This window comes from Schistocerca americana, chromosome 1 (genome assembly GCF_021461395.2).
Source record: "Schistocerca americana isolate TAMUIC-IGC-003095 chromosome 1, iqSchAmer2.1, whole genome shotgun sequence".
NCBI lineage: Eukaryota > Metazoa > Arthropoda > Insecta > Orthoptera > Acrididae > Schistocerca > Schistocerca americana.
In genome coordinates this window covers 798362190-798434278 of record NC_060119.1, presented here as the reverse complement: position 1 = coordinate 798434278, position 72089 = coordinate 798362190, and the positions used below count along the sequence as shown (strand labels likewise).

The window sequence follows — 72089 nt, the reverse complement described above, 5'->3', positions numbered from 1 at the left end:
CCTTTCAAAATATGACTGGTTTAAAAGATAGAATTTGAAAGATAGTCCAGTAGGTACAAGATTCAGTTTTATAACAGCATAAAGTCAGTGCAGATGTTCATAAAACTTGACATCTCCTCCAACATAGCTGTATGTGGAAGTAAGGCATATGTTATCTACTTATTGCAGAATACTTGTGTAACGAGACAGCGCACCTTCGCGAAAATTTGCAGCGATGGGTGTTTGTTTTGAGGTATAATCTACAACAGGGTACTAGACAACAAATACAAGATAAGACACTTGTCAATATACAGGTTAGTAGTGAAGCCACCCCAACGGAATGTACAGAACAACAACTGATGTCATTTGAGGACTACCCCCATTTGATTAAAGAAACAAGAAATGCATCTCTGAATGAACGGACAGGTAAGCAGAAAGGGTACTCAATTCCATCCTGTAACTACCAAACAAAGAAACAGCAAAAAAGCGGTTAAGGCGGGAAATTTATCGAAACGGTGGTGTTCCAGAAACGAGAATGGAGAATCATCTCACTTCAAAAGAACCTCACAAGAACAAAAAGCGATCACTGGAAAAGGGAGGTTTTAACTTGGAAGAAGAAGATGGTGGGAAACCATCACAGACACCAAGAAAGCAAAAGTCTAAAAAAGGAAAGAATTTACTGAGCGAACTTGATGGAAGTAGGAAAACAAGTGAAAGCTATAGTATTTCAGTTACATACACCAGATGTAGCAGACCACCTGGGTATAACGCCACAAGAAAGTAAACAACAATTGATAGATGAAGGAACACGACAGGCTACAGAGCAACAATGGTAGACTTCATCAGTTGTAAATGAAAACAACAAGCAAGCGAAACATGCTTTGAAAAACACTCTCATTTTCACTGATGAACCAGCTGAGTGCACTGCTAGGGAGGCACACGGAGAAAATTACCAGCAGTCAGAAGTCACTAGAACACCAAAGCGCTGCAAAATCATCAAAAATGAACGCCAAAAAAACTTAACCAAGGGACGTCATAAAATGGCGAAGAAATAGGAGAAAACACAACACAAAGATACAGGAAAGACTGACATAGAAAGTGAACAAACTGAATGTGGAACCGAGCAAGAAGTTGGAAAACTTAGCTGCATGGAAAATACATAGAAAAGTGCTCACATCTGTAACGTTAAATATTTTTTGGATTATAAAAGAAACATCTGGGTAAATATCTTAGAACAAATGGTAGTAATATCGCCTTCTTGCAAGAAGTTGTCTGCAAAGAGGTTGATTTGTTTCAGACATAAAATGTATATAACAATGTATGCTGTGGTGAAAAAGGTTCCTGTACTTTAACCAGAAATTCACTGGAATTGCAGGAGATAGAAAAAGAACCAGAAAGACACATTGTCATAGGCTTTCTGAATAGGGTAACATTTTTAAATCTCTATGGTCCATCCAGGTCGAATGACAGAGCTGCAAGGGGAAAGTTTTTCAGCGATGAAGTCCCGTATGATGAGGGAACCTTATAAAACCCAGTTTTCGAAAATTATTTACAAATTTCACCTACAGCATTTATGAAACCAGGAGAAATAATATCGAGTATGACTATCCTATCATTCGTGAACTGCAAGCAAAAACATAGAATGGGGAAGATCTAGCAAGTTATTTTAAAAAATTCAAAAAGAAAATTTTAAAACTGATAAAAGCTATTCAGAAGGAAAAATTTCACCTGCAAGGATTATAGCATATACCAGGTAAAAAGTGGAGCATTTGTCACCTCACAGGTGAACAAGAAAAGTGCCAACAGTAATATGTAAGTAACTTACAGTCTTCAGATGCGAGCAAAAATATTAGTCTGAAAGGGATCAAAGAGCATTTCCAAAGTCCGTGTAGACAACAGCTATCTGATATTCCGAAAACAACAGAGCTACTTCAAAATTATACATCACATCTAACAAATGAAGGTATCACTATGTTTCCAGAACCAATATCTCAGGAAGGAAGAAATTGAAGATGCTGTCAAAAGTTTTCCAAAATGGAGGAGCACAGGAGAAGACCGTATTTCCTATGAATTTTATTAATCATTCTGATCAATAATTAAGAAGGAATTCATGGAAGTAGCGACAGGGAAACAGCAGTGCCAACAACTATACTCCAGAAAAAAATCCGGAAATATCGTACTCGTTCCCAAGAAACCTATTCCATCAAGAACAAAGGATTTCAGGCGAATAACTTTCTCGTGCACAAACTCGAAAATAATCTCTTGTGGCCTAAAATCAAGCTTAAAGCAAACCATTCCAGACATCCTCGTGACAGAACAGACTTGTAGCGTACCTAACAAAAATATTATACCTTGTACATGGAATTTTCACCCTAAGAGATACGACATTCTACTCATGGAAATGTCAGGAACGAACACTAGGCCTACTGAAAATCGATTTAGAGAAAGCCTTCCATAAAGTTCGCCATTAATACGTTAGGAGTGTGCTAGAGCATTTCAGATTTCCACAATCAACCATGTATTTTCTGCTACCAGACCAATATCAAATGTTTTCCAAGATGTAAGTCAAATAATAGTTCACAGAAGCATTCCAAAACAATGTTCTGTCCGACAGAATTGTTCCTTGCCAATGATACGGTTGGTCATCTCTTTAGAGTCATACAAGGTTTACATGCTGGTGCACCACAATTCACTATAAACGCCCGATGATGTTACCATTATAATTACAGAGCTGCAAAAGTATATGTGATAATGGATGACTGTAAAGAAGCTGCAGGGGCAACTATAAACAACGATAAAACACACCCACCATGGATAAATGAAGTGCTCATCCCATATCACACCCTTTCACTGAATGTTTTGAAATGGAAGTGCTAGGACTGAAACCAAGGAAAAACGTAAACAGACGCCAGTTCCAAAAGAGTGACAGAAAAAGTAAGAGGTGCCCTGATAGGGAATAGTACAAGGAAATTAAATATCATTCAGAGGATTGAATGTGTAAATATACTGGCCCTATACAAAATATGGTATGGCGCACAAATCATAGCCATCAATAGGAAATGTATCATACAAATCAAAAAGTACATAGGCTGGTTTATTTGGAAAGGTATGTTGTTTCAGGTAGCCAGGGGTCAAATAATGACACCATTTAATAAAGGCGTCCTACTTGTAACAGACTGTGAGCCAAATGTTCAGCCCTTATAGTGAAAAATTTCATACACACCCTCAAATTAATACCCAGTTGGTTGGACGTACTAAAGGCTGGGCGACGTAACAAGACAGAAAATAGAGATAACAGAAGGATGCCTGCAAACATACTTTATGCCATGCTGAAAGATTCCTTTAATAATTCTTTTCATTTGTTTCTATGAACTCGTGCTGTCTTTGGTTGGTTGTAACTTTGCTGTTGTTTAGCTTTTAGTGACTGCATTTACAACTGTGAGAGAAACCAAATATATCTGCCTGTGAGAATACAACATGAATTTGGCTCTGTTTTATAATCTTTCTAAAAAATGTACAAGCTGATTAAATCTTGAACTTTACTATTGATCTCTTCAATTAAACAAAGTGGTCCCTGTGAGTTAATGATCTGCCTAATAATGCTGTTCATGTAATGGTTCCTGTGTGTTGATAATCTTCGTAGCAAACTGATCCTGAAATGAAAATATCTTACCTTGTAATGTTATTGCTTGGAAATGCAGTACTTGCTGCTCTCTGTGCACCAGCTGCAAATTTCTAACTACTGTTGCTGAGAGCTTAGTGCAATGGTCCAGACAACAAATAAACTATTTTATACACATTATTGGGTGAACACAAACTTGGATTGAGGACGTGGACAATGTTCTTAGGTGAAATAGTCTTTTAACGAACTGTTTTGGAACTACCTGATGTATTATTAATTGTATGAAATTCATGTTACAACACTCATTGACATTGAAAAAGGCCAACTCTGATACCAAACTCTTACTCTCACAAAAGTTAGAAAAATCGTTAATGAACACAAAAATACCTTATAATGAAAATTACTCAACCTTTAATGAAAAATCTAAAGTTCCCTGATGTGGATGTCTCATTCAACAACGAATCCTAACTACTTCCAGTAAATTAAAATACTTCCTTCAAACCTCTTCATACTCTTTTCATTCTAAATAACTTACCAAATCATTACCCTCTGTTTCACAATGTTCAACCAAAAATAGTTTTACTTAAACTCAGATGCACTTAACTTTACTTCTACATTGCCACGAGTCCTCTGCTCGGCAACTGTCTCACTACTATCCTCGTGACAGAACTATCATGCTCCTCACTGCCAAGCGGCAATGGAAAAAGAAACATATCTTATAGTGACACAGCTACTCTGGCCAAAGACTACACATCAATTCAAAGTGACAATTCAGAATTGTCACTTAGCGTTTGAGACAACCAAAGAATATACAAATTCCAGAAATGCAAATAACAAACTCCCAATAGACATGTTTCAGTGCAAACTCCAACATATGTTTTACAGAAGACTCCAAATGTAAGATAATAATCGATACCATTAGGAAAAAGCTCCATGATCCCCAGCAAACCAGATGAAACACAAATACTTAAACTGGAAGACAAGACGACCTGGTCAAACTTTGCATACAGATCCTTAAGTTCAAGGTTACAATCTGCAACTCACGTGTTTATAAATGATTTGATCCCAACAGCTGCTTGACGCCACAGCGTAAAACTAACTAATCATCCATGCTGCCAGTAGAGTCTGTGCAAAATACTGTGTATGGTAGATGCGCAGACTGCAGGCCACATGTTGTGAGAGCAGTAGTAGTGGAGGCTGCAGGCAGGCACTGTAGGGGAAATGCCATTCTAAACTGGAGCCTACACTCACATTTTTTGTAAATAATAGGTGGGCCCCTCCACACTCGCACTTGCATGGTGACCATTGAAAAAGATCAGTTACCTCTTCTTTGATTAGTATCCAAAAAGAATAGCGCCGAAAATACAGTGATTTATTTTCGCCTGGCTTTGTTAATCATTATTCAGAGAAATGTCCCTACACATTTCTCTTATTGCCATGTTAAAATTTGCTTCTTTCTCCAAAACACAGTGGTATTTACAAAGTCTCACCTAACTAACATGTTGTGCAGGCGTCGTTGTGAGAGAATTCTTAAACAGTGATTTGTTAGGTTTACTACACAAGGTACTGAGGAAAAGTAAGGTCAGTATCTTATGAAAAAGCACATCCTCAGTATAATACAAACGCGTAATGCCTGCCTTATACTGTTCCAAAACCTATAGCATTTCCCATTTCAGTAGCTATTGGTGGCCCTTAAAAATTAATTGTTTCATCAAAAAAGTCTGTACTTAGTGGAATAACATGATAGATAATGAAGTTTTGCGTAATAAGTATATACCAAAATATTCTCCTCTTTGCATGCTGTCATTTGCCAAAATCTCACTTCGATATCTTAAACCGTTTAAGAAATATGAGAAATGTGATGGATATTTCACTCTGGCTTTATTGCACGTCGCGATCGTAAATGCGTGTGCTACGTCAGATAGAGACCTGCAACCACGTCTAAAGAAAAATACAATATGATGGCTAAATTTTGTACACAGCAAAATATTATGTAATATGCACCAAACGCAAAATCATACCTATCCCTACTTTTTATTGCAAATATTTTCGAATTTCATGCGGTGTCTTATTCCATGTAACTCTCACAAGGATCATGATCATTAACGCAATGACGGGTACATCGTAATGAACCTGACATATAAGGCTAAAAGAAAAGCAAAAATGAAAATTTTTACCGAATAGTTCGTGCAAAATCGTTTGAGAAAGATCGCAGGGCGTGCGCCTCGATTACGTCATCGCCGACCAGCCGAAAGGTGCCAGACAATTTCGGCATCCCTTCTGAACAAACGAATGAACTTGCACAGTGCTTTGGACAAAAACTGGTCACTGAGCATCGGCCAGTGCATCCTGCACTGATTCTATTGTGGAATAGGCGACATGGCCATACACCAATAGTAGGTTGCTCCAGAACTGCAGGACTATGGAAATACATAAAATTTAAATCAGCAATAAGTTTTTCATCAACACCTGTTAACAAAATTGAACAGCAAGGAAATTATTTATATGGATGTCAAGGCAACTCCCACATCCAAGACAAGAACATGCATGTGGTTCATGTATTGTTTTATAAACTACATCTTCAACAAGGAAGGAGAGTCTATGTATGACCTGAAACAACACCTGAAGAATGAAGAACAAGATATTCTTAACACTAAATCGAAAAGAGAAAAGTTCTTACTATTTATACAACTTATTTAAATGTTGTATTAAAGTCAGAGTAAAAGCTTTGTGATACCTGTTGCTCAATAAATTCATTTATAATAATAATAGTTTCTCAATAAATTCATTTAATAATAATAATAGTTTCTCAATAAATTCATTTAATAATAATAATAGTTTCTCAATAAATTCATGTAATAATAATAATAATAACAAAGCTGTAGCATAATGGATAATGTCATGGTTTCCTGAGTTAGAGATTGTAGGTTTGCATCCCACTACATTCTAATATATTTTTCTATTAGCGCTGTTAACACATTCTGGGACTTTGTTATGAATGCAATACAAGTGTGTTCTGCAGTATTCGATATTATTTAACATTTCTGTCTAAGTAGGGAACGAAAGATTAAACAAATATTTCGCTGTTTATGTCCGAATATGTAATGATTTCCGAGTGTGTGGTTAGGTAGGAACCTGAGGGCTGCTTAAAATGCTGTGACATGATGAGCAATAACGCTCATGTTCTTCCTTGTCACAAATATTTCGCACATTAAGCAACCACAAACATATACCCATAAAGTTCTCACTGCAAATGAGATTCACCTATCACTCAATCCATAGACATCAACTCAGCTCTATAGCGTTCGACAAATCGATAGCCTCGGTTCTGGTCTCCAGCGGCGCCACTACATCATGATTACGTCAGTTCCTTCAGAAAGTAATGTGGAACGTACTCGACGCCCTAGGGGTCGGACTTGTCAAGCTGCCACTGTCGTAGCTTGTGATGTCATTGTGCTGGTTAGGCCGATTTTTCTATTTAAGACAAGTTCACACACGGAACTAATGTGTCACCTCAGCTTGTCGGTTTCTTTAGTGACACTGTGAGCTACCATTCACACAGGACATCACAAATACTACATATCTGCACAGCTTTCAACATAGTGTCAAGTGAGATCGTATGTGCAGCTATGTCATTAGCGTTGTGACAAGAGTTAAATACAAGAAAGAAGAAACCACACGTTAAATCCGAAGATAGATCTCACTCAGGGATAAATCAGGGGCCACAAACACATTTATAAAAGAAATGGCACTCGAAGACGAAAATGCTGTCTGCTGTAGCAAAATAACCAGCCAATCACTAGCATGAAATTATAATAAATATAATCTGCAGACATGCCGCTCTTCCAGGATTTTAGGATATTAGTGTATTCATAGATGTAGGCATTTTGAATAACTAATTTTTTTGTTTAACAACTGCCACATCACACATGTGGGGCTACTTCCCACATGTAATCCATAATTTATACAGTGCTTGGTCTCAGAAGTCACAAAGTTTATATGACTCGTTTTTTAAGTTACATATTAAGTTTCTTCATTTATTCATGCAAAGATCTTTCAAAATTCCTAGATAAGCACATCATTAGTTTGCAAATGATGTCAATTTCTGCTCTGAAACGTTAGTGTAGTTATGCGTTTTACTGGCGTGAGACATTCCTTGCTGTGAACAAATTCTGAAAAACAGCCTTTTTATAAGCCCTTGGATTATACGATTCATTAGAAATTGCAGCTTCAGTTTCTGACAGTTTCCTATAAGCCCTAAATGCATACTTACTACATAGCTTTTTAATGTTAAAATCGAGAAATTCTAACCTGCCATCAGTTTCATGCTCAACAGTCTACTCAATTTTCCTTTGGCAGTCGTTAACCTCAGTGTCTCTATTTCTTCTTTAGTACCAACAATAAGTAAATGCGTTTTGCCTAGACACCATTTACAACAGACAATTTTTCACATTTTGTGGTCATAAGATCATCCTCCAAGTCATTATAAAAATGGCAACTATGGTGCCTATACTAGAACCTATGGCAAACTGTTAAGTTGTATATAAAACTAGTAGTTGAAAGTGAAATATCATCTACAATAGTTCCATGAATCGTATTGGTTCGTATTTGAAAATTTGAATGTATTTAAGGAAATGTTTTTTGTTAGTCCAGTCGTTTTTTTTTTATGAGAGCATTGGTGGAAAATATTTAATATCAAATTAAACGAAGTGGGAAGAGTGAGTAACCATTTTCTCCTTAATTTCCTTGATCAGAACCTTAAACCTACTTTTACAGGCCAAAGAGTTATTACTAAAAATGTATCTATTTAAGTATCTTGTTCAGGACTCTAGTTATCTTATATCTTAGTGTAACAGGGTGGGTAGCCTTATATATTTTCATCTGTGTCCTTAGTTTGCAGTCTTGTGCACAATAGTTCATGACTGGGAGTGCTCAGTTTAGTTCACAGCTCTGTCACGAACTAGGTCCTTCTTTTAGTTCATTCCATCTCGAATTCCAGAAAGACAGATCGTTAGTTCACTTTGCCACTGCTACTGCTGATATTCTTTTACTTGTTATGGCAGTTTTTTTATACTGATCAGTATTGTCAACGACTGTGTTATTATCCACATTTTGGGTGATTAGACATCAAAAGGGAAAAAAACAGTTATTTATACAAATAGATAAAATGGGGCATTCAACTGCTTTACTTACAGTGTACTCATGGTATTATAATTTTTAAATGGATGTGTTTAATTATTTATTAATTTATTTCTTAGTTCACTGAGGAAATATTAATTACAGAATATGCTAAATGTGTTTATTTTGGTGTATAGAATACCTTTTATAAATAACCGACTTTTTAATTTTTATAAAATTTTGGAAATAATCAACAAAAAATACTTCTGCTATTAGGTACACGCTACATACCATATGTCACAACCAATAACACCTATGTTATTAACAAAAGAAACACTTGTGAATTTGTTACTTAACAATTATACACAGAAAAAATAGCCATGACCCTGAGTGAGATCGGATTGTAAAGTATATTTTTTGTACTTTAAATTATCATTCTTTGAATATTAATTAGTCTTCTAAGTATCAAGTTGAATATCACAAAAATTTACATATTATCATGTAAAAATATTATTTTGGAAACTTTTTTTATAGATAACAGTGTTCTTCATTCATTAAGAATTTGTCCTGTTGCAAAAAAAACTCTCTTCCACGGTACTGATGTCACTGCTATGCAAAATCTCTTTAACACATACATATATAAACATGAGGATATAAATAACAACTCTCATGCCACCGTTTAAGTGGGTCTTTTTGCGATCTAAATACTCTTCATTCAGGTATTCATTCAGTTCGCGAATACTAGCCGTATCTGGTCTAGTAACTTTTTTTAATTTCTTGAACTTCCTAGTCCCATATAGAATCATTTTTATTTTCATTACTACTGCTACTATACTAGGCGCAGATGAGTCAATAGGAAAAGGACCAGTCACTGAAATTTATTGATTCTCCCTCTGAAGCAATTCCACTTCGCTGTTTTTATTTCTGAGGTGTTGTATTGCAGTTTCATAAGCTGTTTGGTTTCTAAATCCTCTCTATCAGGGTTCAGAGTGGTACACCCAGCATATGGAATATTATTCTTTACATCTTGAAAACGGTCTTCATTGCCTTTCTTCAACACTGATTGCACTGTGACTTTTTTATTGTTAAGTAAGTTACAAAACACACTAACTTCTGTCAAAGTCATATTTTTTCGGAACTTATTTCCACTGTAATTTCATAGAGTGGACTAAGTAAGAGCAAAACTCCCTCTATTATCTCTCAGTTCCCCTTCTCTTACAGCTTGGTCAAAGTGCAGAAGTGCTAACGTAGCAGTAATCGCATCCTTTATCTCACTATTCGCTGCAGCATGTCAAAAATAGAATTTCAGGGAGTCTGGAGATCCATATGTGCTTGAGGACAGTTAAATTCATTTTCTGTTGTGAAGCAATCAGTTTTTATGTCCTTATGTTATAAGATTTAAAAACGTGACAATATTTACAACTTTTGCTAAAATGTCAGATATCTCAAAAATGTTCATATGTGTATTGAAATCTTATGGGACTTAACTGCCACAGTCGTCAGTCCCTAAGCGTACACAATACTTAACCTAAATTATCTTAAGGATAAACACATACACCCAAGCCCGAGGGAGGACTCGAACCTCCGCCGGGACCAGCCACACAGTCCATGACTGCAGCGCCTTATACTGCTCAGCTAATCTCATGAGGCTCGGATTTCTCTTCCGTAGCTTCTTGTACAGCAAGATTTAGAGAGAGGGTGAAACATGGTATTGACCACAGCTCACCATGTTTGACAGCAGATATGTGCAATATTATCGCTAACAATACCAGCAACTTTGTGGGAAATATGTCAGTCTGTGATAGCGTCTATCATGAAACTGTTGTGGCTGGTGTGGCAGCTGAAGATAGCAAAACGAAAGCCAGAGTTTTAAATTTCACGTTGAAGAAATCGTTCACGCAGGGGAATCGTACAAACATACCTTCGTTTGAACATCGAAAAGACTTCCATGTGGACGACATGGTAATAACTGAAGGAATTGAAAACAAATAAGTCATCGGATCTGAATGAAATCCCAATCCGGTTTTTCAAAGAGTACTCTCCGGCACTGGTCTCTTAGCTTAGCTTGCATTTGTTGTGAATCTCTAGCCCAGAGCAAAGTCCCAAGCGACTGGAAAAAAGTGCAGATAATTGTTGTTGTTGTGGTGGTGTTCAGTCCTGAGACTGGTTTGATGCAGCTCTCCATGCTACTCTATCCTGTGCCAGCTGCTTCATCTCCCAGTACATACTGCAGCCTACATCCCTCTGAATCTGCTTAGTGTATTCATCTCTTGGTCTACGATTTTTACCCTCCACGCTGCCCTCCAATACTAAATTGGTGATCCCTTGATGCCTCAGAACATGTCCTACCAACCGATCCCTTCTTCTAGTCAAGTTGTGCCACAAACTTCTCTTCTCCCCAATTCTATTCAATACCTCCTCATTAGTTATATGATCTACCCATCTAATCTTCAGCATTCTTCTGTAGCACCACATTTGGAAAGCTTCTATTCTCTTCTTGTCCAAACTATTTACCGTCCATGTTTCACTTCCATACAAGGCTATACTCCATACAAATACTTTCAGAAACGACGTCCTGACACTTAAATCTACACTCGATGTTAACAAATTTCTCTTCTTCAGAAACGCTTTCCTTGCCATTGCCAGTCTACATTTTATATTCTCTCTACTTCGACCATCATCAGTTATTTTTCTCCCCAAATAGCAATACTTCTTTACTACTTTAGGTGTCTCATTTCCTAATGTAATTCCCTCAGCGTCACCCGACTTAATTCGACTACATTCCATTATCCTCGTTTTGCTTTTGTTGATGTTCATCTTATATCCTCCCTTCAAGACACTATCCATTCTGTTCAACTGCTCTTCCAAGTCCTTTGCTGTCTCTAACAGAATTACAATATCATCGGCGAACCTCAAAGTTTTTATTTCTTCTCCATGGATTTTAATACCTACTCCGAATTTTTCTTTTGTTTCCTTTACTGCTTGCTCAATATACAGATTGAATAACATCGAGGAGGGGTTACAACTTTTCTCACTCCCTTCCCAACCACTGCTTCCCTTTCGTGCCCCTCCACTCTTATAACTGCCATCTGGTTTCTGTACAAATTGTAAATAGCATTTCCCTCCCTGTATTTTACCCCTGCCACCTTCAGAATTTGAAAGAGAGTATTCCAGTCAACATTGTCAAAAGCTTTCTCTAAGTCTACAAATGCTAGAAACGTAGGTTTGCATTTTCTTAATCTAGCTTCTAAGATAAGTCGTAGGGTCAGTATTGCCTCGTGTGTTCCAATATTTCTATGGAATCCAAACTGATCTTCCTCGAGGTCGGCTTCTACCAGTTTTTCCATTCGTCTGTAAAGAATTCGCGTTAGTATTTTGCATCCATGGCTTATTAAACTGATAGTACAGTAATTTTCACATCTGTCAACACCTGCTTTCTTTGGCATTGCAATTATTATATTCTTCTTGAAGTCTGAGAGTATTTCACCTGTCTCATACATTTTGCTCACCAGATGGTAGAATTTTGTCAGGACTGACTCTCCCAAGGCTGTCAGCAGTTCTAATGGAATCTTGTCTATTCCCGGAGCCTTGTTTCGACTTAGGTCTTTCAGTGCTCTGTCAAACTCTTCACGCAGTATCATATCTCCCATTTCATCTTCATCTACATCCTCTTCCATTTCCATAATATTGCCCTGAAGTACATCACCCTTGTATAGACATTCTATATACTCGTTCCACCATTCTGCTTTCCCTTCTTTGCTTTGAACTGGGTTTCCATCTGAGCTCTTGATATTCACGTAAGTGGTTCTCTTTTCTCCAAAGGTCTCTTTAATTTTCCTGTAGGCTGTATCTATCTTACCCCTAGTGAGATAAGCTTCTACATCCTTACATTTATCCTCTAGCCATGCCTGTTTAGCCATTTTGCACTTCCTGTCGATCTCATTTTTGAGACTTTTGTATTCCTTTTTGCCGGCTTCATTTACTGCATTTTTATATTTTCTCCTTTCGTCAATTAAATTCAATATTTCTTCTGTCACCCAAGAGTTTCTACTAGCCCTCATCTTCTTACCTATTTGATCCTCTGCTGCCTTCACTATTTCATCCCTCAAAGCTACCCATTCTTCTTCTACTGTATTTCTTTCCCCCATCCTTGTCAGTTGTTCCCTTATGCTCTCCCTGAAACTCTGTACAACCTCTGGTTTAGTCAGTTTATCCAGGTCCCATCTCCTTAAATTCCCACCTTTTTGCAGTTTCTTCAGTTTAAACTACAGCTCATAAGCAATCGATTGTGGTCAGAGTCCACATCTGTCCCTGGAAATGTCTTACAATTTAAAACCTGGTTCCTAAATCTCTGTCTTACCATTATATAATCTATCTGAAACCTGTCAGTATCTCCAGGCTTCTTCCATGTATACAACCCTCTTTCACGATTCTTGAACCAGGTGTTAGCTATGATTAAGTTATGTTCTGTGCAAAATTCTACCAGGCGGCTTCCTCTTTTATTTCTTCCCCCCAATCCATATTCACCCACTACGTTTCCTTCTGTTCCTTTTACTACTATCGAATTCCAGTCACCCATGACTATTAAATTTTCGTCGCCCTTCACTATCTGAATAATTTATTTTATCTCATCATACATTTCTTCAATTTCTTCGTCATCTGCAGAGCTAGTTGGCATATAAACTTGTACTACTGTGGTAGGCATGGGCTTCGTGTCTATCTTGGCCACAATAATGCGTTCACTATGCTGTTTGTAGTAGCTTACCCGCACTCCTATTTTTTTCATTCATTATTAAACCTACTCCTGCATTACCCCAATTAGATGTTGTATTTATAACCCTGCATTCGCCTGCCCAAGAGTCTTGTTCCTCTTGCCAACGAACTTCGCTAATTCCCTCTGTATCTAACTTTAACCTATCCATTTCCCTTTTTAAATTTTCTAACCTACCTGCCCGATTAAGGGATCTAACATTCCACGCTCCGATCCGTACAACGCCAGTTTTCTTTCTTCTGATAACGACGTCCTCTTGAGTAGTCCTCACCCAAAGATCCGAATGGGGGACTATTTTACCTCTGGAATATATTACCCAAGACGACACCATCATCATTTAACCATACAGTAAAGCTGCATGCCCTCGGGAAAAATTACGGCTGTAGTTTCCCCTTGCTTTCAGCCGTTCGCAGTACCAGCACAGCAAGGCCGTTTTGGTTAGTGTTACAAGGCCAGATCAGTCAAGCATCCAGAATTACAGACTAATATCCCTAAAGTCGATTTGCAGCATCCTTGTACATATTCTCTGTTCGAATACAATAAATTTTCTTGAGATCGAGAAGCTTATGTCTGCGAATCAGCATGGTTTTAGAAAGCATCGCTCGTGTGAAATTTAGCTTGTCCTTTTCTCTCGTGATATGCTGAAAACTACGGATGAAGAATAACAGGCTGATTTAAAATCTCCAGATTTCCGGAAAGCGGCTGACATGGTGCCCCTTTGCAGGCTGTTAAAAAAGGTACCCGTATAAAGAATAGGTTCACAGATATGTGAGTGGCTCGAAGACTTGTTAAGTTAAGCCGCGTACACACTGCCACTGGAAACATGTTTCTGCCGGAAACATTGTTTTCTGCGATGTTTCGCAAATGTTTCCGACTTTGTTTCTGGTCTCTGTTTCCGTCCACACTGGCGGCAAACATTTCTCGTGTGTTCACGCCGTCTGCAGTGCCCCTTGTGTTATTGTGTTCGTATCGTCTGCTGCTGCTTTATGTCTGGTGTCGAAGAAACAATAATGATATGTGGAGCTGCATTATTAATGCTAGAAGGTTTACACAAACAAAATGAAAGGCGTCCTCGTCGTTGGTGAGAAAAACATTCTATAGAAGAACTGGCGGAAATAACATGCTACGTGAGCTGAGTATGCAAGACGGCTCTGGCTTCCGCAACTTCACTCGGATCTCACCTACCGATTTTGAATATCTGGCAAATATGATATCACCATTTGTTTCAAAAAAAGACACGAATTTCAGGAAAGCTATTTCAGTCAACCAAAGGCTTGCAGTTACTCTTCGTTTCCTGGCAACAGGAGATTCATTTCAGAGCCTTGCGTATTTATTTCGCATTTCGAAACAAGCAATATCTAAAATAGTACCTGAAGTATGTGGAGCTCTGGTGGAAGTACTGAAGGATTATGTAAAGGTAAGTAAATGAAAAACATCATTAAATAAGCACATTTTCGAAGTGTTATTATTTCTCAATTACGTTACATAATTCGTCAAACACAACTTCTTCAACTGCGTTGTTACTGTCTACATAGCTTGTAAATGTAACAGGGGAATTGTTACTTGATGATGATAGCCCTGCTACATTCATACTCCTTTTCGACTGCTCACTTTCTAAATACGCTACATGTTGTTTCATTAGTACATTATTAAGCAAAGCCATTGTTTTTTCTCGTTGTAACTCGGGCAATTTCCTTAAAACTGAGGCCACATACTGCCCATACGCACTGCATTCATGTCCTTGTCTTCTTGTTTTTGCAGCACTTTAGTTAGCAATTGAGACGCAATCTTGAAGGGTTGCTGCATGTCTTTTTTCTCGCCCATCATCCTTCTCATTTTTGGTGGTGGAGGACTGGAAGGTCCAGCTGCAACCTCTTCATCCTCATTTGTGCCCTCTGGCGAATGTACGAAAACCTGAAAATCAAATTTCTTTCTTTCAGATACCTGCGACTGAAAACGACTGGAGTGAAACAGCATGTTTATTCTCACAGATTCTTCAGTTCCCCCATTGTGACGGAGCAATTGACGGGAAACATATCGTGCTACAGTGCCCTGCTGGTAGTGGAAGTGAATATTATAATTATAAAGGTTCATTCAGCATTGTGCTGCTTGCTGCCGTCGATGCCAGCTACAACTTTTTGTACGCAGATATCGGCTGCCAAGGCAGAATATCAGATGGAGGTGTGTTCAAAAACGCGAGCATAAATGAGTTAATTAACAAAAAGAAATTTAACTTGCCACATGCCGAATGCTTACCAGGTGGCACCAAGGCCCTACCATATGTTTTTGTAGCAGACGATGCTTTTCCCTTACAGGAAAACATTATGAAACCCTACCCGGGAAAACATGTTAAAGGTTCAAAAGAGAGAGTTTTTAATTACAGACTTTCAAGGGCCAGAATGGTTGTTGAGAACACTTTCGGCATTATGGCTTCGGTTTTTCGTGTGTTTAGAAAACCTATGTTGCTACAACCGGAAAAGGCAAAAACTGTCACACTTACAGCTGTATGTCTCCACAATTTTTTAAGGCGAAATGCTGCGGCAAGGAACCAGTACACCCCACATGGAAGCTTCGATTCCTACGATTTACAAACAGGTGAAATGATTCCAGGCACATGGAGACGAGATGCATCAGTTTTCATTTCAGCACAGAACATACCAAGGAAAGCTGCTTCCACGAATAAACAAATTCGAGACGAATTTGCTAATTTTTTTTTAAGCCCACAAGGAAGTGTACCGTGGCAAAATAACTATGGGTGAATGTGACTGTGTACTATAAAATACAAATAAAGACAAACAAGCATAATTTTCGTACCTCATTTTCCACAGTATCTGTTGTCTCCTTTGGCTCATGTACATCGTCCAAGACTGCAGCAGCCGATAGCCGAACCAGTTCGAGTCATATGCAGTGTCTGCACCACTACCGGATGGTCTGCTGGCAATAATTTATCTTTTCTCGCGCCTGTACGCAACCACGAGCGATCGTATTTTCTTCTCAACACTTCCCTTGTCCGTGCCAAAAGCTGCTGCAATTTTTGCAAGTGCATCGTGTTTTTTAACGGTATTTTTGTAATCCTTGCTCCGGACGTTCCATAAACAATCCTCCCCCTGGTACATTGCAATTAAATCGACAATTTGTTGCCTTAACCACTCCATTATTCAACAAAAACAAAGCGAAAACGAAAACGACAGTAAACAGAACACCGCTAAAAAGTTGACGACACACACACACATACGCTAGCGCCGTGCAGCGGTGACAAGTGGTAGCTAGCCTGAAACATTGTTTCCTTTGATCTGTACCGACACTGCTACGGATAGATGTTTCTGTGTTTCCAAACATGTTTCAAAACATGTTTCCAAATGGTGTCCACATCAAGCTACCGGAAACATGTTTTGAAAACATGTTTCAGTCTCAGTGTGTACGCGGCTTTATAGAATCCAGTATGGTATCCTCGACGGTGAGCATTCATGAGAGATTAGGGTAGCCCCAGGAGGGCCTCAGAGAAGCGTGATAGGACCATTATTTCTCCATATACATAGAGATAGCGTTGCAGACGACGTGGATGCACTGCTACCAGTGCGGATAGAGACGTTAACGAGAAACTCGCTTGCAAATATGTTTTACGAGAGCAGCACAAGAAAGCAATCCAACGTCACAAACATGTTTACATCCTCAACGCTATGTTTTTGTTATTTTCACCTATTTGTGTTCATATTATCTCTGGCGTTGTTGTGACAGTGTTTTAAATGTACGCGTGATGTGACTGTTATGCTGGCTGTCGTATGAAGAATACAGCACTGAAAATCCTCATAAGCAGACATGTTAAATAGATAGTTAAAAGATGGCAGACTCACGGGAAAACTCAAGCAACTTGTTTGTGGAAGTTATCGTAAGAGTCGTGTTGGCACTGATATTTATGTGAGTGTGACTAACAAATGTTCCTTGTTCTCATGCGGAAACCGAGATTAACTTTCCTTTTAACACAAAAGGACAATGTTGATGTAAGCTGTAGTCGAAAGTAGCGAGGATTTTACCCGTGGTAGAAGGTTGTTAACATTTAAATGTTTGGTATAGAATTTCAATATGTCGTTATACTGGTTACAATAGTAGTAGGGAAGAACTACATACACAATATATTTATCGGAGTTAAAAGAAATATCTTAGCATGACACTTTAGCAACCTAATTGTGGCCCGGTGACATGACACATTGTCATCTATAAAAAATGAATCATTGTTTTGGGAATGTGAAGTCCATTAATAGCTGCAGATGATCTCCAAGTAGCCAAACAACGATTTCCAGTGAATGATCGGTTCAGTTGAAGCACAGGACCCAGAACATTCCATGTAAACACAGCCCACGCCATTATGGAGCTATCACTGACTTGCAAATTACCTTGTGAAAAATTTGGGTCCATGGTTTCATGGTGTCTACGTCACAAATTTGAAAATTTGTGGTCATGTCTTACGGGACCAAACTGCTGAGGTCATCGGTCCCTAAGCTTATGCACTACTTTATCTTACATAAACTAACTTACGCTAAGGACAACACACGTACACCCATGCCCGAGGGAGGACTCGACCCTCCGACGGAGGAGCTGTGCAAACCGTGACAAGATGCCTCGGACAGCGCAGCTCAACGTCTCACTCAAACCATCCATCAGCTCTTGCCAGCCGAAATCAGGACCTATCTGACCAGATCAGCTTTCCAATAATGCCAAATTACACCACACTGCCTTAACGGTTACGTTCATCGTAATCCATGTTGGGTTCTGCATTTACTTCACACAGTGTCGCTGTAAACACTGACAACTCTACACAAACTTGTCTGCTCTCATTTGTTAAGTGAAGGCCATCGGCCACTGTGTTGTATATGGGGAGAGAAGATGCCAGAAATCTTGGCGCAGACAGTTGATTATGTGGATATCGGGTCAGTGCACTGCCTTTTTATACCTTGTGCATGTGATGCTATCACCATTGATATACATGCGTATTGCTATTCCATGACTTTTGTCACCTTGGTGTGTGTACACAATGAAAGAGCAGGCAATAGATGATGTGTTTCCAAGAAGTGAGTTGAAGTATTTTTTTCATTTTCAGAAATATTTTTCTTCCTTTTGCCAATCTGCAGTTCATATTCTTCCGACTTCAGCCATCATCAGTTATTTTGCTGTACAAAGCAAAATTCATCACTATTTTCAGTGTATCATTTCCTTATCTAATTAACACAATGTTACCTGATTTAATTTGATTTCATAATCCTTGTTTTATTTCTTTTAAACAAACTACCCATACTGTTCTACTCCTCTTTCAAGTTCTTTACCATCTGTGACAGAATTAGTGTCATTGAAAGGTTGCAAAGTTTGTAAATTACAACCCTGTCTTGCTCCATTCCCCCCCCCCCCCCCCCCCCTCCCCCCCATGTTATTGTCCTTACATGCTTATAACTACGGTGTGGTTTTTGTACAAGTTGTAAATAACCTTTTGAGCCCTATATTTTATTGCCACTATCAATCAGAATTTCAGAGTGTGTATTCCATTCAATATTGCCAAAAACTTTCTCTAAATCTGTGGACGCCATAAACTTAGCTTTACCTTTCTTCAGTCAGCCTTCTACGAAGCCATAGCATTGCATCACATATTCTCCAGAAACCAAACTTTTTGTCCCTGAGTTTGGCTTCTACCACTGTTTCCTTTTTGTGTAGATAATGTTTGCCAATATTTTGTAACCATAATGTATTAAACATATGGTTTGGTAATATTCACAGCTGCCAGTACTTGCTTTCTTTGGAGATGGAATTATTAAATACTCCCTGAAGTGTGACGGTCTTATTTATATCTCATACATCTTGCATCAAAATTGAATAAATTTTGTACTGGCATGTCCTCCTGAAGTCTGCCTCCGTAGCATGTCTGACAGCTATGCGTAAGACCAAGGTTCAGTTCCCAGTACTGCCAGGGATTTTTATGCTGGTGGGAGGACTGGAGTGTAGTGCACTCAGCCATGTGATGCCAGTTGAGAAGCTACCTGATTGAGAAGTAGTGGCACCGAAGTGCCAAAGTGAAGAAACTCAACAGTATCCATAAGAGTGATGCATTGATCCCATGCCCCTGCATACTACATCCAAGTGACGCCATTGGAAGAGGATGACATTGTGGTCGCAATTAGCCCATCTGGGCCAAAAGGTGGAGCTTTGCTTGTGCTTTTGTTCTCCCAATGATTTAGATAATTTTGAGGTAATGTCATGTACTCCAGGGACCTTGTTTGGAGTTAAGTTGTGTCCTTTGCAAAGCCCATATTTATATTCATTCCAACTTTCATTCTTTGAGTCTTTGTTTTGCAGTGACTAGCCATCTGTTAATACTCGTACAGTTGCTTTTTATTCCTCCAAAGGTCTCTTTAATTTTCCCATGGGCAGCATGAATTTTTCCCATACCTATGCATGTTTTTGCAAGGGGTAGTGATACAGTTACCTTATAAAAGTGTGTTTATTCTCGTGGTTCATATTTGCAATTCTAGTATAAATTAAAATCCCCACAGTACCATAGCACACTGATAGAGCATTCAAAGTAAATTATCTGTCAAAAGCATTTAACTGTGTCAGTCAAAATATCCTTTTAAGTAAATTAGAATTTTGTGGTGTAGCAGGAGGTTCTGCAAAATGGTTCATCTACCTGAGTCCATTGAGTCTGATTGGTTGCTGTATACAGTCATCCACAGTCCTTGAGGATAGCTCCACAATTTATTTCATCACGGGCACAAACAACCCAATGTCACATGTTAATGATGTTGATACAGTCTTCATCACCATACACAGCTTACATTCTTCTATGGATTTCAGTTGGAGGCATGTTTTTTGCAGTTGGAAACTCAATTACAGGATGTTGTTTCTCACACACAGACAGTTACATTCCACACATCCATCTTCTGTGCTGTAGACTATGTCCATTCAAATGTTTGTTATATTAACATGTAAACATTTGAAGGAAATCAGTCAACACCTTTTTAAGATTTTTGGTAACAACATTAAAGAATATGTTGTCCTTACATAAGAATATAGATTAATAATATCAAATAACGTGAATGGTACGTATAATCTGACCAACACACATTGTTTTTGCAATATGATTATGTAAATAAGTGTTCCAAACTGATTTTCTCTTCGATATTGTGTGACTGCAATAATCTAAGAATTATCATAGGTAGGCCTACCTCAGTTTATGACATTTCATGAGACATCTTTATTATTACCTCTTAACTGAAATTATGTTCAAGATTTTTTTACTTACTCCACATCCATGAAGATCATTTCGTTTGGAGTATGTGAAAGGGACACTAGCATCTCTATTGTTTTTGTAAATATGTGTTATGCATCCTTGTTTTATGGCATATTGCAGATTCTTAAGGATCTCCTCACTGTGTATCCATGCACCAAAAGTTGCATCTAATCTATCTCCACTTTATCAGTTTGTTCCATCATTTTGTTTTGCCTCCTCTAGCAGCATGATCTGGCAAAGTGGCACGGCAATGCCATTTTGTATTACTTCTTACCTTTTAGATGCCTGTGTTCTTTTTCACTTGCATCATGTGCTGCATTTTTGTATGTTACCCTTTCATCAGGTAAATTTGATATCTTGTGTGTTATCCAAGGATTTCTGCTGGCCCTTGTCTTTTTTCCTATTTGATCCTCTGCTGTTACGCTGTTTCACCCTCAGAGTTTCCAATTTGTCTTCTGTTTTATTTCTTTCTCCTGTAACAGACAATCGTTTACTAATGCTCTGTTACAAACTCTCAATAGCTTTTGGTTTGTTCAGTTTATCCAAATACCATCCTCTAATTTTTTTTACCTTTCTACACGCTCTTCAGTTTTAATCTACAGTTCATAATAGATTAAGGGCAGACTCCACTTTTGCCCCTGGAAATCTTTTGTGGTCTAAAACCCAATTTTGAAAGCTTTGCCTTATGATTGTGTAATCTATATGAATCTTTGCGGTGCTTCCAGGTCTCTTCCATGTGTACAACCTTAAAACAAGCATTTGCAGCAATTAACTTTCATTCCTTACCCCCCCCCCCCCCAGTCCACTTTCTCAGACTATTTTTCCTGTTCTTCTTTTTTCTGATATTAAATTCCAGTCCCTCATCATAATTTTGACACACCAGATGCCAGAGTATCATCGGGGTCTTTCCATGTCAAAGGGACCAATATTAAAAAGTTACCATCTCCAAATCTAATGAAATTTGGTGTGAAGGTTCTGTATTGTCTTCGATGTTTATATACCAAATTTCAGTCCAGTATCTTCAGTGGTTGAATTTTTAGGGGCCTTTAAAGAGCGGCCACTCACCTTCGCACCACCCATGAAGGCGCAAATGTGCCAAGTTTGCTAGGCCTTTTATAAGTTCTAGCAAACATTTGGTCATTTATTTTAATATCCATAGACAACTTTTTATGCTGAATCACACTATGGCAAAAATTAGGGACTTAGCCACACCTAAGTGTACATACAAGCCTCTAAATTGGCTAAAAAATTCATCGCGTTATTCCGAGAACCAAGATTCGACCGACCAATGCTACTTCTCATATGAACCAAACAGACCAAAACTTCAGAGGTTTATTGCTACCTATGATGTCTACATATGGATTAAATTTAATTAACATTGGATGCCTAGATGAAAAGATATGCATCTGCAAAGTTGGCCAAAATTTTCTACGAGCAAATTTTAGGGTATTTTTGGCGGGCAATATATCAGCTGTTCCCTGTTTAATCTTTTTCCCTTGTCGCAGCTGGAAAGAACATGCTTTAAGCTTTCAAAGCAATATTGTTTAATATCTGAATCTCGCATTTTGATGAGTAAGAATACCTATCAAAAGTAGGGAAAATGGATTATCGATAAGTACAAAAACTTAATACAATTTGAATTTGTAAATCAGAATATGTGTAATTGTAGTGTCTTTTAGTAGTGTAAGATTAGCCTGTGGTTTAGGGAATGTAACTCTGCTAATAAGAAGTGTTATTACATTATTTCACAGTATAGAATATAAATATTATGTAACCTCATAAAATGCTCTTAAGATTATAAAAACCAAGTAGATGTAGTATTTCTTGACTTCTGAAAAGCATTTGACTCAGTACCACACATACGCTTATTGTCAAAAGTACGATCATATAGGGTATCTAGTGAAATTTGTGACTGGATTCATGACTTTTTTGGTTGGAAGGACACAACATGGTATTTTGAATGGAGAGCCATTGTCAGTTAGAGAAGTAACTTTGGGTGTGGCCCAGGGAAGTGTGTTGGGACCCTTGCTGTTCATATTGTGTATTAATACCTTGCAGACAATATTAACAGTAAAATCAGGCCTTTTGCAGATGATGCAGTTATCTATAATGAAGTACTATCTGAAAGAGATGCATAAATATTCAGTCAGATCTTGATAAGATTTCAATGTGGTGCAGAGATTGGTAACTTGCTCTAAATGTTCAGAAATGTAAAATTTTACACTTCACAGACAAAAAAATGTAGTATCATATGACTATAATTTCAGTGAGTTACTGTTGAAATCGACCAACTCATACAAATACCTGGGTGTAACACTTTGTAGAGATATGAAATGGAGTGATCACATAGATTCAGTTGTGGGTAAAGCAGGTGGTAGCCTTTGGTTTATGGGTAGAATACTGGGAAAGTGCAATCAGTCTACAAAGGAGATTGCTTACAATTAATGCTTGCAACCATTTCTAGAAAATTCCTCATGTGTGTGGGACCCATACTAAATAGGACTGACAGAGGATATCGAATGTATATATAGAAGGGCAGCACAAATGGTTACAAGTTTGTTTAATCCATGGAAGAGTGTCAACAGAGATCGTGAAGGAACTGAACTGGATGACTCTTGAAGAGAGACATTATGTAGACTATCCTGAGAAAGCCTGTTAATAAAGTTTCAAGAACCAGCTTTAAATGATTACTGTAGGAATATACTACAACCTCCTACATATTGCTCACGTAGGGAGTCTGAGGAAAAGATTAGAATAATTACCGCACATGCAGAGACATTCAGACAATCAATCTTCCCAACTCCATGCGTGAATGGAACAGGAAGAAACCCTAATAACTGGTACAATGGGACATACCCTCTGCAATGCACCTCAAGATGTTTGCAGAGTACAGATGTAGAAGATCATAATGGAAAGCTATGTTGCTTTAGAACGTTTCAACTCTACAATTCGTGGTGGTGCATATATGCGTTATCACTCAGTTTCCATCAGCATTATAAAGCAGCAGTAGTTTTTTAATGCTCTGTCAGCACAGCAGTGCATTGCAGAATCACCGCTTTCAGTTGTTGCTTCCATTATTGGGAATTTTCAGTGTTGGTCTTCTGTGCGGTGTTATCTTTGGTGTTAACATTGTAAAATCGTAGTGTCGACTAGCAAGTGTTTGAATTATCAATAATCATTGCTGTAGCTGATGATAAGCACTAAAATGATATGTTTTGGTAGCCTAATTTGTGTATTTTATGTACAATCAAGACTGAATCTTTTATCTGAATAAATTACAGAAACTGTGGAATTTTAAGTAAATGATTCATATGCATCACCATGTGTAACAGCATCTTACATAATGCTTCAAACCAGGATGTTAATGAGCTTTCAAAATTGGTTGTTATAGGTTAATAAACTATTGTGTAAAATGAACCAAGAGATCTTTGCACCCTTCTACTTCGGCAGATCAGAGGGAGCTGATTGTCATAAGTTATCACCCTTCTATTATGGCAAAAGTCAACTACAATCAGCTAAGGAAATGTCACCAGTGGACAAGGAGCTTCTACAACATAAGTTTGGGCTTGATTTTACTGAAGATGCTCAAATTTGTCCATACCATAATGCCATGTTGATGACAAAATTTCAATTCGTCCAGAAAACTTGCTGCAGCCCATTTGGTAAAGAAAAACATGTAACCAAGAAGGCTTTAATACCAGTAATCATTGTAATGTCTGATAGGTTGAAGTACTAACTAATGAAGTTTCTAAACCTGGTAAGAAAATTTGTACCAAATGTAGACCTGAAGTGGCCCAGACAGAATCACCCTCCACTGAAGACATGGATGTTGTTGATGCTTGCTCTACTGCTAATGCTCCATTATCATCATTTGGAGAGTCACCATTAAAGCATCACGGGATCAGCAAAAGTGATTCAATGGGACACATGAAGTGCAAAGTTCTGAAAGCCTAAGGCGGGATTACTTAGGTAATTGCCACAGCTGCTAGTATGAGTCGAGTAGGTATTGCTCAAATAAAAATTAATGGAAGTGTGTTAAAATGTACAGATATGGACTTCAGGCTTCAAGCAATTGCAATAAAGTTCAAATTTTGACCGTGGCCACAATAGCTGGACTATTATGAAAATAGCTAAAGTGGTGAAGTAGTCAAGGAAATGAAAGATGGAAGATTGTGGTGACACCTGCAAACTGAAAAGGGAAAAAGGTCAATGATGAAGTAAAACTAATTTCCGTACTTTTTTTGAAGATGATGAGTTTTCTCGTTTATGTCGAGGCAAAAAGGATTGTGTTGCAGTAAGAATAAATAGGAGAAAGATTCACAGACAGAAACGCCTGCTCCTCTGTAACCTGGGGGAAAAAAAGTTCATTGCTTGTTGTAAGCAATAATGAAATTAAAAAAAAAAAAAATTGTTGTTTCAGGACAGAATGATATACTGTAGTTGGTGCTTCTGGATCACATTCTGTATATGTATGTGCAATTCATCAAAAAGTCAAATTATTGTTGACTTCAGCAGCCTCCATCTAAGACGACTACAAGGATTTGATGAAAAAATTGTCTGCAGTTTAGAATCGGAAGATTGTATACTGCAATGTTGTGAGGATTTTCTTGAAGACACTTATAAAGACTGTGATCCTGAAGAAACAATGGAATACAAGCAATGGATCCATATTGACACAGACACGTTGGAGACATGTCACATGATTTCACGGAGGTACAGGTTTTGAAAATTACCGATTTACAAAGCCATCACTTTGTGTCAAAAAACCAAAGTTTATACTGTAAGCAGCTAAAGGGAACTCTTGCAGAAAATGAATTAATTATATGGACAGATTTTGCCATGAATTATTCCTTTGTTGTTAAAGATGCTGTGCAAAGATTTAAATGGTAGAATAGTCAGGCCACATTAAATCCATTTGTTGTCTATTTTGGTGGCAAAGGTGGTCAGAGTATTAGTATTTATATGATTAGCAACTGTCTACATCATGATACCATTGCAGTCCATGCCTATCAGATGAAGTAAATAGCATATTTAAAGACAAATATTGAAAACATTAAGATCATTTATTACTTGTGATGGTTCAGCTGCTCAGTATAATAATTTCAAAAATTTCATCAATTTATGTTTGCACAACAAGGATTTGGCATCACTGCTGAATCGAATTTTTTGGGAACAAGCCATGGTAAATCATCCTGTGATGGCATTGGGGAGCAGCAAAAAGACTAGCAGCCTGTGCTAGTCTGCAGAGGCCCTTGTATAACCAAATATTGGCTCCATATGATTTGTTCAAATTTGGTCATGGTAGTATTCCACACACAAATTTTTTTATGTACCAAAAGAAGAAATTGAAAAAAAGTTAGCCCGATCAAGAAATGAGGTTTGCCGAGGAACATACCATTTCTAAAAACAAGATGAAATCATCAATTTAAGCCAATTAATTGTAATTAGCTCAGAGTAAGCAGATTTTCCAATGATGCTGCAACATTCACAGTTAATGCCTTCAAAGCAGATGAAGAAATTCGAGCAATGTTGATTGCAAGTTTTACAACCAGTACAATGTGTTGCATGTATGTATGTATGTATGACAATTTTTGGTGCATTGGAAATTTGTAAAGTTTCATTTGAATAACCTTGTCCTCATCAGCTTTATGCATCCAAATGGTTCTGATTATTCCTTCCATGGCCAACAGCTAAAGACACTTGCTGGATTCCTAAGCAACATATTTTCATAACTAGAAGCACCTTCAACATAAACATAAGGAATCATCCACAATCTCTCCTTGACAAAATTGTAAAACTGTTTAATATTATTGTTTGGCAAATATGCCGTGTTGTGTATTATTTGTTTTTATGACATTTTAAATTAATGTTTGAAGCTGATTTATATACTCGAATAAAAGTTAGTTGTGAACTTAATGAGCAAAATATTTCACTTTTCAGTCTTCTCGAAGTACTAAAATAATAACTTTTGAAACATCATCTTACTCATCAAAATGCAAGATTCAGAAATTAAACAATATAGCTTTGAAAGCTTAAAGCTGCGTCAAGGGGGGGGCGGGGAGAAAAAAATGGCCAAGGATGTAGAAAATTTTGGTCAACTTTGCAGATGCATATCTTTTCATCTAGACATCCAATGGCAATTAAATTTGATCCATGTATATACATCTTTGGTAGGAATAACCCTCTGAAGTATTGGTGTGATTGGTTCATATGAAAAGTCGCAGTGGTCAGTCAAATCTTGGCCCTCAGAATAGTGCAATGAATTTTTCAGCCACTTGAGAGACTCTTAACAATATTTAGGCATGGCAGAATCCCAAATTTTTGCTGTGGTGTGATTCAGGATAAAAAGACATCTATGGATATTGAACAGGGTGTATACGACCCGGGACAAACGGGAGATCCGAGAAAAACCCGGGAATTTTTTCATCCGGGAGAAAACCGGGAAAAACCCGGGAATTGTTTAGAATTCCGGGAATATTTCATTGTTTTAGCTTTCAGTTAAATTTTTCTGATTTTGACTGGTAAGAACCATTGCTCAAACAAAGGATATTACCGTATCCCACTACTGCAGACTAATACTACAGCAACAAAATATGAACGAAAAAAAAAGAAGAAGAAAACTTAAGTTGCAAAGTAAATGTGCCGTGTACAACAACAAAACACAGTGCTCATACAAGAATCTGCCAACAGCAAAGTGTGTCAAAGGCTTTAGGAAGACTATGCAATGCTTCACAACAACAAATTGTTTCCGATGAGCGTGACGTGTCACAACGGGCGGGCTCTAGCGCATGCGCAGTTGAGTCTCGTATGAGTAGTACCTTCTTTCGCTTCTGGTTACGGAAGTATGGCTGGGCACCACTACTTAATATTGCACCGGTTCGGAAATTTAGTAAATCTGGCGCTGATGTCCAGAGCAGTCTGAGTTGTGGTGGGGAGATGGATCGTATCCACGTGAACTGTGTTTTAAGTTCAGTCATTTTGTTGTTTCCGTTTTGTTTATTGTTCTCACGTTAAATGATAACAAATGAACTTTTGCGGCCGGGAGTTATCAAATGAATTAAAATACGTTCGCATGATTACGGAAGGCTAAAATATGCAATTAGTTTTAGATTTTATCTCCACCTTCCTGTCAGTCAAGTATTAATCGCCTTGCAGAACAATGAAATTATTTTTGTCGGTTTGCTAAAGAGGTTTGGCTTTCATTAATCTTTTCTACTTTATTTGAAACGAAGTTATTAAAAATTTTGCTTGCACATTTGTGTGATGTATCTTGAAGCGTAATGCGCGGAAAAGATCAACATTGTATGTGGAAGCTTAGCGTCTCTTCCAGCTTATTAATCTTCAAGACCAATATTATATGTGAATGCTATGTATATTAATTTAAACCATTAACTTTTCTTATTTGTGTGTTCGCGCTGCTTAAGAGTGATCTTTCTATTGGCTGACTACACCACGTATCCTATGCTGTCATCAGCTGGCGAGATCACGTGTACATGAGCTTATGACTGGCTTACGAAAGTGCATCGCAACCGCGATTTCAATGCTTCGGAAAGTGACATGCGGTGTATGGTGGAATTCAAATTTATACCTTCGTATTACGGAAATATGCAGCGTACATGTTGGTGCATATCAAAGGTCTTTCAAAAAGTGTTTTCCCCCTCTGAGTTTAGTTTTCTAAAGTGGCGGGAAATTCTACGTCGGTAAATAAAACCAAAAACATTCAAAAAATTGTTGACTTTTACAGTGCCGAGGAAGAATATACTGTCACTTAACACGGAAAAAGTGTATTTTCATCCGGGAGAAAGTGTATTTTTAACCGGGAAATCCGGGAATTTTTTTCCTTGTCCACGTATACACCCTGTTAAAGCAAATGATGAAGTGTTTGCTGGAGCTTGTAAAAATGCCTAGCAACTTCGCGTATTTGCACCTTCGTACGTGATGTGTAGAGGAGTAGCCTCTCTTTAAAAGCCCCTAAACATTCGACCACTGAAGATACTGGACTGAAATTTGGTATATGACTGTCAAAGGCCATATAAAACCTTCACACCAAATTTCATTAGATTTGCAGATGGTGGAGTGGGAACCCCTGGTCCCCTTGACATGGAATGACCCATCAACTAAAAAGACTTACACAAATGGATGGCCTATCCAACGGAATGCCCTAGCCACATGTATATCTCAATTAAATTTTTGCCTCCCTTAACTATCTCAGTGATTTATTTTGTCTCATCATACATTCTTTCAATTTATTCATCTGTGGAATTAGTAGATACAGAAACAAGTGCTGCTACAGCTGGTGTTCATTTAGTATCTGTCTTGGATGGTGGTAAACTCACGTTTCATTCCCTGTCAATTCGGGGCCAAGAAAAGTCTCTTCATCACTTGCAAAAAGATCAAGAAAGTCTCGTGCACCTCTATGGAACCCATTGCACACATAGCTAGAGATATCCTAGTTGATCGCTCATGATTTCGTGAAGAACGGTTTGGGAAACTTCGGGACCGTTTGTCCTGGTCAGCAGTGGTCACACGGCAATGAGAACGAATATGCTAGTGAGGTTTTTGCACCAGTTCATCAGTCATCACAGACGGGCATCCACTTCTCTCTTCATCATGAATTTCTGTTTTCTTCCAAAAATGAAATTCTGTACCCATTTTGTCATATGTTGCAATGAGATAACCTCCTCGGGATACGCTGACACGATTTTGCAGTGAATCACAGCAGTGTTCATACCCTTGGCATTCAGGTGGTGTATGACAGCGTGCATTTCACGCTTTGGGGGGGGGGGGGGTACGGAATGAGAGCGCTCATCTTTAACAGTCACAACGAGAGTCAGGATGCTACAAATGAGTATTACCCCTCTTAAATATAAGATTATTGCCATTGCAGAACAAGCAGTGTTCTGTAACAACACTTTCATACTATTCATTTTAAGAGTTATGGATTATGTTGTTGTTTTTTTGCCCTCTGCTAATAGTGTGGTATTAGTTCTGTTTCCTTCCAGTAACAGAGAGACTAGACCAATTACTATGCAACACAAATGCCCAAAGAACATGAGGCAATAATCTTAATTTAATATTACAAATGCCAAAATACGTGATTCATTAAGAGTAGAAAACTGTGAAATGTATATTTTTGTATCCCTTAGAGTCTTAAATTACCATTAATTACTATATTGAGCAGTGTTTAAACATACACTGAACATTGGTGTTTCCATTGTAGGCACAGTATTCATGAGAGCTCAGAATGTTCAAAAATGAAACATTTAGGGAAAAATAATCTTTTTGTGCAAGTTTATCTTTAGTCAGTGACCACACAGGCATATAGTTATTATACAGGGTGACATCAGGCTCCAGCTCTCGCCTGTTGTGCACCAGAAGGACAGCAAGTTACATACTTATCTTTTTCTGTGTTTTCTTTGTAGTTTAATTCTTAAATTCTGTGCATGTTTTTCTAGTTAAGGGGGTGTAATCTTGCATTTTTGTAACTGTAAAGTAGAGATTCATACGGTCTGTAGCTATACACAGCTCAGTGGAAGTCAGCTTCCATTGGTGACACATGAGGAAGGTAGCAAGTAGCATATTTAGATTTCTCTCTGTGCTTCTGTGGTTGTCATCCTAGGATGGGTAGGACGTGTGAATGCTGTGTGCAGCCACAGCAGGAGCTGGTTGCAATTTGCGAACAAATAAACTCTCTTTTGGCTACAGTCAGTCATTGTTAGGCTGCTGCCTTGAGGTGTAGTGGTGGTGGAGAATTTGGAATGTCTCACAGAACACTGCAGGTGTTGCTTATTTTGGCCATGAGCGCTGCTGCTGAGGCTCCTCCTATTGTACCTGACCCTGTTGATTCACCCTCAGTGCATGGTGAATGGTGGGTGGTAAAGTTCGAGTTGGAGGGTTGGTGTGTAGTCTGGTCACCTAGCATCGCCCATTTGCCCTGTGAGTGGACAGGTGGCCACTGCTTCAGCAGGGTTTGAGCAGACATGTAGGGAGAGGGGTTTGAGGGCCAGAAAGAAAGCCAGTGTGGACTTGGTGTGTCTGCCAGGGGCCCTGATCTAAGATGTGGAGGAGACCTTGCTTGCAGCTATTGACTATGCAGGTTGCAGTCATCTGCAAGTTTTGACTTAAGCCGGCACCAATGAGGGCTGTTGCTGGTGTTCTGAGGCCACCCTCAGTTCATAAAATTATCTGACAGAAGTGGCAGGTTGCAACAAGGGCTCACAATTTGCAGCATTTTTCCCAGAGTTGAGCAAGGTTCTTTGGTTTAGAGCTCAGAGGAGGGTCTCAACCAAAGTCTTCATCGACTCTTTGTCAGTCTTCGATGCAGACGTCTGCACCAGTGTAATGGCTTGGAGAATTGCAGGACTTGTCTTGATAGGTAGGTCTGTGGTGTACTACTCAAAAGAAGGAGTTACTCGGGTAGCAGAGTGGTTGTAGAGTGAACTGGTGTGGTTTTTGTTTTTGTAGTTTGAGGTACTCTCATGAACACTCGCCAGTCGTAATGCAGATAGCTGTCAAAATTGTATCAGTAAATTGTTGAAATAGTCTTAACCAAGTTCCCAAATTTACTGCCCTCCACGAAACTTGTCACAAACATATTACTCCTGGGAATACGAGCAGGCTGAAACTCAAAGGAGAATGCTCTGAAATATTTAGTGAGTCATGGAACATATATTAGAAAGATGGATTGAGGCTGTAGGAGGAGGAGCGTTCATTCCAGTTGACAAAAATATTCTCTCTATTGGGGTCAAATTTGAGTGTGATTGTGAAGTTATATGGTCATATATAAAGAGATCTGCGTGAGTTTAGTTAATTGTTGGACTTTTTACTGGCCACCCGATTCCATTGTAATAGTTTGTCGTTCAAAGAAAGTCTACTCTCAGTAGTGTGAAAATACTTTGATCACGCAGTATTAGTTGGAGATGACTTTAACTTACTGAGTATAGACTAAGATATCTATGGATTCATTGCAGGTGGTATGGACAGGTAGTTTTGTGAAATACTTTTAAACGTATTTTCAGAAAACTGTCTTAAAAGATTGTTAGAGAACCCACATGCAATGGAGGTATGTAGCTGCAAACAGGCCTGAACGTATCAGTGGTGTCAGTACAGAGATAGGGATTAGTTATCATGATGTCATCATACTGACACTGCTTACTAAAGTTATTAAATCACTCAAGAAGGCTAAGAGACCATTTTTGCTAGAAAGAACAAATCAGCAGATGTTAACAATCCATGTGGACATAATTTAGTTCCAGTATGAAGGACATAGAGGAATGATGGGCAAAATTTAAATGGGTAGTAAATTGCGGTGTGAAGAAGTATGTGTCAAGTAAGTGGATTAAAGATGGAAAAGGCCCTCCATGGTTTAAAGACAAAATTTGGACAGTGCTGAGGAAGCAATAAGTCGCTCATTTACCGGTCTGGTACGGTAGTAGAAGATGGCAAAAGGAAAGCTGAAGTCTTAATTTTTGCATTCAGGAAATAATTCACACAGCAAGATCATACAAACATACCATCATTTGACCATCACACAGAATCCCATATGGAGGACGTAGGAGGAGAAAGAAAACTGGTGTTCTACAGATCGGAGCGTGGAATGTCAGATCCCTTAATCGGGGAGGTAGGTTAGAAAATTTAAAAAGGGAAATGGATAGGTTAAAGTTAGATATAGTGGGAATTAGTGAAGTTTGGTGGCAGGAGGAACAAGACTTTTGGTCAGGTGAATACAGGGTTATAAATACAAAATCAAATAGAGGTAATGCAAGAGTAGGTTTAATAATGAATAAAACAATAGGAATGTGGGTAAGCTACTACAAACAGCACAGTGGACGCATTGTTGTGGCCAAGATAGACACGAAGCCCACGCCTACGACAGTAGTAAAAGTCTATGTGCCAACTAGCTTTGCAGATGACGAAGAAATTGAAGAAATGTATGATGAGATAAAAGAAATTATTCAGATAGTGAAGAGAGATGAAAATTTAATAGTCACGGGTGACTGGAATTCGATAGTAGGAAAAGGAAGAGAAGGAAACTTAGTAGGTGAATGTGGATTGGGGGTAAGAAATGAAAGAGGAAGCTGCCTGGTGGAATTTTGCACAGAGCACAACTTAATCATAGCTAACACTTGGTTCAAGAATCATAAAAGAAGGTTGTATACATGGAAGAAGCCTGGAGATACAGACAGGTTTCAGATAGATTATATAATGGTAAGACAGAGATTTAGGAACCAGGTTTTAAATTGTAAGACATTTCCAGGGGCAGATGTGGACTCTGACCACAATCTCCATTGGTTATGAACTGTAGATTAAATCTGAAGAAACTGCAAAAAGGTGGGAATTTAAGGAGATGGGACCTGGATAAACTGACTAAACCAGAGGTTGTACAGAGTTTCAGGGAGAGCATAAGGGAACAATTGACAAGAATGGGGGAAGGAAATACAGTAGAAGAAGAATGGGTAGCTTTGAGGGATGAAGTAGTGAAGGCAGCAGAGGATCAAATAGGTAAGAAGACGAGGGCTAGTAGAAATCCTTGGGTGATAGAAGAAATATTGAATTTAATTGACGAAAGGAGAAAATATAAAAATGCAGTAAATGAAGCCGGCAAAAAGGAATACAAACGTCTCAAAAATGAGATCGACAGGAAGTGCAAAATGGCTAAGCAGGCATGGCTAGGGGACAAATGTAAGGATGTAGAGGCTTATCTCACTAGGGGTAAGATAGATACTGCCTACAGGAAAATTAAAGAGACCTTTGGAGAAAAGAGAACCACTTGTATGAATATCAAGAGCTCAGATGGAAACCCAGTTCTAAGCATAGAAGGGAAAGCAGAAAGTTGGAATGAGTATATAGAGTGTCTATACAAGGGCGATGTACTTGAGAGCAATGTTATAGAAATGAAAGAGGATGTAGATGAAGATGAAATGGAAGATATGATACTGCGTGAAGAGTTTGACAGAGCACTGAAAGACCTAAGTCGAAACAAGGCACCGGGAGTAGACAACATTCCATTAGAACTACTGACAGCCTTAAGAGAGCCAGTCCCGACAAAACTCTACCATCTGGTGAACAAAATGTATGAGACAGGGGAAATACCCTCAGACTTCAAGAAGAATATAATAATTCCAATCCCAAAGAAAGCAGGCGTTGACAGATGTGAGAATTACCGAACTATCAGTTTAATAAGTCACGGCTGCAAAATACTAACGCGAATTCTTTACAGACGAATGGAAAAACTGGTAGAAGCCGACCTCGGGGAAGATCAGTTTGGAGTCCGTAGAAATATGGGAACACATGAGGCAATACTGACCCTACGACTTATTTTAGAAGCTAGATTAAGAAAAGGCAAATCTACGTTTTCTAGCATTTGTAGACTTAGAGAAAGCTTTTGACAATGTTGACTGGAATACTCTCTTTCAAATTCTGAAGGTGGCAGGCGTCAAATACAGGGCGTGAAAGGCTATTTACAATTTGTACAGAAAGCAGATGGCAGTTCTAAGAGTCGAGGGGCACGAAAGGGAGACAGCAAAGGACTTGGAAGAGCAATTGAACGGAATGGACAGTGTCTTGAAAGGAAGATATAAGATGAACATCAACTAAAGCAAAACCAGGATAATGGAATGTAGTTGAATTAAGTCTGGTGATGCTGAGGGAATTAGATTAGGAAATGAGACACTTAAAGTAGTAAAGAAGTATTGCTATTTGGGGAGCAAAATAACTGATGATGGTCAAAGTAGAGAGGATATAAAATGTAGACTGGCAATGGCAAAGAAAGTGTTTCTGATGAAGAGAAAGTTGTTAACATCGAGTATAGATTTAAGTGTCAGGAAGTCGTTTCTGAAAGTATTTGTATGGAGTGTAGCTATGTATGGAAGTGAAACATGGACGATAAATAGTTTGGACAAGAAGAGAATAGAAGCTTTCGAAATATGGTGCTACAGAAGAATGCTAAAGATTTGATGGGTAGATCACATAACTAATGAGGAGGTACCGAACAGGATTGGGGAGAAGAGGAGTTTGTGGCACAACTTGACTAGAAGAAGGGATCGGTTGGGAGGACATGTTCTGAGGCATCAAGGGATCACCAATTTAGTATTGGAGGGCAGCGTGGAGGGTAAAAATCGTAGAGGGAGACCAAGAGATGAATACACTAAGCAGATTCAGGAGGATGTAGGTTGCAGTACGTACTGGGAGATGAAGAAGCTTGCAAAGGATAGAGTGACATGGAAAGCTGCATCAAACCAGTCTCAGGACTGAAGACCACAACAGCAACAACAACAACAACAACAACAGGAATAGGTGTTCCTGGTGCAGAGAAGCAACTGCGAGTTGAAAACTAGTAAGTCGCCAAGTCTGAATGGAATCCCAGTTTAGTTCTACAAAGATTACTCTTCTGCATTGGTTCCTTCTTAGCTTGCATTTATTTCAAATCTCATGCTCAGTGCAAATTATGAAGTGACTGGGAAAAATGCAGGTGACTCTTGGTATATAAGAAGGGTAAAAGAACAGACCCACAAAATCACAGACCTGTACCCTTAACATTGGCAACAAGCAGACTCCTATTCGTAGATTTTTGGGAAGTAGGCTGTTAATAATGTTACGAGCATATGGAGTAGGTTCCCTGATATATGATTCGCTCAAAGACTTCTTAAGTAATAGAACCCAGTTCATTGTTCATGACGGGGAGTGTTCATCAGAGACAAGGACATTGTCGGGAATGTCCCAGGGAAGTATGATAGGACTATTATTATTCTCTGTATATATAAATGGTCTTGCTGACAAGATGAGCAGCCATCTGCATCCATTTGCTAATGGTGCTGTGCTTTACAGGAAGGTGTCATCGTTGAGTGACTGTAAGGATAGAAGATGACTTAGGCAAAATTTCTTCTTCTGCATGTAGATCACTAGTGCAATCCATTCTTGAGTACTGCTAGAGTGTTTGGGATCTGCACCAGGTCTGATTAAAGGAAGGCATTCAAGTAGTTTAGAGGTGGACTGCTAGATCTGTAAATGATAGGTTCATTCAACATGCAAGTTTTACAGAGATGGTTTGGAAACTCAAAATGGGAATACCTGCAGGGAAGCTGATGCTCTTTTTGAGGAACACTGTTGAAAAATTTAGAGAACTGGCTGTTGAAGCTGACTGCAGAATGATTCTATTACCGCCAGTGTACATTTCGCTTAAGGACCACAAAAGTAAGAGAAATTACGGCTCATATGGAAGCAATGGAACAGGAAAGGATTTAATGTGTAGTGGTTGGTACAAGATACCATACACTATGCGCTACAGTATTCGGTGACTTGCGAAGTATGTTTGTAGATGAAAGTAATGGTGAATATTTCAAGTGATAAGTTTTGAGTGGATAGAAATTTAATGCATACGGTTCTGAACACTATGCACAGTTGTAAGACAGTTGACTAACTCTTTACAACTGTTTTGTCCGAACTAACTGAGGATGTTGTTTAAAGCTTATTGTCTTTTTTTAATATGTGAGGTGTGATCAAAAATTAACAAAACTTTTTGTTTCTCTGAAAGAATCTCGATTTATTCATCAACATCACCTTTGTCACTTTAAAGTAATCTCCTTCAGATATAATACACTTGTGCCTGCACTTTTTCCAGTCTTTGAAGCACTTCTGGAACTTACTTTTCATTATGGTGTTCAGCACCATCATTGAGTCTGTTTTTATCTTATCAATGGCGGCAAAGCAACACCCTTTCATGGGAATAGAAAGAAGTCGCGAGGGGCAATGTCCGATGAATATGGTGGCTTAGGCTACATAAAGGTTTTGTTTTTTATCAAAAAAATTGTGAATGAGCATTGAGGTGTGAGTGGGGGCATTATCATGATGCAATTTCCACAAGTGGTTTTGCCACAGTTCTGGTACTTTTCTTTGGACTGCTTCATGCAAATGGCTCTTACTTTCCAGGTAATATTCCATACTGACAGCATGACTATAAGGCAGGAACTCAAGATGCACTATCCCAGTGTAATCAAAGGAATGAGTGAGGAGAACCTTCATATGTGGTGGAATTTGTCGAATCTTTCTGGTCTTGTCTCTTGAGGCAGTTTTCATTTGGATGATTGGGCCTTTGTTTCAACATCATACTCAAGCACTGATGCTTCATCACCTGTTATAACCTTCTTTAGAAGTTCTACATTGTTGTTGTCTTCATTTGGCAATTCCTATTCCTGAGCGATGTCTACGCAATGTCATTTTTGGTCAAAATTCAACAGTTTTGGAAAAAAGTTTGCTGCTAAACATTTCACCGCCCCCCCCCCCCCCCCCAAAAAAAAAAAAAAAAAAAAAAAAAAAAAAAAAAAAAAGAGCTTGGCATGAGCCAAAGGGGCTGCTGACATCATCAGCAACCTCTCTGATGGTCATTTGGCGATTTCCACAACAATTTCTTTAATTTCTTCCACATTGTCATCAGTAATTGATGTTCCAGGGTGTCTAGTGCAGTTGTCATCTTCAATATCTTCTCGAACTGTTTGAAATGTTTATACTATTTATAAACTCTTATCTTACTCACGATAGATTTGCCAGATGCCACGGTCAACATTGAAATGTTTATACTATTTATAAACTCTTATCTTACTCGCGATAGATTTGCCAGATGCCACGGTCAACATTTTGAATGCGATGCTGCACTTTATTCCATTTTTCAAGCAATAGTTAATGCAAATTCTTTGATCTACCATTTTCTAAAGTAAAAAATCACAGAGCACTCAAAAACACATATAACCTTTTCGAGTGTTAACAATAAATTAAATATTCCTAAATATTCAATACAGCTCAAAAGCAAACATACATCAGGACCCTGTGTAAAAAAAAAAAAAGATTGAAATCGGATGTATAAAGCTTGCTAAATTGAAAAATTCCCATTGCTTTTTGATCACGCCTTGTAAGTATAAACAACATTGCAGCACAAATGTATAATTTGCTGCTCACATCAGCTTGATATTTTCTTACAGATTTTGTAATGGAAACTTGACTGCCGCTTGTGAAGAATACCTTAGATGGTTTTCCAACTACAGATTCCTGAATTTAATGAAGTTTATTTGTATTTTCAACAATCGTTAACACTGATACAGTTCTGTGTGGCACATTTCTTCTACATGTGGCATTGGAAAAATTGCAGATAACGTAGAACCTATTCTTCAGTTAGTTGAATTTAGTCTTATTACAAGCACACAAATAATTTCAGTATGTATTACAAAAAGATTATGTACTTTACATCAATGTGACTTGTTGTACACTTTGTATCTTCAGTAGGTACAACACTTTCACACTGGTGATGATGCTTGATGATTGGGATGTTGTTGAAGGGGTTAGTCCTATTCATACTATGTATTGTTGAAAATGTTGCACACTTCATATCATATGCACCATAGATAACTTTCTGACTTACTGGTTGGTAGATTGGTCACACAGGCCATGTTTGTTGGCCCGCGGAGGTTTCTACACCTTACTCCATCGGACTTTTATCTGCAAGGTTGTTTGAGAAACAAAGTCTTTAGAGATAAATTAAATGGAGATGAATTAGTCACTCACATGTTGAACTGTGTTATCTTCATATAAATACACCTAGCCACTATCAGAATTGCTAAGGGAAATCTGTAAAGAGAAATGAAACTTATATTGGAATTGGTGGTGAGATTTTTGCCAATTTATTTTAAACTGTTGTAAGCTGTAGAGTGTTTTATACTTGTTCATTTCTTCAATAAGTTATTTGCATTGCAATGGTTATGACCTTGCTCCATTGAAAACCAAACACATGTTTATGTCAAGAATCGTCCTGAATAGCTACTGAACGAGCAAACAGACTTCAGTTACTTTGCACTTCTTGATATTGCTACATGTGACTCAATCAAATTTTGTAAAATTATGCCTAATTATAAATCAATGTGCCAGTTATTTATTTATTTTAATGTCCTATGATTATGAAAGTATCATTTTTGTATATTTGGTATTACATATAATTTATTTTAGGATGGTGAATTCTTTGCTGTACAATTATGCACATCATCATCATTGTCATTTACGCTAGACATTGGCTAATAACCTGAAACCTTGATCATAAAAATAAATAATTAATAAAACAGATGGCAAAAAAGTGTGTGTTTTCCATACCAGTTTTCTAAATTCACATTGCCTCCACTGATACTTGAAATGTAGACAAGGTTCATTCAATAAATAATGCCCCACAGTTTTTTCTCTAATCATATTAAGAGTTAGAATTTGGTATCAATATAGTCTACACACTAATTTTCTATGTAGTCCCCATCACATTCTATAGGCTTATGTCAGCCAAGTATCACCACAAACTGTAGAGCAAATTGTTAAGTTTTAGTGTGCTGCTCAGCGCAAATAATGGTATCTGCATGGTTCACCATTTTGGATGCGGTGGCTGTGATAGTATGTCACAAATGTGGCCGATTATGAATTGCAATATCTATACATCCTGACCCAACAGCACTTCTATCAACTATATCATTACCACGCACTGAACAAAAATGTTTGTGGATGTTCACCACACTTTCTATTTCCACAACCAAAAATTCAACTGCAGCTCATTCGTTGTGATGAGCGTCCTGTGTAAATATCAATTTGATGGTTTACTACGGCTTTGCCATCTGACAAACACTGTCTGCCTGTGTCCATTCATGCGAATGGACAGTTTGTTGCTGGTCATTCCCACATAGAACGCTTTTTTCCCCCTAAGGTAAGTCTTTCCGCTCCCGGGATTGGAATGACTCCTTACCCTCTCCCTTAAAACCCACTTCCTTTCGTCTTCCCCTCTCCTTCGCTCTTTCCTGATGAGGCAACAGTTTGTTGCGAAAGCTTGAATTTTGTGTGTATGTTTGTGTTTGTTAGTGTGTCTATCGACCTGCCAGCGCTTTTGTTTGGTAAGTTTCATCATCTTTCTTTTAGATATATTTTTCCCACGTGGAATGTTTCCCTCTATTATATATATATATATATATATATATATATATATATATATATATATATATATATATATATATATATATATATATATATATTAACTAATGTTTTTTTTGTAGTGTTATACAAAGAGAGAAAGGAAGAAATTATTTTCCTCTGCTTTACAGTGAACTGGAAGGTGCAAAACCGTTTTCAAGGAAAATACACCCTGATGAATTATGGTTGTATAAAAATCCCAGAAGTGAGAGCTATGTTCCTGTTGTTATGTTATGGGTAAGCACTATTGTCTGTATGCACTTTAAATCAGCTCATCTCTTCTGTAATGTGGTGCTCAAGAATCAATCTTCTTACAGCCCCTGGTTTTCATTACACCAGCAGCTGTCATATTTGCCATGTTCCTACTGCAGAGGGACAAAATTGATGTTTGTCAGGCAGTTCTGAGTTTGACTTTAGGGCTTTCCCTAAATGGTGCACTCACTAACATGATAAAACTAATTGTTGGTAAGTAATTTCACAATAGATTTTAATGAGAACACTTAAACGGCTCAAAGTTTTTCACTCAACCTGTTTTTTTACCTTATTGTACTACTAAAATAAAATGATTTGGTAAAAATGCTACACCAATTTGTATATTTTAGGACGACCGCGACCTGACTTTTTCTGGCGCTGCTTTCCAGATGGAGAAGTTAACCCTGATCTAGAGTGCACAGGAGATGAGAGTGTAGTCTGGGAGGGACGTAAAAGTTTTCCTAGTGGGCATTCATCTTGTAAGTAATCATTGCTTGTGAAGATCCCAGAATTAGAATGAAACTTTTACTTCAATAAACCCTGAAGTGCACATACATTAATTTGATTTGGAAAGTCACTGTCGGTTCTAAAATTTTGCTATTAGTCTTAAATAGTTACTTAACTACAGTTTCCATTGTGAACATCTATGTTAATTATCTTGATTATTAGCCTACACCCGACTCATTTGCAGTATTTATATTTAATTATTGTTACGCAGAATATACTTAATTTCGAATGAAAGACTGCATTAATTCCATAACAGTTTTCTTCACATAAATCAATATTCTTGACTGGCTTTATTATACATTGTGGACTCTTGAGTAAACAGCTTAAAATCACAACGTATAATGCTGTGAATCAGTCTGCACATCATAGCCACATAACCATACATACATTTTAAATGGTTTTTCCCATTTTTACTGTGTGCTAGCACTCGAAATTGTAATTAGTCAAGATCTTGTAAATGTCAGCTCTTCTGAAGCATATGTATTTCACAGTCATTGTAAGCAGTGATGGCTTGTGATGTTTCATTGCTTGTCTTGCTAGTCTCCATGTGTTGTAGATAAGATGTATTCCTGAACATGCAGAGAACAGTAATAAAACTTCAGTTATTCAGCACAAATCTTGACCATTACCAGCATCTGCAAATTCTCTTGCATACATTTTCTTTACTCGAAGCTTATGGATTAGTCTTAGCTAAGACATGGCCTTAAATGCTCACACCTCTTGCATGCATGGCATGTGACTTATCTGTTTTAGGATCGTAACAAGGGATAAATTGTTTGCTGATCTTAGCTGCACAAGAGATTTAGGCTGGTGTACCTAAGGGGAGACAAAAATGAGTTCATTGTGGTACTGCAGTTCGATTGAAATTTGCGTGTAATTTTCTTGTCTGTGTAACATTGTATTCTAATGTTACATTCCATCAGGTGACAAATTTGAAACAATAAATGGAATCGTCATTCTTCCATAATTCTGAATAAATGTGCAAAGTTCTATAATCATTAAGGCACATTTGGGAGGAGTAGGGTTTGATATATGTCTTGCTGTCTAGATTTAGATTTTCTGTGGTTTCACTAAATCAGTTAAGGCAAATTCTATGATGGTTTCTTTGGCAAGGACACATCCAATTTCCTTGTCCAATCCTTCTTTGTGTTCTGCTCTCTATTGACCTCACTGTCAGCTGGACTTTAAGTAATCCTAGTCTTATTTCTTCTTTTCTTATTTGTAAAAGTTCTGCAGCTTAACTGCGTAGAAACCAAATAATAGGAAACTTCTCATTTTTGTGGCTCTCATATGGATAAGTTTTTATGGTAGTTTTCACAACTTTGTTACATACAGTGTACTGTTATCATACTTTATAACAAAATTGATAATTTATAGGGTAATGGTATAGTATTTTATTTTTTATCACACATTTAGTTACTTGATTCACTATTGTCCAAACCCCAAAGGAATACTGTCTGCAATCACCTTCCTATATGCCTGGATATCACAGCGGCGTATTATTGAAACAGGATGGTGGAAACACTGTTTGATACGGCAAATGGAACTGTCTGGAAAACAAATGGTAAATGAAGAGGAGAAGAAAAAATGTTCTTCAAGAATTGAAAGGTAAGAGGACAAAACAAAACAAGAAATAGAAAAAGCTCGGGCCACTGGAGAAATAGTGTCAAATAAAGTACTTGTTTTGCTACATGTTTCTTGGGAACCAAAACTAAAAGATATTATTGAATCATAAAGAAGAAACTTTCAGAGGATCAATAATGATGGTATTTTCTATTCCACTGTATAAAACATGTCACAGACAGATTTGAAGTGGCAGAAGCATAAAATCAGAAAAATGAAAATGATTAAAAATGGTCATAGCAAAAGATAATTTGATATTGCTGTTGGAAAATACTGCCTCCTACAATTCTGCCTGCACATAATATGGACATGGCTGGTGGTTTGCCATATCTCAGGTTCCGTACTGGCTTCAGAAAACAGGCTGGATTTTATATCAACACAGTGGCTGACCAAAACATGTTGATCTGTTATCAAATTAGATTCTGGCAGACATGTGTAAATGCTGTGTCTGTATATATATATGTGTGTGTGTGTGTGTGTGTGTGTGTGTGTGTGTGTGTGTGTGAGTGAGTGAGTGTATACCTGTCCTTTTTTTCCCCCTAAGGTAAGTCTTTCCGCTCCCGGGATTGGAAAGACTCCTTACCCTCTCCCTTAAAACCCACATCCTTTAGTCTTTCCCTCTCATTCCCTCTTTCCTGATGAAGCAACCTTGGGTTGTGAAAGCTTGAAATTTGTGTGTGTGTTTGTGTGTTTTTTATTGTGTCTATCTACCAGCGCTTTCTCATGTGGTAAGTCACAGCATCTTTGTTTTTTTATATATATTTTTCCCATGTGTAATGTTTCCCTGTATTATATTCATATCATTGTTTCAAAAGTATGTAATAAGAAACATAAACAAAAATTTTCCCAAGGTTGAGAAGCTGATATACTTTCCAGATGGAAGTGGTAGTCAGTATAACAACAAAAATAATTTTTCAAATCTGTGCAACCACAAAGTAGACTTTGGGTTGGAGGCTGAATGGCACTTTTTTGCATCTTGTCATAGTAAAAATGCATTTGATGGGGCAGGAGGTACAACAAAACATGAAGTAAGTAAAGCCAGCGTACAAAGACTAACCACAGACCAAATTCTCACAGTACAGGACATGTATGTCTTTTGCAAGGATAATATTAAAGGCATTACCTATTTTCTGATCAAGAAAGAAGAAGTGGTTCTGCATATGAAAACAACACTTCAAACCAGATTTGAAAACTGTATAGCAATAAAAGGAACAAGGCATTTCCTCAAATTCCTTGGCACTGCAGAAAACGTAGTTCAGTGCTATGTAACATCAGAAACTGAAATTTATGAGGATCATTGTGTCAGTAAAATTACATCTCTATCTTTAATATTGAATGACATAGTGGCATGTGTGTATGATGGACAGTGGTGGCTTGCAGAGGTTGAAAGAATAAGTTTGGAAAACAATGATGTTTATGTGCATTTTTACCACCCTGCTGGCCCAAGAACATCATTCAAGAAATCTAATAGTGACAAAGTTTGGACACCAATGGAAAATGTTTTAAGGAGACTTTCAGTGCTTGAACTTACCACAGCAACTGGGAGGTCTTATTCTATATCACAGAAGCTGTCAGAACAAATAAGTGTTCTTAACATTCATCACCAGGTTTAGGAGCAGTCGCATCTTGAAGGATGTTAATTGAAAATATTTATTTTAAGTATGTCAGAATAATATAAACGTTATTTCAGTCATGTTTCTACTTTTTGTATATAATTCAGTACCTTACTTCAATAATAATTGATTATATCCTGCCACTATCACACATGAATAGGCAACAGCCATAAGATCAGTTGTAGAGTAATGTGAATTATCTCCTTGTTTTCAAAAATTAATATCTTTGTTCACAGTCAGATATCAATGTTGAAATCTTTACAGTACATTGCTATTATATAGGTGTAAAAACTGTTCAAAAATCGTATTTTTATATTGAGTCCCACCTGATATAACTAACCCCAAACTTTACAAAAAATGAAAATTTTCAAATTTCGGAAATTCATAAAAAATTAAGGAAACAAAATGATAATTAAATTACACCCTAGCTGCAAACAGGCATTGATATACATCGTTGGGGACATCGTGAAAATGTGTTCCCTGACCGGGACTCGAACCCGGGATCTCCTGCTTACATGGCAGGCACTCTATCCATCTGAGCCACCAAGGGCACAGAGTATAGTGCATCTGCAGGGACTTATCCCTTGCAATCTCCCCATGAGACCCACATTCGCAACATGTCCACACCACTGCATTCGTAGTGTGCCTAATAGATGTTTGCCCATCACACTCATTACTCGTTGCAGCTTAATCTATCAAGTCCCGTACGAGTTGGGGCATATTGTGTGCATTTTCACCAGAAGGTCAGTGGCTGGGTAGCCATATTTTAACTGTATATGAAGTAGTATCTGGTGTGGACATGTTGAGAATGTGGGTCTCACGGGGAACGTGCAAGGGATAAGTCCCTGCAGGTGCACTATCCCCTGTGCCCTTGGTGGCTCAGATGGGCAGAGCGTCTACCATATAAGCAGGAGACCCCGGTTCGAGTCCCGGTCAGGGCACACATTTTCAACATGTCCCCAATGATGTATACAATGCCTGTTTGCAGCTAGGGTGTTGATTTAACAATCATTTCATTCTAGAGAAGCTGCACGGTCATCAGTAGTATCTGTTCTTTCGGGAACAGATACTACCTTCATATAAAATTAAGGAAACATATATAAGTGTTCTTGCTGTATATGAGGCTAGCAGTGTATGATATTTAATTATAGGAAAAAAATAGACTCTCATAAATCACTCCTTGTTTGTTATTTTTGGGCCTGAAAAGTGGATTTTTAAAAATTTGGATACCGAACTTTGGAGGTCATTTTGACTGGTTATTTTTGAATTTAGGGTATTTTGTGTAATAGACAGTGTTGTAGAGGACACTTTTCTAAAAGCAATCATGTAAATTGCAGTGTTGTAACTTAACCCAGTGCAGAGATATTCATATTTTTGCTAATATCTGTAAACTGAAAGATTGTCGCGTGCTTACAAATGAAAATGGCCACCATTCAGTAAAGGTGAAAGGTAAAATTTTTTAAAAAACTGTTTGGACTTCTCAATTATAGGGTAATCACACATAAAAAAATTAAAATATTTAGAAATGGTCAAGCAACCAATTTAATTTTTATTGTACCTCTTCATTTGGATTGACCCTGATGAATCAGAGATGATTTGTAGCTGGCTACTTTCGGCACGCTTGACTTTCCACAAATACACTATCACTGTGAAATATTTCACCACATCCAAGCAGCACACTGACCAACTGAATGTAGACAGTGCAGGTGTTTTAAACAGGCTGGTCTGACAGGGTAGGAAGGTGCCAGAGGCGGATCACAAGTCTCCTCCTTGCCCTGCTGGCTCATTTAACGGTTCACAGCGAGCGACAACGCTCTGCAGAGCAGGGCGGGCTGGAACAGCCTGGCGTATGCTGTCGTTGTCTGACTACTAATTGGCGTTCACGTATGCAAGCAGTTATCATTCAATTACTGTTTTCTAAGTAGCCAGGAAGACCAGAAGAGTAGTTTTAGTCATACAAATTTTATTTGACTGGATTTTTTAGAAATTAGGTACAGTCAGGTTCTAACATGAAAGTAGGTATTTTTAGGATTTTTAAAAATGAGGTACAGTCAGGTTCTAACATGAAATTAGGTATTTTAGGTACTATAAAATTACAATTTTCGATAAAATATTTGCGTAATTCTTAGCTGGGAAGACCATGAGAGAATGTTAGTCATAAAAAAATTTATTTACTTGGATTTTTAAAATTTAGGTACAATCAGGTACTAACCTGAAATTAGATATATTAGGTGCTATAAAACTAGCATTTCGATCATAAATTGGCATAATTTGCGTATGTACAACTTTTATTGCCTTTATTTAATGAGGAACAAACTAGGTTTTTACCTAAAATTCGAGGTCTAGTGATCAGTAATCCATTTGGCTTATTCCAGTATAAACAATTGGCATTTGGGATTTCAAGTGCATCCACTATTTTCCATTGCTCTATGGAGCAGCTGACACATGATGTCCTTGAACCTGTGAGTTATTTAGATGACATTATTGCCCTGGGAAAGGATTCAAGGGATCTTTTGCAGAATCTGGAGTCACTGTTTCAAGTTTTGGAAAAAGCCAACCTTGAAATGCAACAAAGAGAAATGTGTGTTTTTTGCCCAAAAGGTAGGATACCTCAGACACATTTTTAGCACTTCAGGGATCTTCTCAACACCTCGACATGTAGAGGCCGTACAAGAAGTCTCAGCGCCACTGATACCAAACAATTAGTCGGTTCTTGGGCAATAAAACTATTATTGGAAATTTACTCCCCACACCGCAGCCATTGAGGAGCCCTTGCACACCTTATATGAAAAGACGTAAAGCGTCAGTGATCACCCATCTGTCAAAAAAACCTTCTTAGACCTCAAGCAGACTTTCCTCCATCCAGTCTATCTGATAGTGTATGATCCTCGGAAATTGTTAATAGTGGCTGCAGACACCTCTGATTATGGGCTTGGAGAGGCTCTATCCCACAAGATAAACTGCATGGAACGCAGTGATGATGGCGTAATGCATCTACACCCAGATAGAGAAAGATGCCCTGGCAATCATTTCTGTGCTCAAAACATTCTGTGATTAGTCAACAGCCAATGGGTTACGCTCTTGACTGACCACAAGCTGCTGCTGCCCCTTTTTCATATGGAAGCTGGTAGTCCACAAAAAACAACACAGTGTATCCAGGGGTGAGCCGTATTTTTGTCAATGTAGGCATATGGTATTCAGTACCGCTCTACGACGCAAACCATGAACACGGATGTTCTATCCCATCTTCTGTCAGGTCAGAATGCGACTCTTGATATTGTGCCAGAGGAATATTTTGATACAGACTTGGAATCTGCTTAAGCAGTCATCCTGTTTCCCATTCATGCTAATCCTATTACCAAGTTAATTCCGAGTGACCCGTTCTACACAGTGTGGTGCACTGCATCACACAAGGGTGCCCTGCTGACAGAAAAAGCAGCAATCAGGATGTTGCAGCAAACTGGCACCACTGGCATAAACTCTAGATTCTGATGGACACCACGGAAACGGGTGGGGCCATTTTCATCACCCATGACCACTGAATTGCCGCAGGCAGTGTTGCATGGGCTGGACTACTTGCATGTGCTGATAACATGACTGCAGGATCACTTGTACCCAAGTGCCCATAAGGCCACAGAGCAACCAGTTCCAATGGCAGCAACAGCCAAGGAGGATCAACACAGCTGTACTGCAGAAAGCTGCCAGCAGTTGCAGCCGGAATCACCACCTCCCTGACCTCAGTCTAAGTCAGACACTGTGCTTCTGGGATGGTATACGCTCGATGGCTTCAATTCAATTCAATGATAGCACGTAATAACTGTCATCAGTGATAGGTGTCCAACTGTACTTTGAAAAATTTCAATATTGACAGTTATCGCCATTGGACTAGTATCCTCTGAGACTTATTTCTTTTGTAAAACCAAATCAAGAAGATTACAATTTGTGTGTTCAGACTTAATGGAATTGTGTACACGAGGATATAGTTTGTGAATAACTTCATTTTCTGTGTTTTTTGTAATAAAATATTATTTATTTGTATTACCTGGGAATCTTATTTGTGTAGTCACCACAGAAAAATCTGTACTGCCACAAAAATGAAATTCAGGTTCCTTTCTAACTTCCAGTCCCCCCCCCCCCCCCCCTCTCCTGCCCCGTCTCCTGTTTCTGCCCTTGCTGGGTAGGGACAGTCATTGAAGCACAAATGGAAAAGAGCATTACAACTGTGTGAACAACAGGAAAAAGGACACCAAAGATTAAATGAGTTTAAAAGAACCTTAAAATGAAAGCTTATGGAGTTTTGAATAAGTACAGTATTGAGACTAGATAGTGTGTGCAGAAAAGATTCCACATTTTCTGTTCTTGTATCCCAAACTGCAATTAAGGACTTAATGCAAACTGCAGCTCAGAGATCATATACTATACATTTGAAATGCAAGGCTTCTGCTGCTTCACTGCTGAAGCTGTAGTATGGAATCACATTATAACTGAATTACTGGTGCAGATAAGATTGCTTGAGGAAAAAATAAGTTGCAGTACAACAGTGGTTTTAGATGAAAATTTCTGTGTCAAGAAAATCAGTTTAGATTTTTATAAGACTTCTAATTTTCTGCAGATAGAGAAAAAAAGAGTAAATAAAGAACTGCCTGTACAATGGCCAAAGTGGAAGTTTTCATTAATTTCTTTCACTGCACACACCTGAAAGTATATTCTCTAACTAGCATGGCCATTATCAACCTCTAGACAGTAGAAAAAGAGTTCCACAGACATTAGTTTGGAATAGAAACCAGAGTAAATTGAAAAGAAGTGAGATGTATCAGTCAAAACCAAATAACCATCTTTCTGATACCAGGCCTATGATCTGATCATCCGAAAAATTGAACTCTAAATGAAAACCAAAGATTAGTTAGTTATGTAGTAAGCAAAGAAAACAGCTATTCAAACTTCAACTTGGAAGAATGTTGATATACATACATCTTGTACAGATTATTGGTATAACTTTTTTCAGAGTGCATATGTATTAAAATGTATTAAAATAAAATTTTTGAAAACATTATCAGCGATCCTTAAATTAAAATTTAAAGATTAAAAACAGTCTTGATCACAACTTTTTATTTTTATTGGAGTGACCAGTTTCGAATCTATTTAAGAACCATCTTCAGACTCTGAAATCTATCTGGTAATATGTTTTTTCAGAGCCTGAAGACGGTTCTTAAATAGAATTGAAACCGGTCACTCCAATAAAAATAAAAATAAAAAGTTGTGATCAAGACTGTTTTTAATCTTTAAGCATATGTATTAATTTAGGTATAATATCTTCTGTTATAGAATTGTGTTACTATGTTTACATCAGTGTTTCAAAATAGGTAATGTGAGTATCCCTTTAATGTTTGGAATTTGAGTTCATAAGTTGGACCATTGCTTCTGAATATTTTCAGTTTCATTTGCAAGTATGGGGTTTGTTGCTTTCTACTTGGCTGGGAAGCTTCATGTTTTTACACCATTTGGAAGAGGAAGATCTTGGCGCCTGTGCATATTTCTTGCACCCCTTACAGTAGCAACCTGTGTGGCCCTGAGCCGGACATGTGATTATCATCATCATTGGCAAGGTGTGTATACAAGCACAGTGATATTCAGTTTCATATGTCTTCTCATTACTTATTACACTTATGGTTCCTGTTCTTTTACTTTTGATGAATCTTTCACAGACGCAAAGATTTTGGTTACCATTGCTAACATTATTGATGCTTTTTGGTCTCAATTTTTAATTCAGGAGTACTCAGATTTAATTAATTTCATGGTCGGTGGGGTTTAAGCTTTAAGTAGTTCTGCCAAGTAATTACTATGATATACAGAGCTGCTCATTAGCAAAAATAGTGAAATTTTCACTGCCTGCAATAGAGAATGTAAATTTAAAGGCTGTGAATTAAATTCAGTATTTTGTAGACCATGTGATCCTAATCCACACTGTACAGTGGCAATAGAAAACGCAAATAAAGATATTGAAATTTGCAAGCTTTTAGAGCCAATGGCTCCTCCTGGCAGGAGGGTTGAAATGAGAAGGTGAAGGGAAAGGACTGGTGAGGTTCAGGAAATGGGGAGAGTTCAGAAAAGTCTTCCAGAACCGTGGGTCAGGGGAGACTTATGGACAGGATGAGAATGAAAGACTGGTTGCTGGGAAATGCAGCAGAAGAGATTTGAAAACCTGAGAGTTTAAAGGTGGGAGGTAGGTAATATGCAAGACAGAGATCACTGACAAATATCATGTATGAGTTAATAAGAGTGGGAAACTAAGTGCTTGTATGTGGTAAATGTGGAGGCTGTTTGGTCTTTTGCATTGTTATGACTATCGCCAAGTTATCAGTTAGAATAAATGGGCATAGGCAGAGAGTGTATACTGGCTAACTTTCTTCACTCCTTTTCTGTTTTCTGTATTTTCTATATCTTTCAGTTTCTGACCATCTATCTCCCCACCACCACCACCACCAACACAGTGTGAGTAGACAAAGTTCCCCTAAAATAAAACGCCATATGAGGTAAGAGAGTGAAACTAAAAAAAAGTAAACAACCTTCATGTTTCAGTGTCAAAGATAGTAGATGTCATTGTTATAGTGAAGATAGGTGCATTTAGTTTCTTACATCTACCTTCAGTCCTCTGTGCTTGAAATGGTCAACTTCACTGACTGACCACCTTTGGAGGAAAAAAAATTCTCTTTTATAAGAGTTCTGTGATAGAAACTGTATCCATTATATTTGTTGTAGTTAAGAATTAATCTGTTCTCTGAAAGCTGCATTCTGATCTGATTTTACTGACCAACCTAGTAGCTACATCGTTTATTTCACATTCTATGTTTTTTACCTGTAGACCACAAAGAGAGAAATTTTTGATTCACCTATCCTGTTTAACGAAAGATTGTTGATAACTACGAAGAAAAGTGATCTACCCAGGCTAGAACCCTATGGCACTCCCCCCCCCCCCCCCCAAATTCCGCATTCCCCCCACTTTATATGACCCCAGTCAGATTGAAACATCTTCCCATTTTTTTTCACTGAAGGGCAAAGTTCTGCTTCTTGCTTTCCACATATGAGTTGAACCATTGTTAAACTTTTTTGCTAATCATATAAAGTTTCACCTTTTGAAAAGTAACACATAATTTGTGCAGTCAAATGCTTTTGTTAAAATAAAAAATACTGAGTAGCCTCAACCTATCATTTTAGCCCTGACAGTGTGTCACACACAAAATAATAAATTCAATTTTCTGTGGATACTGCTTTCCTGGAACTAACCTATTAACCAGTAGTTGTCTATGTTCTCTCTTTTACTGTTTTTATAAAGTGGTTTCACCAAAGAGTATTTCAGTCTGTTAGGAAATTGACCATACCTGAAAGACACAATGCACAGGTAAGTAACTGACTACAGAATTAAGTTATGTTACAGCGATTTTCATAATACTACTTGAAATTTTACCATCTCCTAATCTTGTTTCGTGTTGCTGCTTGTGATGTAGTTGACTCAGAACACCAGCTTTCAGGAGTTCTATGTAGTTACCTGTACCAGTAAAATTTTGATTTAACCAATGTACTATTGACACAGTGTTCATTAGTTATTTTGTGCAACTCTGCTGGATCTCTAACAGTTTCATTCTTGCATAAGAAAGGTATAATATGTTAAACACCCAATTTCTGTCCTGATGCCTTTTTCCACAGTTGAAAAAATATATATTTAATTTTGTTCTGAGAGCTTTCTATTATTTTGGTGGAGTGCATTATTTTAACCTGTCTGATGATATTCCACATTACGTTGTAGTGTTGTTGGTAGTGAAATTCCATTATGGGACTCTTTACTACATATCTGCCTGCAAGGTTTCAATAGCAAAGAGCTAACAAAGAAAGTAAGAATGTTTGTCATTCAAGTTGCCTGTGTTGTATACCTCTTGCCAAGTTCCCCTTCGAGATTGGTTTTAAGTGTTTGTGTTGCATGTGAGATCTCTTGCAAGTGAGATTCACTTATTTGGAATATGATTCTGCCTTCATTCCTTTCAGTATTATTGCCTGCGCGTCATGATCTGACATTCCATTACTAATTTTTCTCACACTGTATCCTTCAACTAGAGAACAATTTGTAAAGATATTGTTTGTGTTCATTCTGCTGTCTCTGAACTCTAGTTGGGAGGTATACTGTCTGTGGCGAATTTCAAAACATTAACTGATACTAAGGGGGTCCTGCAGTGACCCCGTAAGCTAGGCCAAAATAGATTATACTCCCTATGCAACTTAAGGCAGCTCCTCCTACAGTTACTGTAATCAACTTTGTATGTTTCTTACAGAGACAAGTTTGGAGAGGGAAACCCTGAAGTCAGCACTGGAGAATCCTCTGAGGCCGATAATTAAAGGGTTTTTTGTTTGAAAGTTAAACTCTTCTGCATACTATTCAAATATTTGATGTTTACAGTGTTTTGATATGTCAACTCTTTTGAATAAAACATTCCACTCGGGATAAATGGCCATCCCTCCCTTCCGCAGTGAACTGCTAGCATGAAAATCAAATAAGATGTACCTCTCCAAAGAAAGGCTTTATATTTCTTCACCATGTAAATGATGTTCTGGTATACAAATAAGTAACGAGTTAAGATCTATTAGCAATTCACATATTTTACCTTTAATTCGTGTAATATTTTGATAAAATAAGCTTGCAGCACCTACTGATCTGCATTTCTCATTTAATGAACAAACTTCCATTTTTAATGTCCTCAAGCAGGGATGCGTTGTACCTGATTTTGTCCTAAAATGTCTAGCTCATCTGTGCATTATCACTGAAATTTGGCCTGAACAAGACAGATCCACCTGCTGTGTTGTCACTTGTTAGCATCACTGACCACCCCTTCCCAGACTAGTGTCCAGTATAGCCTGACTATCATCACCAAAATGTGTGCCTTGTCAACAGTCATCAGCACCCTATCAGGTCCCATATGAAGTCACCTCACAACACTGTCAAGATGGGGTTGATTGTAATGCTGGAACAGCTGTACACATTGATCATCAGTGGCCCAAGCTTGACTAATAGTCCTGCCCAAGTCACCACCTATATCATATGCCCAATCACTACCAAGACTATTCTGAGCCTCTCCCACTATCACTTTATGATCCTGTTTAGACAGACAGAGAGAGAGAGAGAGAGAGAGAGAGAGAGAGAGAGAGAGAGAGATGAATTGATTTTTGAAGTAATGAAAGATGATGAAATAGGAGCTTGCAGTGGGTAGGATTCTTGAAACAGAAGTTTGCTGGAAGTATTGAGAACTCCAGTGTATTTTATTTCATTAAGCAAATGCTGTGCTTGCGTTATTTTGTGTATGAAGATTTGTTGGTCCTCTAGAATGTCCAGTTTGCAGCTTTTGTAATGTACACATAGGATCCTTGTCTTGTTTTAAATGGACGGCTACTGTGATTTATTTGGTTGTTGAGGACAAAAAGCTGCAAAATCTCCATGAAATCTCAATTTTCAATTCCTGTCGCATTTGTCAACATATAAATGGTTGTAGTTAAGGCAGTTGATTTGATACACTCAAAAATAATTAGAAAACTGTAAATAAAATATTATTATTTCTTAAATAGTTTTGAATATTTTTTTAACTGCACACTAGTAAGGAATCTTACATGACACTGTTGAATCCTGTCACAGCATCTTGTATCTTTTATCTTGAAGCATGCATAATGTACTTGGAATCACTTACAAAATGCAAGAACAAACAGAAATAAATATTACAGAATGTTTTATTTGTAGTGAACTACCATAATATACAGTGATGAGGAAAAAAATCACAATACCAAAAAATAATTAATATAGAGTAATGAAATTTCCGGAATACATTTGTCTAGATAACATATTTGAGTGATTAACATTGCATGATCACAGGTTAATGTAAACACGAGATAAGTGGTTGCGAATGTGAAATGCTGGTACATTAATAACCAATATAACCATCAGAATGTTGAATGCAAGCATGCTAACATGCATGCATTGCGTTGTATTGGTGCCAGATGTCAGTTTGTGGGATGGAGTTCCATGCCTGTTGCACTTGGTAGGTCAATACAGGGGCAGCTAAAGCCATTTGTGGATTATGCTGGAGGAGTTGTCATCCGATGATGTCTTATACGTGCTCGATTGGAGACATCTGGTGGTCAAGCAGTCCAAGGCAACATGTCGACACTCTGTACAGCATGTTGGGCTACAACAGTGGTATGTGGGCGAAAACACACTCTGGAATGCTGTTCATGAATGGCAGCACAAGAGGTCAAATCACTGGATTGACATACAAATTTGTAGTCTGTTTGCATACCACGAGAATGTTCCTGCATTGCACACTGGCAGGTTGCTTGCAGGCCCTCAACTGGCCGCCTCCTTGACAACCTATGGCCATCACTGGCACCAAGGTAGAACCTGCTTTCATCAGAAAACACAGCAGACCTTCACTGTGCTCTCCAATGAGTTGTTGCTTTTCACCACTGAATTCACAGATCACTGTGGTTTGGGGTCAGTGGAATGTGTGCTGTAGGGCATCTGGTTCAGAGCTGTTGTTGAAGTAACAGACTTTTAACAGTTTGTTGTGTCACCAGGGTGCCAACTGCTGCTCAAATTGCTGCCGCAGATGCAGTATGATGCATCAGAGCCATACGCCGAATACTCTCGGTAGTGCCATGCAGCTGTCTGGTGCCCGGTCTTCTTGTGGCTGTACATTCCTGTGATCACCACTGCCAGAAATCATGTACAGTGGCTACATTCCTGCCAAGTCTTTCTGCAGTATAGCAGAAGGAATAGCCAGTTTCTCATAGCCCTATTACACAACCTCATTGGAACTCGGTGAGGTGTTGATAATGAGGCGGCCGGAGTGGCCGAGCTGTTCTAGGCGCTACAGTCTGGGACCGCACGACTGCTACGGTTGCAGGTTCGAATCTTGCCTCGGGCATGGATGTGTGTCATGTCATTAGGTTAGTTAGGTTTAAGTAGTTCTAAGTTCTAGGGGACTGATGACCTCAGAAGTTAAGTCCCATAGTGCTCAGAGCCATTTGAACCATTTGTTGATAATGATGCCTTTGTCGCCTTAAAGGCATTCTTGACTAACATCAACTCACCATCTCCAATCTCAAAGGTAACTAATACTCACTACCATTACAGCACTTATTTAAAGCAGATCTGATTTACTTCCATAGTAGCACTATCAGTGTCACTCTTACGTGACTAGCATAAAATTTGAAGAGAGAGAATCTTTCAGAAACATGCCTACCAACTTTCTTTGTCATACACCATTACTTGGTGTTGTGTTTTCTTCTGTCATTGTATTGTCATTAACATGGATAAGTATTTATGATAGATAATTGATTTTTACTTTAACAAGGGTTTAATATGCTACTTCGCATTATAAATACAAAAATCCACAGGAAAACACAATTGTTGAAATATACTAGTAGCAGCTAATGAAAGTGCTACTTTTGGTAATTGGAGAGGGGTGTTCTTCTCATTCATATCATAAGCTTGACGTAAAATGGCTACGAATGTATGGGAATTTCTGATAAAACATGAAATTGCATCTTGTACTCATTCCTGCAGTCATCTTCGCTGAAAAATTTTCACATGCTATTCATTAGTTCCGTTTATTTAAAAAAATGTTACTAAAATACGATCACCTGCAGACGGTTAATTTCTTGCAAAATGAAGCAGTTCTTGATCATTAAATATTTAATCACCTGCCATATTCCTAAGATTATCTACATTATCACTGCTTTCTTTATATACTTTTTCTTTGTCTTTTCTATCTTCAATGGCAAAATCTGTTGTCCTTGTTGCAATACAATTTGTTAGCTTAACCTGTTTTTTATATTTGACATGTCTTTAAATTGCATTTCTGTCTTGTATTTTTTAGATTTTTCAATTCAGATCCTTTCCTTTTTGTAGCAATTTTACTTCTTCAGGGTTTTCTGCATTCTTGAGTTCGTGAAAAGTGAGTTGCAAATTTCAGTGCAGTAGGCATTTTGTACCAACTTTGGTATTCAACTACCAACTCACAAAATAATTAGCTGTTGGTATAAGCAATTTAAACAGACTGGGATTGTGTGCAAAAGAAAATAGCGCAGGCTGACCGTGTGGGTCAGAGAATGATGTCTGGCGGATTCAAGAAAGTTTTGTGCGTAGTCCCAGTATGTCTACCAATAGAGCCAGGCGAGAACTTGGAAGACCCCAGCCAACTGTATGGAAAATTCTGAATGGCATTTGCTGTACAAGCTCTACCGATTATAACTTGCGCAGGCTCTCAACCCCACTGACAAAGAGGAGCGTATTGCATTTTGTGGTTATGTGCTAGTAAAGCTGGAGGTGATGCATTTATACAGTGTGTAATTTTTAGCGATGAAGTGACGTTCCACCTTAGTGGAAAAGTCAACAAACACAATGTTCACATTTGGGATTTGGAAAAATCCAGTCACCATTGCCCCCCTGCGGGTTCGGGGGTAAGAATAGGCCTGCGGTATTCCTGCCCGTCATAAAAGGCGACTAAAAGGAGTCTCAAACGTTTCGGCCTTATGTGATGGTCCCCTGTCGGGTTTGACCTCCATATCTCAAAATTCTTCCGAAGAGCGAGCCGATTGGGGAAGGGCGCCTTACATGGTGCATTTTGTCCATCGTGCATTGAGACCTCTAGCCAGCTTTACTGTCGTCGCATTGCCGTCCGGCTCATTCTCCATCTCTTGGGTGAGAATGCATTCCTGGGTGCAATTTCCATTATGCATTGCACAGTGTTGCTTTTTGCGGAGGCGACTACCATGGACTTTATTGCACCTAATATCCAGCACGGTAGCCAGTCCGTTGTGGTGGGGCCGCCATGTACCCTGTTGGTTGTAGCCCCCTGACAACACAGGGATCGCTCTGCTGATGCCTGCGCCGTTTACTCCCCATGAATGCCAAGGAGTAGATGCCCATCTCCCTGGGGCATCAGAACTCCCGGCAATGGCCATCCTGCCAGGTGGCCCTTGCTGTGGCTGGGTGGCGCCCATGGGGAGGCCCCTTGGTCGGAGTAGGTGGCATCAGGGTGGATGACACGCAATGAAATGTGGCACATCTTCTATTGCTGGTGGCCAGCCACCAGCAGTCTTTAAGCGTTCGAGGGCTCATTTTAAAGCTAACATTTATGACCCCAAATCGTTCCCCCCCCCTGGCCACACCGTGGGAGGAACGAAAGGCAATGAATGAAAGTGAGACGTATTTGCCCAGGTGTCTCGTCTGTACCAGAGCTGATGGGGAATCCTTTGTATCCATGAAGCCTCAGTTCTTTGTAGAGCATTTAGAGGACAAGTTTGGGGAGGTGGCTTGTCCAAAATGCGCTCTGGGTCAGTTTTGATAAAAACGGCATCCTCTGCCCAGTCACACAGGTTACTTGCTTGTGACACCACATAAGAGTTTAAATATGGTCCAGGGCGTTATTTTCCATAGGGACCTACTTTTGCAGTCTGATGACGAGCTGCGCACCAACTTAGAGCGTTGAGGTGTCCATTTCGTCCGGCACATTCATCGGGGTCCGAGGGACAATCGGGTAGCAACCGGTGCCTTCATCTTGGCCTTTGAGGGTGATACATTACCAGAGAAGATCAAGGTGATGGTCTACCGATGTGACGTCAAGCCTTATGCTGGAAGTTCGGCCACATGTCTTCCCGCTGCACTTCCAGCCTCACATGTCGAGATTGCGGACGCCCATCACATCCCGATACTCCATGCACCCTGCCTCCCTTCTGTGTCAACTGCAGAGAGCACCGTTCTCCTTGCTCACCAGACTGCAGGATCTTACAGAAAGAGCACAAAGTCATGGAATATAAGACCCTGGACCAACTGACCTATACTGAGGCCAAGTGGAAATATGAACGACTACATCCAGTACGAATGACTGCCTCCTATGCTGCTGCAACAACAGCCGTGTTAGCCCCATCAGTTCAGCACATTCCAGCCCAATCACAGAGCCATACAACTCCACATGCCCCCTTGCCCATCGGGGGCATTATCCCCCCTGTTGCACCTGCACCACCTACCTCGGGAGCAACATCCCCCCACACATCGGGGACATCCATTCCCCTTCTAAGCTGCAGAAGTGTCCAACTTCTTCGACTTCTCACGCTCACAAGGGGTCCCTTGGGTCCCTCCCTTCCCAGGTTTCCACAAGCGGGAAGGCTGACGACCGACAGTGGCGTAAGTGCCCACAATCAGCTGGTTGTAGGGCTTCGCGATCCTCCTCCGTCCCGGAGACTGAATCGGTGAAGCCCTCCCAGCCAGTGAAACCCAAGGAGCAGCGTGAGAAATCCAAGAAGAAAAGCTCTAAACCTAAGGAACTCGCAGTGGCACCCACCCCACCGCAACCTTCCAGCTCTGCATCTGAGGACAAGGTAGAGTTTCTGGCGTCCGCTGAGGACCTCGATCTCGCTGGTCCCTCAGACACCATGGATAGCACTGGCATAGGTGCTCAATCGGAGGCAGCAGGTGACCCAGCGGCGTAATCTGCCTTCCCAGTCCCTTCACGCCTTTCTGAGTCATGGACAATATCATCCTCCAGTGGAACTGCAGAGGTTTCTTCCATCATCTAGCTGAGCTCTGACAACTTACCAGCCTTCACCCTTTCTTCTGCATTGCTCTTCATGAAAATTGGTTTCCAGCGATGCGAACCCGTGCCCTCCGTGGCTATCGGGGTTATTATAAGAACCGGGAAGCTTATGAAAGGGTGTCTTGTGGCGTCTTCATCTATGTCCTTCACTCTCTTCACAGCGAGTCTGTCCCTCTACAAACACCTTTAGAGGCTGTTGTTGTTCGGGTGTGGATGCCACAGGCTGTTACTGTCTGCAGTCTGTATCTTCCACCAGATGGTGATGTCCCACAGCACGTCCTGGCTGCGCTGATCGCCCAATTGCCGCCACCTTTCTTGTTACTGGGCGACTTCAACACCCCGTCTGTGGGGTGGGTCAGTGGCAACAGGTTGAGGTGCCATCGTTGAGAATGTATTGGCACTGCTCGACCTTTCCCTTTTAAACGATGGTGCCTTCACACATTTCAGTGTGGCGCATGGCACATACTCCGATCTGCAGCCCTAGCCTCTTACCTTCTGTCCAAAGGAGTGTGCATGACGACCTATGTGGTAGTGACCACTTTCTGATCTTTCTGTCACTGCCACAGTGTCACTCTTCTGGGCGCCCTTGCAGATGGGCTATGAATAAGGCTGACTGGGATTTGTTCTCCTCCATTGCCGCTATTGATCCTCTTTCTAATAACACCATTGATGCGGTGGTGCACTCCGTCACCACCGGCATCGTTACTGCCCTCGGTGGCAGACTGTGCCTTGGTGGTCACCTGAGATTGCTGAGGTGATTAAAGATTGCCAGCAGGCGCTCCAGCATCACAAGTGGCATCCATCTTCAGAAAACCTCGTCGCCTTTAAATGGCTCTGTGCACGAGCCCGCTGCATCATTCACCAACACAAGCAGGAGTGCTGGGAGCGGTATGTGTCCACCATTGGCCTCCATGTCTCTCCATCGCAGGTCTGGGCCAAGATTCGATGCCTCTATGGCTATCGGACCCCTGTCAGCGTCCCTGCGCTCTCACTGAATGGAGCAGTTTGTACTGACTCCAATGTCATTGCCAACCACTTGGCAGAGCATTTTGCTCTGAGTTCCGCTTCTGCGAATTACCCACTGACCTTCCGCTCCATTAAAGCGCAGATGGAACGTCGGAGCCTTTCTTTTCGCACCCACCATCCTGAAACCTACAATGTTCCATTCAGTGAGTGGGTATTTCACAGTGCCCTAGCCACTTGCCCTGATACTGCTCCTGGGCCAGATCGCATCCACTGTCAGATGCTGGAACACCTTTCAGTGGACTGCAAGCGATGCCTCCTCGACCTTTACAACCATATTTGGGTCAAGGGTGTGTTTCCGTTGCAATGGCGGGAAAGCATTGTCATCCCCGTTTTGAAACCTGGCAAGAACCCTTTGGAGGTGGACAGCTACCGCCTCATTAGCCTCATCAACGTTCTTTGCAAGCTGCTCGATCGGATGGTGAGCCGGCGATTGAGTTGGGTACTCGAGTCTCGGGGCCTCCCGGCTCCGTCTCAGGGTGGGTTCAAAAAAGGCCTCTCTGCCGCCGACAATCTGGTGAGCCTGGAGTCCGCCATCCGTACGGACTTTGCCCACCGTCAGCACCTCGTCGCTGTCTTCTTTGACATGCGGAAGGCGTACAATACGACGTGGCGCCATCACATCCTTTCTACACTTCATGATTGGGGTCTTCGGGGTCCGCTGCCGATTTTCATACGCAATTTTCTGTCGCATCGTACCTTCCGTGTGCAAGTCGCAGCCACTCTTAGTTCCTCCCGAGTTCAGGAGAATGGGGTGCCACAGGGATCTGTTTTAAGTGTCTGCCTGTTTTTAATAGCAATTAACAGGCTCGCTGCGGCGGTGGGAACGTCTGTCTCATCGTCCTTGTATGCTGACGACTCCTGCCTTTACTATAGCTCTATTGGCATTGCAGCTGCTGAACGTCAGCTGCAGGGCGCTATCTGCAAGGCTCAGTCTTGGGCTGTAGCGCATGGCTTCCAGTTTTCGGCAGCCAAGACCTGCGTTCTGCATTTCTGCCGGTGACGCACTGTTCACCCAGAGCTGCGGGTTTATCTTGATGGCAAACTTCTTGCTGTGTGTGGAGTCACATAGATTTCTGGGTGTGGTTTTTGATGCCCGGTTGACTTGGCTGCGTCATATTCGGAAGCTTAAGCAGATGTGTTGGCGGCATCTAAATGCTCTGCGATGCTTGAGCCACACCAGCTGGGGCGCCAACCGATCTACCCTCTTACGGCTCTAACAGGCATTAATCCAGTCTCGTCTGGATTATGGGAGCCTGGCTTATGGTTCAGCATCCCCTTAGGCGTTGCGGGTGCTGGACCCAATCCTTCACAGCGGGATATGCCTTGTCACTGGTGCTTTCCGGACCAGCCCTGTGAACAGCTTACTTGTGGAGGCAGGTATCCCTCCACTGCAGTTACGGCGCCACCGTTTAATGGCTGCTTATGCTGCCCATGTTTTAGCTTGCCCGGGTATCAAATTATCGTCTTCTGTTCCCACAATCGGTCGTCCATCTGCCAGAACGTCGGCCCCGGTCAGGTTGTACGATCGCGGTCCGCATCAAAGAGCTTCTCTCCGTTCTTGGGATTTTCCCTGTTCCACCTCCTTTCCGAGCCCCTTTGCGTACACCCCCTGGTGTGTTCCTCACCCTTGCCTTCGGCTCGACTTGGCACAGGGTCCTAAGGACTCAGTCCCTCCGGAGGCCTGCCGCCGCCACTTTTATTCCATCCTAGCCACGTATCATGGCTCTGGCATTGTATACACTGACGGTTCGATGGTTGCTGGTCGGGTCGGTTATGCTCTAACTCTAGGGGACCATTACGAACAACAATCCTTGCCGGCTGGCTGCAGCGTTTTTACTGCTGAGCTGGTCGCCATCTTTCGTGCCCTAGAGTATATCCGTTCCTGCTCAGGTGAGTCCTTCGTTATCTGTAGCGACTCCCTGAGCAGTTTACGAGCTATCGACCAGTGTTTCCCTCGCTCTCGTCTGGTGATGGCTATCCAGGAGTCCCTGCATACTCTTGCCCATTGCGGCTGCTCTGTGGTCTTTGTGTGGGCCCCTGGTCATGTCGGTATCCCGGGCAATGAACATGTTGACCGCCTGGTCAAACAGGCCACCGGTGAACCAACCCTGGACATTAGCCTCCCGGAGACTGATTTGCGAGCGGTATTATGCCGCAAAGTTTCCACGCTATGGGACGCTGAATGGTGCGGTCTGACCACCCCTAACAAACTCCATGCCGTCAAGGAGATGACGGGTGTGTGGCGGTCATCCCTGCGAGTGGCTCGCAGGGACTCAGTAGTTCTTTGGCGGCTCCGCGTTGGCCACACCTGCTTGACACACAGCCATTTACTGCGGCATGAGGACCCGCCTCTCTGTCGATTCGGGTCGGCTTTGACGGTGGTCCACATTTTGTTGTCCTGACCACTTTTAACTATGCTCCTGCAGATGTTTGTGCCGCCTGATACGCTCCCTGCCCTTTTAACTGATGGCTCTGCTATGGCAGGTTTAGTTTTGCGTTTTATTCGGGCAGGGGGCTTTTATCATTTGCTCTAAGTGTTTATCTTTATTTAGTGTTGATTCTGGCCTTTGGCCTACGGTTTTAGACTGAGTTTTTAATATATTTCTCGGTTGTTGGCTTTTTTTTTTTTCTCTATAGTCGGCCAACCACCGTCACACTGTGTGATTTTAATTCGTTTTGTCTGATCTGTGTCTCTCTTGTCCTGTGTCGTCTGCCGTCTTTTCTGTTGTTCGTTTTTTATTCTCTGTGGGTGTTTTTAGTTTTTGGAAAAAGGGACCGATGACCGTAGCAGTCTGGTCCCTTTAATCCCACAAACCAACCGACCACAGTCACCATTGCAACACAAAAGAGACTCACCGAAGATCAGCGTGTTCTGTGCCATATCCTGTACAAAGGTTTATGGACCATTTTTCTTTGCGGAAAGATCTGTAATGCTAATCACATACCTGGACATGTTGGAACAATGGCCGTTCCCTCAAGTTATGGAAGATTCCCAGGACTTCATTTTCCAATGAGGTGTAGCTCCACCCCATTGGCACCATGATGCATCAGGCTTTTGAATGACTCCTTTCCTCAGCGCTGGGTTGGTTGCAGGGGACTTGAGGAACTGGCTGTGCACTTCTGACCACCAAGATCCCTTGATCTCACACCCTGCGACTATTTCTTATGGGGTTATGTGAAGGAAGTTGTTTACATCTCACCACTACCAATCACTCTGAACGATATGTGGAAACAGATCACTGCTGCCGTCCACTCAGTAACAGCATATACGCTTTCGCATGTGTGGGACGAGTTTGGTTACTGTGTCGATGTTTGCTGTGCAGCCAATGGTGGCCACATTGAACATTTATAACATTTATCACATTTCTAATTATTAAATAATTACAAAAACTAATTAATTACAAATTATCAAATTTATTAAATGGATATCAAACATTAAGGGAATAAAACTTTGAAACTTCCTCTTTTCATTGGTGTAAAGCTTGTTCATTTTTGGATTTGTACTTGAATAAATACAAAATTTTGCCATCATTAGAATAACCCTGTATATGTTTATAATTTTGAGAAAAATTTTTGGTTTTACTGCAAGTGCTTACAAGGGAACCTCCCCATCGCACCCCCCTCAGATTTAGTTATAAGTTGGCACAGTGGATAGGCCTTGAAAAACTGAATGCAGATCAATCGAGAAAACAGGAAGAAGTTGTGTGGAACTATGAAAAAATAAGCAAAATATACAAACTGAGTAGTCAATTTGCAACATAGGCAACTTCAAGGGCATCGTGACCTCATGAGCGCCGTGGTCCCGTGGTTAGCGTGAGTGGCTGCGGAACGAGAGGTCCTTGGTTCAAGTCGTCCATCGACTGAAAAGTTTAATTTTTTATTTTCAGACAATTATTATCCGTCCGTCCGTCCGTCCGATGCGAGGTAACTGCGCCGTAGTATGGGGACGCCACACCTAAACAAACATCGAAACACATGCTATCAGTCGACTACAGCGCACGGAAGAGAGAGTATTCCTGCTAACGAGGCTCCCTGGCTGGCAGTTGACTGTTCACTACTTTGGACGAGAGTGCATTAAATATGTGAGATGTATTCCTTGGGCAATATGAATCCAGCAAATATAGCTCGCGACTTCAATAACAATCGCACGGTTTTGCGATTCGGTCACAAAACACAGGCGCTAAACTTATTACAGTGAACAGAGACGTCAGTGAACGAATGGACATATCATAACTTTGTGAAAATAAAAAACGTAAAATTTTCACACCAGGGAAGACTTGAACCAAGGACCTCTACTTCTGCAGCGGGGCATGCTAACCACGGGACCACGGCGCTTCTAAGCTTAGACAGTCCTTGATGTTGCGTATCTTCCACATGGACTACTCAGTTTGTATATTTTGCTTACTTTTTTCATAGTTGCACACAACTTCTTCTTGTTTTCTCGATTGATCTGTGTTCAGTTTTTCAAGGCCTATACACTGTGCCAACTTATAACTAAATATGATGGGGGTGCGATGGGGAGGTTCCCTTGTTAGTAAAATACAGCTATTTACGATTATTTGTAGGTTTCTGTTTCTAAACTGGTGCAATAGAAGGAAGTATCTGGAGTTAACTATGTTTTTTTTTTTTTACAGATGTGTTGTGTGGCTCTCTCTTGGGTCTGTCAATATCATACCTTTGCTATCGACAGTATTACCCAAGTTTAGACTCACTCCATGCCCACAGACCTTACATTGGTATTATTCCATACTTGGAGCTTGATGCTGTTCGCAGTACAGGGCAGCCACGTCCTCCTGAGGAACAAGTCAAATGGATATAAACTTGAAATCTTCTTCACATATGGATTTAAAGTGCAAGGTAATGCAACTAACAGTTTTTGTGGTAAAAAAATTAGGAATTTTGTACTGAAGAAATATGCCCTTTATAATATGTCAAGTATTTGAGTGTTATATCATTATTTAAATTGTTATATCATTATTTAAATTGTTGTTTTAACTTTTGTATTTGTTACTGAGGAAACATATATCTAAAAACAAAGATGATGTGACTTACCATACAAAAACCCTGGCAGGTCGATAGATACACAAACAAACACAATCATACACAAAAAATTCTAGCTTTCACAACCAACGGTTGCTTCATCAGGAAAGAGGGAAGGAGAGAGAAAGACGAAAGGATGTGGGTTTTAAGGGAGAGGGTAAGGAGTCATTTCAATCCCGGGAGCGGAAAGACTTACCTTAGGTGGAAAAAAGGACAGATATACACTCGCACACACACCCATATCCAACCACACGTACACAGACACAAGCAGACATTTGTAAAGGCAAAGAGATTCGGCAGAGATGTCAGTCGAGGCAGAAGTACAGAGGCAAAGATGTTGTTGAAAGACAGGTGAGGTATGAGCGGCGGCAACTTGAAATTAGCGGAGGTTGAGGCCTTGCGGATAACGAGAAGAGAGGATATACTGAAGGGCAAGTTCCCATCTCCGGAGTTCTGACAGGTTGGTGTTAGTGGGAAGTATCCAGATAACCCGGACGGTGTAACACTGTGCCAAGATGTGCTGGCCATGCACCAAGGCATGTTTAGCCACAGGGTGATCCTCATTACCAACAAACACTGTCTGCCTGTGTCCATCCATGCGAATGGACAGTTTGTTGCTGGTCATTCCCACATAGAAAGCTTCACAGTGTAGGCCGGTCAGTTGGTAAATCATGTGGGTGCTTTCACACGTGGTTCTGCCTTTGATCGTGTACACTTTCCGGGTTACAGGACTGGAGTAGGTGGTGGTGGGAGGGTGCATGGGACAGGTTTTACACCGGGGGCGGTTACAAGGGTAGGAGCCAGAGGGTAGGGAAGGTGGTTTGGGGATTTCATAGGGATGAACTAAGAGGTTACGAAGGTTAGGTGGACGGCGGAAAGACACTCTTGATGGAGAGGGGAGGATTTCATGAAGGATGGATCTCATTTCAGGGCAGAATTTGAGGAAGTCGTATCCCTGCTGGAGAGCCACATTCAGAGTCTGATCCCGTCCCGGAAAGTATCCTGTCACAAGTGGGGCACTTTTGTGGTTCTTCTGTGGGAGGTTCTGGGTTTGAGGCGATGAGGAAGTGGCTCTGGTTATTTGCTTCTGTACCAGGTCGGGAGGGTAGTTGCGGGATGAAAAAGCTGTTTTCAGGTTGTTGGTGTAATGGTTCAGGGATTCCGGACTGGAGCAGATTCGTTTGCCACGAAGACCTAGGCTGTAGGGAAGGGACCGATTGATGTGGAATGGGTGGCAGCTGTCATAATGGAGGTACTGTTGCTTGTTGGTGGGTTTGATGTGGACGGACGTGTGAAGCTGGCCATTGGACAGATGGAGGTCAACGGCAAGGAAAGTGGCATGGGATTTGGAGTAGGACCAGATGAATCTGATGGAACCAAAGGAGTTGAGGTTGGAGAGGAAATTCTGGAGTTCTTCTTCACTGTGAGTCCAGATCATGAAGATGTCATCAATAAATCTGTACCAAACTTTGGGTTGGCAGGCCTGGGTAACCAAGAAGGCTTCCTCTAAGCGACCCATGAATAGGTTGGCGTACGAGGGGGCCATCCTGGTACCCATGGCTGTTCCCTTTAATTGTTGGTATGTCTGGCCTTCAAAAGTGAAAAAGTTGTGGGTCAGGATGAAGCTGGCTAAGGTAATGAGGAAAGAGGTTTTAGGTAGGGTGGCAGGTGATCGGCGTGACAGGAAGTGCTCCATCGCAGCGAGGCCCTGGACGTGCGGAATATTTGTGTATAAGGAAGTGGCATCAGTGGTTACAAGGATGGTTTCTGGGGGTAACAGATTGGGTAAGGATTCCAGGCGTTCGAGAAAGTGGTTGGTGTCTTTGATGAAGGATGGGAGACTGCATGTAATGGGTTGAAGGTGTTGATCTACGTATGCAGAGATACGTTCTGTGGGGGCTTGGTAACCAGCTACAATGGGGTGGCCGGGATGATTGGGTTTGTGAATTTTAGGAAGAAGGTAGAAGGTAGGGGTGCGGGGTGTCGATGGGGTTAGGAGGTTGATGGAGTCAGGTGAAAGGTTTTGTAGGGGGCCCAAGGTTCTGAGGATTCCTTGAAGCTCCGCCTGGACATCAGGAATGGGATTACCTTGGCAAACTTTGTATGTGGTGTTGTCTGAAAGCTTACGCAGTCCCTCAGCCACATACTCCCGACGATCAAGTAGCACGGTCGTGGAACCCTTGTCTGCCGGAAGAATGACAATGGATCGGTCAGCCTTCAGATCACGGATAGCTTGGGCTTCAGCAGTGGTGATGTTGGGAGTAGGATTAAGGTTTTTTAAGAAGGATTGAGAAGCAAGGTTGGAAGTCAGAAATTCCTGGAAGGTTTGGAGAGGGTGATTTTGAGGAAGAGGAGGTGGGTCCCACTGTGACGGAGGACGGAACTGTTCCAGGCGGGGTTCAATTTGGATAGTGTCTTGGGGAGTTGGATCATTAGGAGTAGGATTAGGATCATTTTTCTTCGTGGCAAAGTGATATTTCCAGCAGAGAGTACGAGTGTTGGACAGTAAATCTTTGACGAGGGCTGTTTGGTTGAATCTGGGAGTGGGGCTGAAGGTGAGACCTTTGGATAGGACAGAGGTTTCGGATTGGGGGAGAGGTTTGGAGGAAAGGTTAACTACTGAATTGGGGTGTTGTGGTTCCAGATTGTGTTGATTGGAATTTTGAGGTTTTGGAGGGAGTGGAGCTGGAAGTGGGAGATTGAGTAGATGGGAGAGACTGGGTTTGTGTGCAATGAGAGGAGGTTGAGGTTTGCTGGAAAGGTTGTGAAGGGTGAGTGAGTTGCCTTTCCGGAGGTGGGAAACCAGGAGATTGGATAGTTTTTTGAGGTGGAGGGTGGCATGCTGTTCTAATTTGCGGTTGGCCTGTAGGAGGATGCTCTGAACAGCCGGTGTGGATGTGGGAGAGGAAAGATTGAGGACTTTTATTAAGGATAGGAGTTGACGGGTGTGTTCATTGGCTGAATTGATGAGTAGGTGAAGGATTAGGTGGGTGAGGGCAATGGATTGTTCAGTTTGGAACTGGTATAGGGACTGATGGAAAGAAGGGTTGCAGCCGGAGATGGGAACTGTAAGTGTGAGGCCTTTGGGCATAATGCCAAATGTCAGACAAGCCTGAGAAAATAAAATATGGGAGCGTAATCTGGCTAGGGCGAAGGCATGTTTGTGGAGGGAATGTAAATAAAACTTAATGGGGTCGTTGTGGGGGTGTTGTGAGGGTGACATGGCATTAGAAGGCGGAAAGTGTAACATGAGGCTGAAATGAAAATGAAAATAAAAATGAAAATAAAAATGAAAATAAAAATATATGGGGAGAGATAAATGTGAACTAGAAAGCTACTGGAGATATGGTGTGAAAAAAGGCGAAAAAGTGTTGGTTAAAGCTGGGCTGTGTTGATCCTGTGGTGAACTTGGCTTGGTAGACAACGATGTGCATAAAGGTTAGGTGGTTGTGTTGCCGCCAAAACATGTTAAAGGGTGGAGAAATTCGGGAAAATTTCGAAAAAACTACGTGTAAATGTATTAAAAGGAGTGGTTTTGTGGTGGCAGATTATGAGGATAAGGCTAACAATTGTCTGACGAAGAAATAGTGACGTTAAAACCTGTTGGAAGCGGCTAAAAATGATCAATGATGTGGGAAAAACGGAAATGGAAATAAAGCGAAAGTTATTAGAACTAGCCGAAATGGTTGTTTAATAGGTGAAAGGAACTGTTTGTGAACTAGAAACGGTGGATTTTATAGCAGCGATAGTGTTGAAAGCGGAACTTTTTTTTTGTTATAGTTTGGAAGTGGGTTACGTATTATTGAGTATATATAGGCGGGATAAAAAGGAAACAGTTTCAGTTTGTAAATCATTTTGCAGTTTTTAACCTTTCTTCTGTCTTTACAGGTTCTCATATGTTTTTGCGAGACAAAGTTCTGCATTTATCCCAGAAAGTTTGAAATTGACACCTGAAAGTATTAGGAGGCTGAACCACTCATGGGATTTGGATGAAGAAGCAATTCTAACAAAGTAATAGAAATAGATTCTGTGTGAAATTCAGCAAAACATCAGGCTTGTGTTGCAGTGGAAGAATTTATACAAATCTCAGCAATGACAATCTTTAATCATGAATCAATATTTAGTGACATACTCACCTTTTATTCTCTTGAATGTGCGCTGGAAGTTGTTTTCTCATAGAATTCCTTTATTCTAATATTAAAGTTCTTATTTCCTTTGTTTCTTCAATTTATATATATATATTTTCTTTTCTTGTAGCTTCAGGAAGAAAAGGTACTGAAAGTTAAGATTGGATTGGATTGGTAATAAAATGAAAGTTGATGGACTAGTTGAGTAAATTAAGATGGTGGTGGTGGTAGGGGGGGGGGGGGGGGGGGACAACGGACTGAAAAACCAAATGTATCAAGATGAAAGATTGCACCATCATTGAGGCAGCACACAACAGAAAATGCAACAGTTAGGGTTTCAGATATAAAATGCAGTTTAGCTGGTTGACCAAAAGTTGTTTTTATAATTATATTAAATACCTGTCTTACGTGTCTTGATTCGAGTTTCATTAACTTCTCTGAATCCTCCAAAAGAAGGACAGTTTTCACTGTCACTGTTGATTCCTGTCCAGTCGTGGCTAGATTTGAATTATGTTGTGAGGTAATTTTCAGAATGTTTCTAACCTTAAAACACACAAGTAAAGGAGCACTGTTTAAAATGAAACATTGCTGAATCCTTCATATTATATGATCTCTTGTGAATATAGGATGAAGTAACATGGGAAAAGCGATCGTCTTTCTACTCAGCTTTCAACTGTATTAACTTCTTTACAAGGAGATAAAATTTCCAGTTACATAGCTGGATTGTTTAGAAATGACAAACACTTGTCACGAGTAATGATGATTGTGAAACTGCAGACAATATCTTTTTCAGAGGGTAATTGTTCTGTTTTCTCAATGAAATTTTCTTTTTGCTGTTATTAGTGTTGTCATATAATCTTGCACTTTGGTGAAATGTAATGCAAGATTTTTGTTTTGTTAGGACTGTATCTCAGTTGGAATCTTGAAACAGCTTCATCATCTACATACATATTTTGTGGGCAGTCCTCTTTCAGTTGCTCCACCCAGGGATGCATTGCAGATTGTCTCATTACTTCTATCTCCCACAGCCTCTCTTCTTCCATTTCAAACTCTGCAGATGCTCCCTTGCTAATATTTCAGGTATGATGAACACAGCAAACACTTAACCAGAAGTAAAATATGTCATCCATTAACAACCTTGAATCTGTGGATATGTCAGTCTTTCTGCAGCATTCTTTATCTTGGCACCCTAGTCCTGCAGTAATGAAATTTGTAGAGGGAGGGACAGAAAAATGAAATATGCCTTTCATTACAGAAGTGTTTCTCTGTTCAAATAGTACAAAGAATACGAAAAAAAATAATATTTACGACATGATGACCATCATTTTACTCGTATATTAGTGAAATATTCTGTATATTAGTGAAATATTCTGTCAGATACATGATAAAATGGGAGGCAAAGATACGGAGGAACTAGTTTTCATATTTCACTACATGTAAGGAAGGATACAAACGTTGTAAGAGATTATGCCCTCACAGAGATGAAAATTGTCTTTTTGAGATATTATTTAGCAATAATCTGCATCTTCTGTATTTTACCTTATTTCTGTCTTTTTTTCACAGTTGTGAAAATTTCTGTTTTGCTTGTGTTCTAATTAAACATTTGTATGAAGGATGAAACTTGAGAATGTCTGAAACTGTACTGCATACCTAAGGGCAATTAGAAGCATATGAACCTATAAACTTTTTCTTGGTTGTGCTGGAAGGGATGCTATACAGTTTTTGACAGAGATCAGATTGAAAAGCTAGCTTAAGCTATACTTCATCCACCAAGCAACCATAGCTCATTATGAGCAATACGGTGAATAAAATATATTGTTGACATGTCTTCACGTGGTATGTTTCATGGTGTATTCTCCAAAAAGACAATCTTTGGTTTAAAAAGTCTGAATTGCTTGCTGTTAAATGAAGTTGATATTGAATTTTTAAACAGGGCCACATATCAAAGGATAAAAATCTGGAACATTTAGTTTAGACATGATTTAGTCACAAAAGTGAAGATTGTAATAGATAGAGATTTATACAGTGATCAGTTTTGGCAACCAAGGCCCCTTTCTTCAGGTGCCTGATACACAAAGGATGCAACAAAAACATGTGCTGAAGACAGGAAGAGGAAGTTAAAACCACTTAGAGCTGAAATGTAACATCAATTGTTTGGGTAAAACTGTAATTGCTGATACACGATAGATCTACTAAGCTTGTACAAACTGGAATTGTGTACAGGCATGTGTAGAGCGTCACACAGTTTGAGTTCTGCAGTGTTATACTGTACAGTGATCTGTTGAATAAGAAGCTTAGTAACTGATTGTTACATATCTTGATAAGAGTCCATGAATCTCTATGCCATGTTTTGTATAAGTCTGACTGTCAGGTAAATGAGAGGTAATGCACCTATGATATCAATTTGTGTAGCTTTTCATTTACTTTTGTATTGAGTTCTGTATTAATTTCCATTTGTGATTTTGTGTGGTGTAAATGGTGTATATGATATTACAGAAATATTTATAATAATTTAAATAATATAAATGTTTATTTTAGAGAATAAGAATACTTTTCGATGTATTTCAGCAGATAATTTTACTCTCCTTTTCCATCATTCGCTTCTACTATTACAGCAGGAGAAACTAAAGAATCATATCATTTCCACATTCTGCCAGGTGCAATCAGTTTCTAGCAGCCTTGTTAGAATGTTGAATTGTTAGCAGAGTTCTTCAACACTGATATGTTATCAGAAGTCTTTTATAAATTTGTATATTTTTTTCTAAAGGAAATACACTTACAAAGTACAGATAATATGCAGTGTTGTGTGCTTTTATGCCCTTGTTAACATTCGTTTCTTGTTGCAAACTTGCCAGTAATGTCATGTCATGGACATTATAATAGAGCAATGGTTTATAACCTGGGACTTATTACATTTGGGGTAAAAATAAGAGTGAGTTTTAATTTGTTCCGGTGATGAGTCAAAATTATTTGTAAAAAAGTAATCCCTTTTATTGGTTCATCTCTTTAGCTGAGTGGTCAGCATGGCTAACTGCCATGCATAGGGCTCTGATTCAATTCCTGGTACTGCCAGGAATTTTTCCTTGTTAGGAGGACTGGTACGGGGTGTACTCAGCCTCATAAGGTCAACTCAGGAGCTACTCAACCAATTTGTAATGGTTCCAAGGTCAAGAAACCAGACTACGACAATCAGGAGAGGAGTTTGCTGACCAAATGCCTCTCCATATCACATCTGATGAAGCCGTTGGTGGAGGATGACTTGGAGGTTGATTTCGTCTGATTGATCAGCCTATGGCCAGTATGCAGAACTTGAACTTTTAACTTAATTCCTATTATCACTATTTCATGGGACACTAATATTTATTGCAATGTCACCAGAAATTTGATTTTGCACTGCTGGATAAGGGTCACTTCTATGCTTTTCCATGCAGTGCTGTATTTGGCTACACACACCCCTGTGGTTCCTGCATGATTTCTTACGTCATCTATCCACTTTTCATTAGGATGACACTGTGAAA

The 72089-nt window shown here is 39.7% G+C and overlaps 1 protein-coding gene and 1 non-coding gene across 2 annotated transcripts; one reads left to right on the top strand and one right to left on the bottom strand.

Moving 5' to 3' along the window:
- The first annotated feature begins 17204 nt into the window (after nucleotides 1–17204).
- Nucleotides 17205–68786, top strand: LOC124612586 (phospholipid phosphatase 5). Its single transcript, XM_047140874.1, has 7 exons — nucleotides 17205–17408; nucleotides 39882–39987; nucleotides 40068–40215; nucleotides 40353–40481; nucleotides 49181–49351; nucleotides 64039–64261; nucleotides 68333–68786. Exons 1-6 carry the CDS (start codon nucleotides 17332–17334, stop codon nucleotides 64221–64223), a joined length of 816 nt encoding a protein of 271 aa, XP_046996830.1. The 5' UTR covers nucleotides 17205–17331; the 3' UTR covers nucleotides 64224–64261; nucleotides 68333–68786.
- Trnat-ugu lies at nucleotides 44222–44295 on the bottom strand. Its single transcript has one exon. It is a non-coding gene; the product is annotated as a tRNA-Thr (tRNA).
- Nucleotides 68787–72089: the final 3303 nt, after the last annotated feature.

What these genes read in the sequence shown, in the direction of transcription:
- LOC124612586 (XM_047140874.1), top strand. Translation starts at nt 17,332, where the DNA reads ATGGCAGACTCACGGGAAAACTCAAGCAACTTGTTTGTGGAAGTTATC. An exon ending in TTCCTGTTGTTATGTTATGG is followed by an intron (nt 39,988 to 40,067) that starts GTAAGCACTATT and finishes ATCTTCTTACAG; the next exon opens with CCCCTGGTTTTCATTACACC. An exon ending in TCCTAGTGGGCATTCATCTT is followed by an intron (nt 40,482 to 49,180) that starts GTAAGTAATCAT and finishes GAATATTTTCAG; the next exon opens with TTTCATTTGCAAGTATGGGG.